General features: G+C 41.8%; 2 protein-coding genes across 3 annotated transcripts; one reads left to right on the top strand and one right to left on the bottom strand.

The window, feature by feature from the left end:
• The first annotated feature begins 25,249 nt into the window (after positions 1-25,249).
• Positions 25,250-50,698, top strand: LOC118847582 (C-X-C chemokine receptor type 2-like). Of its 2 annotated transcripts, XM_036756119.1 has the most exons (5): positions 25,250-25,296; positions 29,702-29,866; positions 30,967-31,077; positions 39,449-39,499; positions 49,127-50,698. In XM_036756119.1, the coding sequence occupies exons 1-5, from the start codon at positions 25,250-25,252 to the stop codon at positions 50,232-50,234; spliced, it is 1,482 nt and encodes a 493-aa protein (XP_036612014.1). In that variant the 3' UTR covers positions 50,235-50,698. The 2 variants fall into 2 exon arrangements, with proteins under 2 accessions (XP_036612014.1, XP_036612015.1); XM_036756120.1 differs by lacking the exons at positions 25,250-25,296; positions 29,702-29,866; positions 30,967-31,077; positions 39,449-39,499 and adding an exon at positions 41,893-41,916.
• A 16,553-nt stretch (positions 50,699-67,251) lies between these two features.
• On the bottom strand, positions 67,252-70,017 carry LOC118848183 (C-X-C chemokine receptor type 1-like). The gene is made up of 2 exons (XM_036756992.1): positions 69,972-70,017; positions 67,252-68,358 (listed from the first exon to the last, which is right to left on the bottom strand). The coding sequence occupies exons 1-2, from the start codon at positions 69,975-69,977 to the stop codon at positions 67,306-67,308; spliced, it is 1,059 nt and encodes a 352-aa protein (XP_036612887.1). The 5' UTR covers positions 69,978-70,017; the 3' UTR covers positions 67,252-67,305.
• Between the last annotated feature and the right edge of the window lie 2,072 nt (positions 70,018-72,089).

Here is a 72,089-nt window from a genome sequence, read left to right as displayed (position 1 = left end):
AGGGCTTTCTTTCTGTTTCTATATCTTTTGCCTTCCTCTTCTATCCTCCTTCCTCTTCCAACCTTCTCTTCTCTAGATATCCCAGCACTCTCTTCTCCACCCTATATCCACACCTCCAACCTCACACCCACCACCACCCTGAGCACACACCACCCACCTAGGGTGGGTGAATAATACAGCACCAAAAGCTTCGGGGCCATGGAGACAGACCAAGAGGTAAGGGGAAGAGGGACAACCTTGCTGATGTATATAACCTCTTACTTCCTGAAAGAGACAAGACCCTAACTCCAAGTCACACAATGGTACAGAGGAGAAACTCAGGCTGGAATCAGAGGGAGATGTCATGCCTGGGGTCTGCTCCACATCAGACTCTACTGGAGTCTTTGTCATCAGAGTCCCTTAAACGACAAATCCTCAATTTGGGAGAATTGCATGTCCCCTTCATCTTCCTCCACATCTCTAGACTGAGAGGGTGGGGCAACCAGGAAAATAAAGCATCAGCTCTCCAAGTCATAAAAGTATGGGATGACAGACTTAGAGCCAGAAGGAGGGTTAGGAAGAAGAGCAAGGAAAGAACGGGGGAATATCAATCAGTCAAGTATTCATCAAGCACCTACTATGTGCTAGGCACTAGAGATACAAAGAGAAAAATGAACCAATCTCTGCCCTCGAGCACCTACTATGTGCTAGGCACTAGAGATACAAAGAGAAAAATGAAACAATCTCTGCCCTCGAGCACCTACTATGTGCTAGGCACTAGAGATACAAAGAGAAAAATGAAACAATCTCTGCCCTCAAGCAGCTTCTGTTCTATCAGGGAACACACGTCTATAAGTAAGAATATGCAAATTATATATAAAATTAATACAAGGTAGTTTGGTGGGGAGGGCTGGGGGAGCAGGAAGAGCTTCAGTAGAAGGGGGGACAGGGGGGCTTGAGCTGAGTCTTGAAGATTCCAAAAGATGAAGAAGAAGCTCATTTCAAAGGTACTGAGACAGGGAGATTGGTAACAGCAAGCAGGAAGCGATTTCATCCAGTAAATGTCTACGAAAATGGGAAAGGGAAGTTGCGATCAAGTTGTGAAAAGCTTTAAATGTCAAATGGGGGGAGGCAATAGGGAGCCACCTTCCCCTTGAATGCACCTCCGCTTTTTCTAACTGGTAAATGCTAAATATCCCCACTGAGTGAGTATTTCTACATAAAGGACAAGGCTGGATCATCTCCGCTCCCTTCCTGATCTACTCCCTCTTCCCATGTCCTCATTTTCCTACACACACTAAACCTGAGAGACAGAACCAGGACTGGAAGGTAGAGGCCTTAATCCTCTGCTGCGGCTACATTTTGTGGTTGTTATTGCTCAGTCATGTCTGACTATGATCCCATTTGGTGTTTTCTTGGCAGAGACAAATCCTATACAAATCAAAGTGTGGTTTGCCATTTCCTCCTCCAGTTCATTTCACAGATGAGGAAACTGAGGCAAATAGGGTTAAGTGATTGGCCCCAGGTCACACAGCTAGTAAGTGTCTGAGGTCACATTTGAACTCAGGTCCTCCTGACTCCAGGCCCAGGGTTCTATCCATTCCTCCACTTAGCTACTGGGTGGCGCTAGTAGAGACCTCCAAATAAACAAACAAAAAATTCCATCACCTGACATGGTACCTGAAATTCTACCATTTCTTTTCATTCCAGAATTAAAATGAAAAATTATTAAAATGAAAATTTTATTAAAATTTTAAAACATTAAAATGAAATTTTTCCTAGGAGACATAACAGGGAAAGCCTTATTAGCTAATACTTTAGAGGCGTAAAGCTGGAAAGGGTAAGCTAATGCCTTTGAAGACCATATGACAGTCTAAAAAGATTTTGTCAGTTGCAGTGGCTGCTGATTGGAATAATATCTCATCACGAGAATAAATGTTGAGCCCTTCACTTAGGTTCAATAAAATAAAATAAAATTCACAACACCAGTCTAAGAGAGAAGAAATTCTGCTTCATCACAGTCCCTGTGGAAACAACTCAGGAGTCTTAGTGGAGAGATCTCAACTTGAGCCAACAGCCCAATGGAGCCACCTCCAAGAAAGCTAATGAGGTAAATGACAAGGTCCTCAAAGGAGCCCAACTCTAAGTCATCAAACAGATGATGAAACATTATCTCCTCTTCTGGACCAAGAAGTAGGGATTCCTAGAGCATAAAACTATATGTTGTCAAATGCAGGAATTGTAATGGGGTGTTTTTGCTTATTTGTTCTTTATTACAAGGGATCAAATGAATAAAAGAGTGAATAAATATCTGAAAAGACTAATTAATTAATTAATTGATGAATAAATGAAGTATGTACTATGTATGGAACACTGTCATAAGCACTGATGATACAAAGAGAAAAAGCAAGACAGTTCCTAGCCTCAAGGAGTTCACACTCTAAATGGAGAAGACAATAAACATAAGGAAAGTTAGCTGTACCATTACTATCTCATTCGGTCCTCACAAACAACCCTGAGAAGTAAGTGCTACTTCCATTACCATTTTACAGGTTAGGAAATTAAGACAAAGTTTAAATGACTTGCCCAGGATCACCTAGTCAGCAAGTATCTGAGGCAAGATTTGAATTCAGGTCTTCCTGACTCCTAGCCAAGACTCTACCCATCATGCCACATATCTGCCTTCTAGTCTGACACCTTAGACTATTCAGCTGTACTCATACCTCTGGAGCACATGACAAAAAGGATGCCTAGGTGTAATATGGATTTGGGGGGTATTTAATTTGTAGAAAAGAAGACTTAGGAATCATGAATGATGCATTCACATATTCAAATGGTGTTCCCATGAAATAAGGATGTATTTTTTAAAAGCATTAACAAAATGTGTTTTTAAAATGCACACAGGCACAAGGTGAGGTCTGCTAAAATAGAAGTAATGGATGTTGGAGGAAGCTGTGGAATGCCAGGCACACTAATACACTGTTGGTGGAACTGGGAATTTCCCAACCCTTTGGAAAGCAATTTGGAATTATGCTAAGGAAGTGATTAAATTGCCTGTGCCCCTTGTCCCAGAGATCCCATTTCAGGCCATATACCCTTAAGGAAGTTAAAGGAAGAAAGAAAGGCCCCATAAAAACATGTTTATAGAAACACAGAAAAATGTTTATGGCATCACTTTTTATAATAGTGAAGTAGAACACAGCAGAAACAAAATAATGCTCTTCAACTGGGGAATGGCTAAACAAATGGTGGTACATGAAGGTAATGGCAATTATTATGCCAAAAGAAACAATGAATTAGAAGAACAAAGAAAAGCATGGGATGATGATATGAACAGATGCAAAGTACAATAAGAAGAACCAGGAAAACAAGATACATAATAACCGCAGCAATGCAAATGGAAGGAACAATGAAAACTCTTTGATTGCCATGCAAATTATGACTCAACTTAGCCCCCCAAAAGAAATGAGAAAATGAACGTCTCATATCTTTGCAGAGCTACTAGTGCAAAATGTTGCATATACTGTTGGATTTGGGTTTGCTGAATTGCTTTTTTTCTGTCTTAATTGTTTTTGCACTCTGGGAATGGCTCTCTGGATAGAGGAGGGGGAGGGGTGTAGTTGGAAGTGAAGTTGATATAAAAGTAAAAGATTTCGAAACACAAGATGCAATCACTTAACTATCCAGGCCAAAGCATAATAGAGTCCAAAGCTGACTCATTTGAGCTTCAGCCCATGGTTAAATCTCCCTCCCCAGGACAGCTGCCTCTGGATGTGTGATTCAGAAAATGACACTCTCCCAGTTCCCCACTCACAGCTCTGCATTCCCTCCAAAAGCTACACGTAAATCATGGTAGGTGGGAATCCCACCAGCTCGCCCAACATGAATCCCACTTATAAATCTAGTGGAGGGAAGCCAAACTGAGAATCCGGAGACCTGGGCCCCCCAGTTCCAGATTTTGTTTATCAGCTACTTTCATGTCATTGGGCAAGTCATTTCCCTAATCTTGGCCTCAGTTTCCTATTCTGTAAAATAAGAGGATTAAACTAGATGATCTCTAAGGTCTCTTCCAGGTCAAAAATGTCACGATTTCCATAATTCTGTATAATCGAGTACAGAACAAAAGAAAATAGTCCCAAAGTTCAGATTTAGGTTATATAATCAAAAGAACTTCCTGACTCTGGGAGGTGAGAGCATAGAGGAGGGGAGGAGAGGAGTGAGGAGATATCCTTAGCTGGGGATCATTCAGAATAATATCCCCTGTTTTAGATAGGAAAAAAAAGCTGCCAAGCCTCAAGTGGGAGAAGGGGGAGGGAAAGAGTAAGGCTGGAAGAGACACAATGACCTTGAGAGTAGGTGTGGAGAAATCTCTGGAACTGCCCCATATCTCCTTGTTCGTCTATACCTTCACCAGTCCTACAAGCGCCTGCTTGTCTCTGAAGGAGGCTAAGAGGGAGAGAGTTGAGGCTGGCACCTGATGATGCCCCGCCTTGGGGCCCTTTGGCATATACCCCTGGAAAAGTTTAGCGGGAATGGTTCTGGGGAGGGCTTGCCAGGCACACTCTGAATGGGGCAGCCCCACCCTCCCTTCACCGCCAGCAAGGCAGGTTGGCACTGCAAGTGGAGTGAGTGAGAATTCACAGAGTGAGAAGGAAGAATTAGCTAAATACAGTAGAGAGCTTCCTATGCCCTCCTAGGAGAGGGGAGGGGGTCAACCTCTATCCACCAGCAGTAACTACGCAGATCCTAACATAAATAAATTTGGGGTAACCAAGACACCTGGCTCTCTTTAAACATCAAAAAACAAAAACAAAAAAAATTTCCAGGAGAGGGCAGTGGAAAGAGAATTGTGATTTGGAGGAGAGAAAAGGAAATACTCCGGCTATTAACAACAATACCAAGTAGAATTTAGGTAACATTTTACGTGTTACAAAGTATTTTGTAATCATTGTCTCAACAGTTTATTGAAACAGCCCTGAGTACAAACGTTTATCTCCATTTCTCAGATGAGAAAATTAAGGTTAAGCCGAAGCCCACATAGTAAGAAAAGAGGACAATGTGGTCTCTCCATAAGAATAGGCAGTATGGGCTAGAGGGGAAAGAGAATTGCGTAGTCTGGGAGAAGGAGGAGAGGGCTTTGTGGTCTGTGGGAAAAGAGAGGGGCTGCCTGGGCAGGAAAGGAGAGGGAGGGTAGTGTGGTCTGAGGGAGGGAAAGGGGTGTCCCTCTCTGGCAGTCAGAGGTGAGAGGGCTGAAGAGTGGAAAGCAGTTAAAATGGAAGAAGTTGGGGGTCTCACTTCCCCTCGACTAGAATCGACAAGAACTGAAGACCCAGACTGTTGTTCTTCTGAATTCTCAAGGCTTTGTCATGATTTAGTCTCTTGAAAATTGGGTTTGAGGGCAGAGAAGTAAATGCAGGCAGGCTTGGGGTGAAGTAAAAAAAAACCTTGGGGCAAGGAAAGCAGCAGCTAGACCAAACTGAAAACAGCCATCCCAGAGGGTAGCAGAGGACATTAGACTGGGGTTTAGTTTAAGCAGATGAAAGCTAGGCATGAGTCATAGGGGAGGGAGCAGGGGTTCTCTCAGGAGACCTTCTCTGTAACTAGCTCATCCTCATGCAGAAGGACTTCATCTCCTCCCCTCCCTCCTCTCCTCTCCCCTCTCTGTCTTCTCTTAGTCCCTTCTCTCCCCTCTCTCCTCACTCTTTCCCCTCTTCCCTCTCCTCTTTCTCTTCTCTTCTCTAGCCTCTCCCCTTTCTCCTCTCTCCCCTGTCTCCTCTCCTCCTACTTTCTTCTTCTTCTTCTTCTTCTTCTTCTTCTTCTTCTTCTTCTTCTTCTTCTTCTTCTTCTTCTTCTTCTTCTTCTCCTCCTCCTCCTCCTCCTCCTTCTTTTTGTCTCTCTCCCTCTCTCTTCTCTTTCCTCTCCTCTCTCCCATCTTTCCCCTTCCCTCCCCTTCTCTCCCCTCTCTCTCTCTACTTCTCTTCTTCTTCTTCTTCTTCTTCTTCTTCTTCTTCTTCTTCTTCTTCTTCTTCTTCTTCCTCTCTCTCTCTCTCTCTCTCTCTCTCTCTCTCTCTCTCTCACTTTCTCTGTCTCTCTGCCTCCCCACCCCCACCCCTCACACCTACACCCATACTCACATCTTCTCCAACATGTCCCTCCCACTTCCTTTACCCCCACTGCTCTCCCCTCTCAATCACCTTTTCTCCAATGATGCTTACCTTCCTGGAAGTAGCTTCTAATTATTCTCAGTGCCCCAATCCCAACTCCTTAGTACTGCTGACCCCTGAGGATAAACAAACTAGTTCCTATGCGTTCTCTGGTGGAAAACAATGTACTGTGATAGAAAGACCACAGGCTCATAGTCAGAGGACCACCTCCGACACTTACTACCTGTGTGACCTTGAGCAAGTGACTTAAGCTCCCTAGCCTTATCTGTAAAATGAAGGGGTTGTCCTGGATGACCTTGAGGTCTTTTTCCGCTCTAAGTCTAGAACCATTGGATCTTCGAAGCTGGCCACATCTCAGGTGCAAAAAGGAGGCAGAATCAGAGCAAAATTGAGTAATAAAGTCTAGGTGGAGAGGGACAGAAACAGAGAAAGAGAAATAGAAAGAAAGATAGAAACACAGATTGAAGCAAGCAGTAATCATAACAACAACAGAGAGGATCCCAAAATGAAGATGGAAGGCAAGAGAGCTTGAGACAGAATCTCTGAAGCACTAGAGACCACAGTAGAAACCAAAGGCCCAGACCTCCTGAGAACTCTGCAGGTAAGGACCAAGGAGTCCCTAAGAACTTGCTGGAAGAGGGAGGGAAAGATCTCTCCCTAGTAACTAGGGCCTGCCTAGTCTGTCTCTACTGGAAATGAAACAAGTAGAAATGGACTTGGAGGACGCTTTGAGCTGGCAGGGGACAGGTCAACCTGGAGGAGGGGGCTATGATACTGGCTTTCCTGGAAATCGTGAAGGAGAGAGCCTACCTACTGGTACAGGCTAGGAGGACGTCCACACTGCATAGAAGCAAAGAAAAGGAGATCAATTTCTGCCAAGGGTGCTGGAAGCTTGATAATTCTACAATTTTTGTCATAAGCCCCTTCTGATCACATCTTCTCCCACTCCTCCCCAGCCCCCCACTACAGCAGGTCAGAGAAAAGATGAATGGACTCCTGAATTCTTCCCATTCTCGCCTCTAGACCCTACACAGGCCATTCAGACCCCTTGCCTGACCCCAGAGCTTCCACCTGAAGCTATCTATTCTGAATCCTGAGTAACCCGTAAATGGACAGTCATCTGACCTCTCCACTTCTCCCACCCAGCCTGGCTTCGGCCACCTCCTGTGGTCACTCCCTAAGTAAGGAGCTAGGAATCTGGGGTCTCTGATAGATCATGACAGGTCTGGAGAACACATGATTTCCTTGGGGGATGAAGACTACAGTTGCAAAAAATAGTGCAAAGCAGATGGTTTCTGATTAGTAGTAAGGGATTGTCTTGCTTCCTCCCAACAGTCTCTGGGACCTTTTCCTCTACAACCCAGGTAGGCTGCTTTTTCTGAACCCCAGAGTACCCCAGCCTTAAGTGCCAACAATCCAAGCTCCAACACCGCAACTACATGGTTCAATGTTCCAGTCTTTCCTCCAAAGATGCGGGTTTGGAAAGGGTAGGTGGCCAAGACCAGAAGTATCCAAGCCCCTGACTCACATACCATGCCCTCTCCTGAAAATGCTGAAGAGGGGGCACTGGACACTCAAGGTGATGCCAAACTTAAGGCATTGCCCTTAGATAAATCTGATTCCAGCCACCCAGCCCAAGTGTAGTCAGGACATAAATACTGCTCCTCATTGCTCCTCCAACTTCCTTCCTTGTCCCCAAATCCCTGAGAAATACAGTTTGTCCAGGCTCAGGCCTCTAACATCCACCTTACCTCAACAAGGACCCCAAGACTCACCTCCACTGGTAATGAAAGAAGAGATGAGAATCCAGCTTACTAACATCTCATTCCCTTCCTTCTCATCTGCCTGCCCTTCTGGTTCAGTTCCCCCCAACCCAATTCTACCAGCCAGAGTCTGGTCACTGTCCACAGCTCCCCCACACAGGACACTGAATCTGGGTACTCAGGGCCTGGGACAGGCTCCTGGAAAAAGTAGCTACAAAAGTTTAACCCTTTCCTCATCCAACTTCATCACAGTTCTGCTCCCTCTTGTTACATACACACACACACACACACACACACACACACACACACACACTCCACTTCACCTTTTAAATTGTTAGTCCCGGCCCCAGGCTCCCTCCCCTGGCCCAAGTGAGACTTGACCCCCCCCCTCCCCCCCCCCCCCCCCCCCCCCCCCCCCCCCCCCCCCCCCCCCCCCCCCCCGCTTTACTCCACCTCCCACTGGCTTAGCCCCATGCCCCTCCCCAGAGCAATCATAAAAGCATTTTGAGTGAAAGGAAACTTAGAGATCATCTACTCTAACTCTCTAATTTTACAGATAAGGAAACCGAAGTCCCCCAAAGCCAAGTGGCTGTCCTGTGCTCGCACAGGTAGTCCTCCCTTATCCCCAACACGAGCTCATTTGCCTGCCCTAGAGCTCCTGTCCCAAGGCTGCCACAAGTATGTACTGCACTCCCTCCCTTCCACAAACACAAATTTTCAGCTCCTCCCCATTGGCATCTGCCCTATCTCCCTTCCACTGCACCTTAGCTTACCCCCAGCAGTCGCTTCTTTCTCCGAGGGCTCACTGAGCCACAGGGGGCTGGGCGCTTGCAGTGCCCTGGATCTGGAGGACACCTAGGGAGCTGGGGGACCCCCGGGGGTCCAGGATCCAGTTCCTCGCAGCAGACCAAGCTCACCGTGCAGCCCATCAGTCCGAGAGCCTCAGCGAAGGGGGCGGAACAGGGAGAGGCAGCCAGGGGACGCAGACCTCCCCGCCCTAGACCGGTCGGCAGATCACCACGTGCCCCCACCCCCCACGGGATACAGTGGGCTGGGGGTGGGTCCGATCCTAGGCGCACTGCCGGGACGGCAGGCTGGCTGCAGGTCCGACCTTCCTCCGCTCCTCCTTGTCCAAGGACAGCCAGGAAGTGTAGAGTGTGCCGTGGGGACAAGAATGGGCAGCAGCATATGGATGGGGAGACAAACCTAGCTAAACCCCGCGATCTAAGGGGGCAGGCACAGGCGGGGACTGAACCTGGAGAAGCCGAATAGCTCTGACCCCACTCTGTGTGACCTTGAGCAAGTCACAACCCCCAGGAGCCTTACACTGCAAATGTGAGGTGGCTGGACTAGATGTACTTTGAGATCTCTTGCAGCCCTTTTTCTATACTATGACCTTATGAGAATGACCCACTGAGCTAGGGGCAAGAGGCATAGAAGACACCCAGCAAGACAGAGACACTGGGAGAAGAAGCAGAAAGAGGACATTCTCGAGAGGGAGTGGACAAACCAGGCTTATAGAAGGACCACTGAGTTATCATCTATAAAATCTCAGAAATCAGCTAATCCATTGAAGTGCTTGCTCGAATTACTCAGCTAGTGACACAATGGTTAGAGCTGGGCCTGGAGGTGTGAAGACTCATCTTCCTGAGTTCAAATGTGACCTCAGACAATTACCAGCTCTGTGACCTTGGGCAAGTCACTTAACCCTGTTTGCCTCAGTTTCCTCGTCTTTTAAAAAAAAGAGCTGTAGGAGGAAATGGAAAATGGCAAATGGGGTCACAGTCAAATTCAATGCTGTTCGCCTCAGTTTCTTTATCTGTAAAATAAGCTGGAGAAGGAAATGGCAAACCATTCTAGTATCTTTGCCAAGAGAACCTCAAAATGAGGGCAGAAAGAGTCTGACACACTGAAACAAACAAAAAAAAAAAGTAGCAAGAAGATGCCCTAACTCAGAATGCCTTTACTCCCCTGTCTGATACATAGAGAGTATCTTGTGTTCCTCCTCTGTTTATGCATTTTTCCTGTTGTCTTATTATAATGTTTCAAAAGCCCCACCAGTGCCTTGTCCTTTTCTCCTAGTATGCACAGTCCCAGCGCGAGCTTACAAAACCCGGGTAGAACTTTGGGCAGCCCCTCCTATCAGGAAGCTGAGTCTGATTTTGGGGTGGGAACCAGAAAACAAGTGATCCTCCCTGAGCACCTTTCCCAGAGCTCATCATTGGAGTTCCTGGACTTCATTCCCTAATCAGAAGAAAGGGGAAGGAGAAATGAGCTTCAGAAGGCGCAACTAAGAAGCAGCACACCTCGGCTCCCTCCAAGTGGCCATATTTCTGTAAGGGAGGGTCCCATCTCTCTGTCCACAAAACCACTGTATTGGTCCTCCTATTTCACACACCTGGAGGAAAAGACGGAAGGTGAAGGTACTGGTGGCAGCATCCCAAGCTCTTATCGCCACCTGGTGGTGATAGTGAATATGAGCAAAAACGAGAAGTGATGAGAATTTAAGTAAGTTTTCATTGATATTTCTGTTTCTTACATCACAATAGTTTCCCCAAGTATTCCTCCTCCTCTCCTTCCCAAAGAGCCATCCTACAGGACAAATAGTATTTTTTTTAGAGAGGAATAAAAAATTCAGCCCAACTAATCAATATATTGAAAAGGTCTGAAAACATGTACAATGTGTAACCCCCGTGGACCTCTCACTTCTGTCAAGGAGTAGGTGGGGAAGTGTTTTATCTAATCTCACTCAAGAACTGCTTGATCTTTTTCAATTTTGCTTCATTTACTTTTGACTTTTTAATTTCTTATATTTGTTCTCTTACATTGTTGTAGTTATTGTGAATATTTTCTTCTTAGCTCTGCTTCCTTCATTCTGCACCAGTTCATATAGATCTTTCCATGCTTCTTTGTATTCATCACATACATTTCTTATAGCATAGTAGTATTCAAATACATTCGTGCACCACAATTTGTACAGTAATTCCCCAAACAATGGGCATCTACTTTGTTTCTAGTTCTTTACTATCACAAAAAAAGATGCTGCTACAAATATTTTGGAGTTATATGGCGACTTTCTTATCAGTTAGCTTCCTTGAATTATAAACCCAGTATGGCATCTCTTATTCAAAAAGTACGAAAATTTTAAAACTTTATTTGCATAATTCCAAATTGCGTTCCAAAATGGTCGTGCCATTTCACAACTCCATCAACAATGTATAAGTGTATCCATCCTTCCACAAAACCTCTAACATCGTTGCCATATTTGTCATTTTGTACAGTGTGAGATGAAACCTCAGGATTGTTTTGATTTGTATCTCTCTTATTATTAGTGATTTGGAGCATTCTTCCATGTGGTTGCAAATATTTTGCAGTTCTTCTTTTGAGAATTGTTTGTCTATATCCTCTGATCATTTATCTATTCAGGAAATAGCAAATACGTTGTTGTGGTTGTTTGTGGTTGTTGTTCAGTAATTTCAGTCATATCCAGTTCTTTGTAACCTCATTTCGGATTTTCTTGGCAAAGATACTGGAGTGGTTTGCCATTTCCTTCTCCAGCTCATCTTACAGATGAAGAAACTGAGGCAAACAGGGTCACACTGCTAGTAAGTGTCTGAGGCCAGATTTGAACTCACAGGTGCCCTATCCCCTGGGCCACCCAGCTGCCAAACTATACTTTTTTTAAGTAAACGAATGGACAGCAGAGAGAGAGAGAGAGAGAGAGAGAGAGAGAGAGAGAGAGAGAGAGAGAGAGTAGGTCATTACTACTCCCTTGGCTTCATAGGATTTACATTTATTAATTTGTGTATTATAAATATAAAATCCTCTGTTTGCCTTTTAAATCCCTTTATAATCTAGCCCCTTCCTACCGTTCCAATCTTCTTACACCTTACTCCTCCCCTCATACTCTACAACACAGTGATGCTAGCCTCCTTTCTGTCCGCATGACAATCCATCTCTCAGTTCTATGTTCTTATACTGGCTTCCTCTCATGCCCAAAATGCTCTCCCTCCCCCATCTCCACCTCCAGATTCCCTGGCTTTCCCCGGCTTCCTTTAAGTCTCAGCTAAGATCCTACTTTCTACAAGAAGTTTTTCTTGATCCCCCTTAATGCTAGTGCTTTCCTTCTGTTGGCATCCTCCAGTTTCTCCCATCTGTATCTTGTTTTTATATAGTTGTTTGCATGTAGTCTCCCCTGTTAGATTAGGAGCTCCTTGGGGGCAGGAACTGTCTTTTGCCTTTCTTTGAATCCCTAGTGCTTACCACAGTGCCTGACACATTTGTTGTTGCTTGTGTTCAGTTACTTCAGTCGTGTCTGACTCTTTGTGGCCCCGTCTGGGGTTTTCTTGGAAAAGATAGTAGAGTGGCTTGCCATTTCCTTCTCCAGATCATTTTAAAGATGAGGAAACTGAGGCAAATAGAGTTAAGCAATTTGTCCAGGGTCACAATCTATTAAGTATCTGAGGTCAGTCTTGAACCGAGGAAAAGGAGTCTTTCTGATTCCAGGCCTAGCACTCCATCCACTGTAACACCTAGCGGCCCTGTCTGACACATAGTGGGTACTTAATGACTTGATTTGACTTACATAGAAGGGTCGTCAGTTATTTAATTCAGTGCCCCCATTTTACAGATGAGAATACTGAGGCAGAGAGAAATAACAGACCCAAGATCACACTGGTCCATGAGTAGCAGACCCAGTTTCATAACCGGATCCTTTGATTGAATGTTCTCTCCACTATACCACACTGGCTAGTTCTACCTTCCATCATCATTCTACTCTCCTAAACCCAGAAACCCAACTTCCCCCTGAAGCTATTTCTGCCATCACTATGATTCAGCATCCCTCTGCTTCTTCTCACCCTGGTACCCTACTGCTTCCTTCACAGGGCTCTGGAGTTCCCCGTACACACACACACACACACACACACACACACCCGGTGGTGGTGTGTATGAGTCACTGTCCAGACAGCAGGATTCAGAGAAGGTTTCAAGGACTAGGCAGATACACAAAGGCATTCCAGTTCTGATGCCACACACTGACCGCTCCAGTCCTTCCTGGGTGAGTAGCCAAGGACCACTCTTTGGGGAGGAACACAAGGGGGGGAGGAGTTAATGGCTGAACTGAGAATCTGAGACATTTCCCATGATTTGCAGGATCTGACAGTTTCTTTTTCCCATTCCAATTACCTACAGGGTCTCCTCTCCCATTTGTGCCTTGGTTTCCCCGGGATACTTCCTGCTACCCTATAAATACCCCTACTAACCTCACCAATTTGTTTGGGACCTCAGAAGTTATTAAATCCAATTAGTACCTGAATTGATCCATCAGCAAGCACTTACTCAATGCCTGCTATACACCAGCATTGTGAGATGAGGAAACAAAGACAAAAATGAAGCTGTCCCTGACCTCAGGGAGCTTCCCTTCTATCAAGAAAAATCATGTGTAACTGAACAGGACTCCCCTCTGCAAGGTCCCTGCAGGTGATCCATTCAGCTCTTTCTCAAAGACCTCCAGTGAAAGAAACCTACTACCTCCTGAGGATGCCCACACTACTTTGGGGCATCGCTATTGGTTAGTGAATTTTCTTACCCTGATTCCAGGTCAGCTTTTCTGCAACTTCAGTCTATCCTTATTAGTTTTACCTTCCAAGGCCCTGAAAAATAAGCTTAATCTCTCCTATGTGACAGTTTTTCTAACACTTGAAGACAATTTTCATGTCCCCACCTAAGTCTTGTATCTCTAGCCTAAATATCTCTATTTCCTTCAACCAATCCTCTTCTGACACCGTCTAGAGTCCCCTGTTGCCTTCTTCTAGGCACTTGCTATCCTTCCTAATATGTCTTCCCATGATTAAAAATGAGGCTACCTACATTGTCCTCTTCATATCTGTTCATGACTCCCGGTGTGTGTACCAAGTTCTTTGGCCCTCCAATGCCATCCCTAGATCCAAAGGAGTCATAGGGTCTTACAGAAATTAAGGAAGGGAACAAGCATTTATATAGTGCCTACTATGTGCTGGGCACTGTGCTAAGTGCTTTTTAAAACTATTCTCACTTGGTCCTTAAAACAACCCTGCAAGATAGGTACTATTACTATCTCTATTTTACAGATGAGAGAAATTGAGGCTTAGGAGTAGACGAGTTACACTTCAACCTCTGGCAGAATGGATGAAGGAAGCCAGGAGTCCTGGCTCCAATCTAGTCTTTTTCCTATTTCTCAATTTCCCAGTGTCTCTCTCCTTTTGCTTCTTTCTCCTTTTTCTTGAAATAAACCAGACTTTCCACTCAGCTAGGGATCAGGAAGGAATGAGTGTATGTCTTGAAGATGACTGTTCCTAGGAGGCTGACTTCCTCAGGGGGAAGGGAACACCTCATGGGGGAGGATGGGATCCCACAGCCCAAATCTCAACTTAGACACTGAACCTAAGGGCTGAACCCTGGAGGGGCCTGGGGAGAAGTAGGCACGTAGCAACAGAAGTGCAAGATCCAGAAGGAAGACCTGGGAAGGAGCTTCAAAGTCTTCTTTGCTGTATCATCATCCACATCTCACCCTCCAAAGATTAATGTCCCTGCCAAGGCTCTACTCTGGGCACTCTTCCTTTCTCTCTCTACACCTCTCTCTTGGTGATCTCATTTGCCATAAATACCATTGTCATCTTTCTGTGGATAACTCCCAGATCTATATAGTCATAGAGAGCCCTCATCTGGCTCCTGGGCCCCAACAATCTACTAAACATCTCCAACTCAAAATGTCCAAATGGAACTCTATCTTCTCCCCTAAACTTACTCCTCTTCCAGACTTCCCTGTATCTCTCCGAGGCACAACCATCCCTCTGGTCAGAGGTTCTCAATCTCAGAGTCATCCTGGATTTTGTGCTTCTCTCTAACCTTACCCCATAGCCAATCAGTTGATAATTTTGTCAATTCTATTTCTATAACATCTGTCCCATTTATCCCCTTTTCACACTTTGCAGTCACGACCCCAGTTTGGGCCCTCATCCCCTCTTACCTTTTAATTGGTCTCCTGCTTCTAGTTTCTCATCCCTCCCCATTATTGCTAAAATAATCATCCTAAAACAGTTCTGATTAAGTCATTCAAAAATTTTCCATAGTTCTCTACTGCCTCTGGGACAAAAACAGACTTATTGGATTGTCACTCTTTGTGACAAATATTACGAAGGAAAGAGAAAAGAAGTTTAGCAAAAACCAATGTATGAACCAACATAACACATGCAGTACTCAATATTCATAGTCTCTTTCCACCATGAAGAGAGGAATGTGTTTTATCAAATGAGATCTTTGTTCAGTGCTGAACACAGTGCCAGGTACACAGTAGATGCTTAATAAGTGTTTGCTCCCTTCCCTTCCAGGGTTCTCAAGGCCCAGGCCTGGTCATTATGATTATGCAGCATTCTGTTACATATTGCTGTTGATATTGTTCTTTTCATTTTCATTGTCATGATCATACATAGTTTTCCATCTATTTCCTGCTGCAGAAGTTCACATATATCTTCTCGTGCTCCCTTGAATCCTTAACATTAGTCATTTCTTACTGCCAAGTAATATTCCATTACATTCATTTGCATAGTTTACTTAGATATTCCCTACTTCATTTGCACATACCTTCTTTCCAGCTCTTTTCTACCACAAAAAAAAAAGAATATTTTTGTGTATATCATCCCATTCTTCCTGTCTCAAACTCTTTAGGGCAAATGCCTAACCCTGGAATCTTTAGATCAAAGGGTAGAGACATTTTAGTCATTTTCTAAGTTTAATTTTAAATTGCTTTTCGGAATGGTTGGATCAATTCACAGCTCCACTCCCTGTGTGTACACATGCCTGTCTTCCCATAGCTTTTCCAACACTAACTTACTCTTCTGCCAATTTGCCAGATATGAAGTGAAATCTTCAAGTTGTTTTTAGTTGCATATCTCTTTTTACCAGTGATTAGGAGTCATTTTCACATGAGTGTTGTTATTTTGTAATTCTTCTTTGGATAACTATTGGTTCCTAACCCTTGTCTATTTACCCGTCGAAGAATGGTTCCTAGTTACATTTTTGTTTTAACTTATTAATTATTAATTAATATTAATCAATTATTTAATATCTTGGACAGTAGATTCTTATAAGAAATGTTTGACAAAAAGTTGTGTGTCCCATACCCTCCCCCACCATTAAGTCCCTTTTCTTATCTTTGCCACATTGATTTTGTTGATGCAAAAGCTTTTGAATTTCATGTCACTAAAATTATCTTTTTTATCTTTTGTGTTCTCTTCTCTCTCTTGTTTGGTTAACTATTCTCTCCCTGTCTATAGCTGTGAGAGGCATCCGATTTTGCCCTCTTCTCATTTTTCTAATGATGTGATCTTTTATGCTCAAGTCATATATTCATTTGAGTTTATTGTTCTATTGGTTAAGATGTTGCCCTAAACATTGTTTTTTCTTCTGCCAATCTGCTTTCCAGTTTTCTCTATGCTTAAGGTCAGTTTAATTGTCCAATTTAATTTATGCTCCTAGGTTTATTGTACACTGGCTTATTGTTTCTGATTCTTACTTAATCTATTTCATTGGTCTACTTTTCTACTTTAAAACCAGTACTAAATGGTATAATAACGGATAATTACTGCTTTATAATATAATTTGAGGTCTGGAAATGTTAGTCTCCTTTCATTACTACTTTTTTTTCTTTATGTTCCACGAGTCTAGACCTCTTGCTCCTCCAAGGGAATTTTATAATTATCATATTTAGCTTTTGTAAAGCACCCCTTTAGTAGTTTGACTGTTGTAGCATTAGCTCTGTAAAAATTGGTCTTCCCTGACATTTATAAAATTCTGAAGTGTATATTATTAAATTGGTAGTTTATGCATTTTGTAGTCATTCTGTAAGGGGTTTCCCTATAATTTCCCTCTGAGTTTTGTTATTTATATATAGGAACATTGGTCATTTTACTTTATTGAATTAATAATAGCTTATTCTCTGGGTTTTTCTAAGCAAATCATGTTGTCTACAAATAGGGATAACGTTGGCTCCTCTTTGCCAAAATTTCTGCTTTAATTTATTTCTTCTCTCATTGTTATTGCTAGCATTTCTAGACCTATGTCAGGTAAAGGTAAATAGAAGGAAATTCTCTTTAAAATAGTTTTTGAATAAACTTAATGGCAATCCCAACCAAAAAGTCAAACAAATACACAAAGTAAGAAATAAAATCATTCATAAACCATGAACTCCAAATAATGCATAGTTTGCCAAAAGGAAATTTACACTTTACACATAGTACTTGATATGTGTTCTCATCCATGTAAGGAATTCCTGATAAGGAAATTCCTTCTACTAATGCATATTGGTCCCTACCCTTTGTGTGTATGTATATGTATGAATGTGTATTTATATATATATATATATATATGTATATATATACATATATATACAAATATATACACGCATATGCATGTATATATAATATACACATACGTATTATATGTGTGTTGTATGATTTTATATTGTATAAATTTGCATTTATATGTAATTATGCATTGATACATATAAATTTTAACCAGACAATAATAATATTCATATATCTACTTCCTATCTAACTTCTTTATATGGCCTTATTGGGATAAACTTTTAAGAAGGTTAGAGTCAGAGGGGGGGAAGATTGGGAAGAGCCTGGGGAACATCACATACTACAAAACAAACAGCTGGAATCAGGAAGAATCATTCCATTTCAGAGTCACTATGGAAGGAGATAGAACCATCCTGAGAGTTATCCAGGACCTCAAAAGTAAGTAAGGCCTCTAAGGTTTTGTAATGGTGAAAAGTGAAGGTAGGTCTAGTGCACTTTTGGCCCTGCTGCCCCAATGTTCATTTTTCTCTCTGTAGAAGTCACTTCTGCTATCCTTTGGGGATACGGGGCACAAGAACAACCAGTAACAGATGCCAGTGCTGAACTGCACGGACTCTGTGGCTACCTGGAGTTCTTGCTACAGGTAGGTTGTGGGGCAAGGAAAGGTCATTGAAGTCATTGCCCTGCCCCCTAAATAATGGCCCCTCTCCAGCCTAGAGAGTCGGCAGGGGGTGGGGTGTTCCCCAAGTGCTGGAGGAGAATCTGTAGACTCCCTCAGTCACTTGTTTTACTGTCTTACACCCCGTATTATTAGAACCGAGAGTAAACTTTACCAGTTTGTTTTTCTTGCTTTTTCCGTAGTTGGGCTGGAGAATAAATGGCCACCTGCTTCTATGTAATAAGCCTTAAGAAGCTTGGGTTCAAATGTCCCCTCTGATACTTATTTGAGCAAATCTTCACTTGCCGAGGCTTCAATCTCCTCATTTGTAAAATGAGGGAGTTGGACTTCCTCTGAAGTCCCTTCCGGGTCTATACCTATGATCCCTGCCTTCAAGGTCCTCAATGTCCAGGGAATAGTTGTCGTTGCTTTCCAATTTTCAATTCAACATTCATTTTCTTACATGAAAGACACTGTCCTACGTGCTAGAGGATACAAAACTTATGGTATCATAAACCTAGAGCCATCTCAGAGGCCATTGGGTCCAACTCCTCATTTTATAGATGAGGAAAGGGGTCCAGGTCACACAGGCAGCAAACATCAGAGGTGGAATTTGAATCTGGGTCCTCTTATTCCAGAGCCAGAGTTCTTTCCACCGTACCATGATGCCTACCTCCATCAATCCCTTGGTGAATTAATGATTCATCAGTGTGGGTCATCGTTTACTAGTGTAGATTGAAATACATCTACAATCTCACCTTATATGAATCTTATCCCTGTCTGCCCCCAAATCCTCCAAAAAGGACGGCTCATCTTTCTGAGTTCAAATCTGGTCTCAGACACTTACTAGCTGTGTGACCCTGGGCAAGTCACTGCACCCTGTTTGCCTCAGTTTCCTCATCTGTAAAATGATCTGGAGAAGGAACTGGCAAATCACTCCAGTATCTTTGCCAAGAAAACCTCACAAAGGGTCACAAAGGGTTGGAGATGACTAAAAAAACAACTGAACAACAAGAAGGATAAAAAGGTGAAAAACAAAAATAAGCGATATGGTAATAAATAAGCCCTAGGGGTACAAATAAAAAACAACACAGTTCCTGTCCTCAAGGGGTATATAGTCTATAAAAGAAGACAGGGGAGGGAAAATCTGATAGGCGTAGAATGTGACCATGGCAAGGGAACAAAATGTTTAATATACTCTAAAGAAAGGTGCAGACGAAAGGCTCCAAGTCAGAATGCCTGACTTTGGGTCCTACTAGATCATCCACAACTTCCCTAGCTGCCAGGTAGCCAGAATCCTGCATAAGATTCTAGAAGTTGGCACAGGAGAGGTGCTAAAAATAAAATATAATGAAATAAAAAGCTAATTGGGGAGGGAGGGGAATGAATGAATGAGTTTATAAGCATGGATGAGCTAAGAAAAAAAAATGTGGTCTGATGGTGGGTTTAGAGGAGAAAACTTCTTCATGCCTTGCTCCCACCCCCTATACTGTCCCAGTTTGATCAGAAAGATCGGAGGAGATTCCTGGGACCCCGGAAAGATTACTGGGACTTCCTTTTGGTGGCCTTGCGGAGGAATGGTGGAGACATGGAAGCCATTCGATTTGTCTACGCCCTGGACAAGGTAGCATCAGTAACAGGCAGAGAAGGAGAGACAGCGACACTAACTCTACCCACCATGACCTCCTCCTTTGCAGATAGCTTGGCTTTCGTGTGTCCCTTCAATACACCTTCACCCTCCCATTCACATCGTGCCCCACCCCCATGATTCTGAAGTATTCCCTCCCTCCCTCCCCCCCCCCTCTCACACACACACACACACACACACTCTCTCTCTCTCTCTCTCTCTCTCTCTCTCTCTCTCTCTCACTCTCACTCACTCTCTCTCTATCTCCATCTCTCTCTGTGTCTCTCACTGTCTCTCTCTCTCTGTCTCTGTCTCTCTGTCTCTCTGTGTGTCTCTGTCTCTCTGTGTCTCTCTGTCTCTCTCTCTGTGTCTCTCTGTCTCTCTCTCTGTCTCTCTCTCTCTCCCTATCTTTCTGTCTCTAACTCTCTCTTTCTCTGTTTCTCTGTCTCTCTGTCTGTCTCTGTCTCTGTCTCTCTCTCTCTCTCTCTCTCTCTCTCTCTCTCTCTCTCTCTCTCTCTCTCTCTCCCTCTCCCTGTCTCTCTCCCTCTATACTCAGCTCCTGAGCTGTTAGCTTTGATTTTCTCAGCACACAATCATATACTGTCTTTTTAATATTGAAATTCAGCATTACCCTCTCATATCTTCAGTTTCCTCATTTGTAAAATGAGAAAATTATACAAGATGGTCTCTGAGGTCCCCTCCAACTCTCCTCCTGTGATCCTATTAACTTCCAACGCTGCAGCCCCTGCCCTTATCTCTCAATGTTCTGCCGGCCTATAGCCCCTTTCCTCCAGGCTTCCTCCAGCCCCTCCCCGTCTCTGCTCATGCCCCCCTTACCCTTTGCCTCCAGTAGCCACCCAACCTCTTCCCTTCTACCCCCGTACTCCCTTAGTCCCTCCTTTTCCTTCCCCCACAAGTTTCCTCTCCCTGCCCCAGTTCTTCTCCTTTATACCCTAGTGTCCTACATAACCTTTAAAGAACTCACCAGCCACTCAGGATCCTTCTCACCTCTTCCTTCTACTCCCCTAGGCTCCTCTCACCTCACCTACTCCCGTATTATTTTTCAGCTGAAGACCACTGTGGGGAGAGGTCGAGCATTTATCCGTTTCTGTCTGGCTCATAGACGGTTGGCTGACACTCTGCAGCTCTGCCTCCTGGACCCTGAACTCATCAGGTCAATAATAACCACTTCGGCCCCTGTACATTTCATTACTTTATTGGATATGTGTGTGTATATGTATATATGCACACACATATATATACACATATATATGTCCAATGAGTGTGCATATATAATATAGATATATATCTAATGCATACATATATCTAATTATATATAGATGATGAGTATAAATCTAATGTATATATACAATGTGTATATACATGTGCATATAGATAGATATAATGGGTGTACATATGTATATCCAATGTGTGCATATCTATATATCTTCTATATCTAATATCTAATTGAATATGTGAGTATATACGCATATACATGTGTATGTATATATATATATATATATATATATATTGGTTTGTCCAATTCAGAAGGAGAGTAGGGAAGGGGGATGTTTCATATAATACAGCATCAAAAACTAAAAGGACCAATTGTCAGGGGGATGGATGGGGATGTGGAGGCAGGCGTGGGAGAAGGGGAATATGCCGAAGGTTGAACCAGTAATGGCATACTGTGGGAAACTATCTTTCTCCTGGGTTCGCTGTCTCGTATCCCACACCAGGGATTTTCATATGCTCGTTGCTGGGAAGGTCTTTCTGATCTCTAACTTCAGCCTCTCCTGCTGTGCTTTCATCCATAGCTGGCCACCAAGGAGGGGGAAACTGAGATGGGGGAGGGGGACGAGGGAGAGGAGGGAAAGAATAAGAAGAAAGTGTCTAGTAAGAAATAGAACACCTGGATGACCTGCTTCTGAGGCCCCTCCTTCTACAGACCTACGAACTTTGGAGGGAGAGGAATTCCTCTTGAGAAATTAGATAAGAAATTCAGTTCTTAAAATTGGGGGAGGCGGGACAGCGATACAGGAATAAGAATTTTGGGGCTGGAAGTCAGTGCCTGAACTGATGTGATTGCCTTAGGGAGTGGTATGGAAACCAAAGCCCCTTCCTGTGCCCAGAGCTCAGCACGGACATCCTAGAAGCACTCTATATTCTGAATGGAGTGGCTTTTGATCTTGAGTTGCAGCGGTGTGATCTCGATGGGGGCTGGCCCATGTTCTCAGAGTAAGTGACCTTCAAATAGAGAAGGAAGACCCCACTGAAGGGAATGGACACCCTCACTTACTAGTCCCCTTGGCCCTGTTTCCCTCCCCAACCCCTACACACACACACACAGCACTTATCTCTTTTTTCCCTGTTCCCCTAAGATCCCATCATCTCTTCATTGATCCACCCCCAATGATGACCAGAAGAGGGGGTAGATGTTACAGATGTGGGCCAAATGCAAAGCTAGAGGGAAAGACAAGATGTTCCTCTGCCTCAATCCTTTCAGGTCACGATGCCAGGATTTCAGCATAACCCAGGAAAAGTTAAGGACAAAACAGCCTCAAGAGGAGGAGGTACTGGCCCTTGTTCCTACATTAGTGTGTTCCTTGCTCTTTTCTGTTGTGTCCAGTAGATGGAGCAGTAAGTTAGCTGGAATTTCCAGGAGAAAAGACATGGTAGTACAGAGAGGCATATTGGTGAACACTGGAAGCAAGGGATCAGAATGAGTAAGAGAAGGGAAGGTTCACCCAGGAATGTTGGAGATATTAGGAGACAGAGAAGAAAGCAAATCCTGAGGTCCTGCAAAATCACTTGAGGGTGACTGAAGTCTTTCTGGGAAGAGAGAACATAGGGTCATAGTCAGTTAATAAGCATTTATTGAGTCCCTACTATGTGTCAGGCACTGTACTAAGCACCATAAATACAAATAAAAGCAAAAGGTAGGGTCTGCTCTCAAGAAGCTCACAGTCTACTGTGGGGAGACAGCATGCAAACAGCTGTGTACAAACAAGCTATATAGACATGAGAAATTGGAAAAAATCAACAGAGAGAACTCAACTCAAATTAAGGAGAGGAAATACTTCCTGTGGAAGGTAGGATTTTAGCTGGGAGTTGAAGGAAGCCAGGGAAGTCCGAAAGTAGAGAAATGAAGCAGGGGAGTATTCTAATGCCCAGAAGTGGGAAATGGATTATTTTATCCAAGAGATAGCAAGAAAGCCAATGTCACTGGATTAAAGAGTACTGAGGTGGTGGGAAAGGTTGGAAGGTGCAAGAAGATTGGAAAAGTGGAAGAAGCCAGGTTATAAAGAGCTTTGAAAGCCAGAAAAGCTTATATTTGATCCTGGAGGTGATAGGGAGCCAATGGAATTGATTGAGTAGGGGGTGACATGGTCAGACCTGTGCTTTGGGAAGATCACTTGGACAGTTGAGTGGAGGGTGGACTGGGGTAGGGAGATATCTGAAGCGGGGAAACCAACCAGCAGGCAATGGTAATAGTCCAGAAGTCAGACCTGCTTCAGGCAGCATCGAAGGGGAAAGCAGGAAGTATGCAAAGGATATCACAAAAGTAAAATCAAAAGACCTTGGCAACAGATTGGATATGGGGGGTGGGAAAGGGTGAAAAGTTGAGACTGATACCTAGTTTGGGAGGCTGGGTGCCTGGGAGGAAGTTGGTACCCTCAACAGTAATAGGGAATTTAGGAAGATGGGGGTGTGGGAGATGGGGTGGAAACAGTGAGTTCTGGCATAGGGTCTTAGAGCTGAAAGGGATATAATCGAACTCCCTCAGTTCACAGAAGAGTAAACTGAAGCTGAGGGAGCTCAGAGACTTGCTCAGGGTCATGCAGGTAATAAGAGGTAAAGATGGGGTTCAGACCACGGTTCTCTGACTCCAAATCCAGAGTGCTTTCCACTAGACCAAACCTTCATTGAAGAGGTAGCTGAAGGAATGGAGGGGGAGTCAAGCACAAGGCATTCAAGAGGAGATTAAAGAAGGAAAAAGATGGCAGAGGCAGAGAAGTAGGGAAGAGAAGTCCTGGGAAAATGGAGTAATCTGAATGTTCAGATCCACCAGAGCCGACCAAAGGGGTTGGTCTAGAAAGAGAATCACTTATTTGAGGGCTTCCTCCTAGATCCAAGTCACACATCTGACAAGCAAAGGAGTTCAGTCCAAGAAGCCATCAACCCTCTTTGCTGGCTCTGACCTCCAACCCCAAGGAGATAACCCCAAGGGGGTCTGCCTGGTGAGACCTAATAGTGCTGGGATACAAGAACCCCTTACAGAAGAGAAGATAGAAGATTCTGAGAGCATCATAAGTCAAAGGTCACTTGAGGGTTCCAAAGGACAGGAAGTACTCCCACATCTAAGCTCCCAGCTTGGGGAAACTAGGAAGATGCCCCAGGAACAGAACCCTAGCCTTCATAAAAAGCAACAAGGAAGTCTCCAAGGAACCAGGATACCTGGGTCCACTCAGGTTAGGCAAGAGCCAGATCAAGAAAAGATGCATCAGAGAAAGGAAGAAAAAGTAGGGTTTCTAGGAGGAGGGCTGACTGAGCCAATGGGTACATCTCCAGAGAATCAAGCACAGGTAGATCTCAGTCTTATGGAACAGGAAGAGGGGGGAAAGGTGTCCCCAAATGCAGGGCAGTTTAAGAAGGAACTATCCTTCAGGGCTGAGGACAGAGGTGACCAGATGAGACTAGGGGGACAGAAAGTGCCAAAAGATCCCCAAAGAGGAAGGAGAGGTCAGAGATCTGCTCCAAAGCACATGCCAAATACCTTGGGGGAGAGGCTTGAGGAAGAAGAGTCAGGAGCCAGAAGGGAGCATGAGATCTGTGGAGTCCCAGGGGAGTCAGAGATCCTTCAAAGCCTGGGAACAGGGAAGAGGGGCAAAGATAATCAGGCTCAAAGACAGACACCTAATGAAGCAGAAGAGCAGGAGAAAGAGCACCCGAGGGATACTGAAGGTGTAATCCAGGTAAGAATTACTTGGCATGGCTAAAAAGGTCGTTTTCTCTAAACGTTTGCCTCTCACCCAAACCAATGGGACTTTTCTCAATGCTCCCTGCTTTCACCATTCTCTTTCTCTTCTTTTGTCTCCATGTCTCTATCTCTATTTTTCTGTGTCTCTATCTCTGTATCTCTCTTTGTCTCTGTATTTGTGTCTCATTCTTCCTGATTTCTAAGTCTCTGAAATTCCTGCTCTTTGCTTCATTCCATCCTGTTAGATGTGAAAATAGACAACCTTTTGTGGTTTCAAGACTGTATTAAACCCCTATTCAGTCTTTTCTTCTCTAGACTAGATCAACTTACTGCCTTGATCTTAATAATTTCTCTTCCCCCAATTCAGAAAGTTTCCACTCTAGGTTCACAGAGTATATCTAGGGCAGAACCAAAGATAAAACTCAGGTAGTTTGTGCCCAAGCCCTGTCCCTAGACATGATGTCTGCCACAGTGATGACCCAGCAGCCAGAGATAACTAAATATCCAGCTGATGACAATCACCTGGGACATCTCAGCCAACAGCAGCCCCCAGCAGGTGGTGTCTTTTTCCAATTTACTAGTTCCTCCATGCTTGGCCTTCCCCTCCCTTCTCTCTCACTTTTCCCCCAAGCTATCCTTGGGTGTATGGGTATTTGGTGTCCTTTTCCCACAGAACCTCAAAGAATGTCTGCAGAAGGCTGAGGAACAGTCCCAGAAGAAGGAGAAACTAATAATGACCCTGGAGGAGAAATTGAGAGAGCTGGAAGAGAAGTTGTTCAGGTAACTTAAAAGAGTAGCTAAGGTGAAGGAGGTGAAGTCCATCTCCAGTGGATTAGCTTCCCAAGAACATATTCATAAAACCAGCACCATTCTCTTCTCGTCTCTATATCTCCTCCCTTTCCACATACTCTGGGACATCTCTCTGTCTCTCTTTCTGTCTCTTTCTGTCCCAGTCTCTCTGTATGTCTCTCTCTGTTTGTCTCTCCCTCCCTCCCTCTCTCTGTCTGTCTCTCTTTCTGTCTGTGTATGTCTCTCTCTGTCTCTTTGTATCTTCCTCTTTCTGTCTCTCTCCGTCTCTCTCTTCCTCTCTCCCTTTTCTCTCCTCTCTTTCCTCTCTCTCTTCTCTCCTCTTCTCCTTTTTCTTCTTCTCTCTCTCCACTCTTTCCTTTTCTCTCTCTCTCTCTCTCTCTCTCTCTCTCTCTCTCTCTCTCTCTCTCTCTCTCTCTCTCCTTTTCCCTCTCTCTATTTCTTTCACTCCTTTCCCTTCCTCTGGCTCTGGCTCCCTGCCTGTGTTTCTCTCAATCCTCTGCCTCCCCCTCCACCTCTGTCTCACTGTCTGACTCTCTCTCCCTCCTTTTATCTCCAGACACCATCAGCCTTGCCTCACCCCATGCCTGAAGGGTTCTAGTGGAAGTCTGACAGCCAGCAAAACTCGGCCAGCTGTGATTTAGGTTGAGTCAATGTGTCAGTCAGTCAACATACTTCTATTGACTGTCTACTTAAAAGTGGTGAGAAATCTCAATGAGTCTAACACATCACACTTTTGTTTGGTTTGTTTTTTTTTTTTTAATTTTTAAGTATCATCAGCTAGACATCCAGCTGACCCCTGCCACTGGGTCAGCAGTGGAAAAGAGTGATGATGATTCATGCTGGGGAGGAGAGCACTTCACCTGTTCATAGAATCACACAATGTCAGAGCTGAAAAAGACTTTAGAGATTTTTTAATCCTACTGCCACCTCCCCATTTTACGGGCAAGGAAACAGACCTGAGGGAGGAAGGGTGTTGCCCAAAGTTACACAGAAGGTAACTAGGAGATCTGGGACTCAAACTCATCCTTTCTAATGCCAAGTTTTTGAAATGGCTTTTAAACAATATTGATCCATTCAGAAAATTCTCCATGGCTGAAAATGGTCTGACAGCCATAATGAAAGATTCCTTTTGCTAGGGACTGGTGCCAAAAGGATTACTCTACTCTAAGAGTAACCATAGTATTGTTGGAAAAGTCCTGGACCTAGAGCTAGGAGAGTCCCGGGTTGTAATCTTGCTTGAAAAACTTGCTAGCTACACGACTATGAACAAGTCATTTAATTTCTCTGTGCCCCAGTCTCCTCATCTGTAAAATGGGGATGATGAGGATTATAACAACAACATCCATAATACCTACCTCAGAGGATTGTCATGAGCATCAGAGGAGGTAAAGTATGAAATGTGCCTTGTAAACTTTGAAGTACCATACAACTCTCAGCTACTATTTATAAAAATGATGGGTACCAACTAAGTACATTGAGTATAAAGATAATTTACATAAGAAGCAAACTCTCCAAAAGCAAATTCTTCCTGTTAAAACATTAAGAAAATTTTTGATAATGACATCACCAAAAGCACATACACTGTCATCAATTTGAAACATTTTATAATTTTTGTCTTATTATTCCTGGCTACATGAGCACCTTGAGATTTGTAGACTTTTCTTGGAGTGTTCATGCTCTGGCTACAGAAAGCTGTCTCTCAATGGTGTTCCACATATCACAAATGACCCTTACACTGGTAAATAGTCATTTTCTGTCTTTTATGATATGATCAGTTTCACTTTTTGCAGTATTATTCGATGCCTGCTATTTCTAGTATCTTTCAAATCTCTTCTTGAAGAAAGTATTAATGACACACAGGCGAGAGGCTTCTAAGCAGTCTACAAACTTCCGGACTCTTTAATTTCTTAATTCCAAACACATTTCCTAACATACTTTTCATCATCGTCCCCTGTGTCTATCTTCACAATGATATCACTAAGTCTCATAGCACATAATGTTTTGTTTTTTGGAGAAAGTTGTCAAGCTCTTCATAGAATTTCTCTTCCTCGTCCTCTGCAGCAGAAGTTGGCACATATCTTCACAATGATCTTTTACTTTTGCTCTTCATAAGCAATACAAGATGAGATGGCCAAATGTCCTGTAAAGTTATGTTTCTTGTTGCTCTAGGGCACATGATGAAACCAACTCTGAACTCTTTCATTTGTATCTCCAAGGAGAACCAATGATGCATCCTTCCACTTAGCCACAATTTCCTTGTGTCTTTTAGTTCCATTTATATCAAGAATGCCAATACTGATATGATTCAGTTCCTCTAGGAAAATCTCACATTCGGAATGTCAGTAGTTAAGGTAATATCTATAAAGAGCCTAGAATCTGTAATTCCTAGTACCCTCTGACCCCTGCAGAAGGGAAAAGGGGGAGGGGAGGGTAAGGTCACACAGGATATCTTGTATTTTTCTTTACTCCGTGGGTTACCATAGCCAAATAATTCATCATCTAGTGGCCAGCCTACAGGTGAAGAATGCAATTAGACCATCTACTAGCTAGAATAAAGGTCAAGATTAATCATAGATTGGAATAGAGGATAAAGGTAAGAAGGTATGTATCCAAATGTAACCCTTTCAGCCTGACCTATTCAAAAGAGGTATTGACCCTGAAATACAAAATGGTTATTAAAAAAGACATTAACTCTGACTATCCAGAAGTTTAATTGGGAAAAGGCAATTGCCTGAACACAGAGGCTAAAAGAAACTCAGCCAACAAATACTTGATCTTCTAATACAGTAAAGAGATATGGAAGTTTAGAACAATACCGATATGGCATTTAAGCTTCTTTGCAAAATGTTACAGGAAAGATGATAAAAGACTACACACAAAAAATAAAGGTTGGTAGAAGTGAAGACCAGTCTGCAGAAAACTTGGTGCAAAACCCAAACAATAGAGATCATCCCAAGAGCTGAAATTTTGAAAGCATTGAGAAACCAATTTTTAAGTTATCTGAAAGGTAGCAGGGGAGAAGGAGTGGATACCATCATGGGGGGGAGAGGAGAAATGGACAGGCTTATTGGCCAATGCCTAATTTCTTGTCCCTATAAAATCTTTATGAAAATAATCTATACATGTATTGAGGTTAGTCAATAAAAATATGAAGAGAGAATAGAGAGGCTTTCTCAAATGATTTTCTATGCCAGATCACATCTTCACAGTAGCACAAATGGCTGCACAGTAATAGCATAGGAATATAAGATCACACTGTGTTTATTGATTGTTGGGTTTTTTAAATCCTTAATTAATATAAAATATGACCTAAAAATTAACATCTTTTAAACATAGAGTCTCTTGTGGACACATTGAGATCATAAAAGATTCCTTGATATCCAAAACCATAGAAATAACTTGTTACACAATCTTCTAATTACCAACATTAGTGGAGGAATAAAACAAGGAGGCAAAGGCTTGCCACAGTTGTTTGCTACAGTAACAGAAGATGCTTTGAAAAAGTCCAAATGGAAGAGAGATTCCCAATATAAGGGGAGGGCTTCCAAATGGAGATTTACAAATGACATTATACTGATTGCCTCAAGTTCTAGAATGCTACAAGGCCGCCTCATAGAGAATCACAATGATTAAATTTATCAGCCCAAATATTCACACAGGAAAAACCATATGGACAAAGAATGTCTATAGGTCAGACTATGACATGCAATTGGATGGCTAGCCCACTGAGAGAGTCCAACCAACTAATCTAAAAGCATTAATTAGGTACCTTCTATTTGCTAGGCACTATGCTAAGTACTGGGCATAAAAAGACAAGAATGAAACTTCTCTCAGTCCAAATGGAGGTCCCTGCCAAGAAGGAAGTAACATTCTATTGGGAGAAACAGAATATATATAAATAAAATAGATATAAATTCAAGATACATATTTTATGTGGAAATACACTAGTAGTAGTTGGCAGAGAGGGGAGAAGCAGAGAGCAGGAAAGCCTTCATATGGAAGGTGATTTGCAGCATTATGAAGGAAAAAAGAGATTTAAAACAGAAGAGGTAAGAATAGAGTATATTCCAGGTACAGAGGAAAGCTGGTGCAAAGGTGCATAGATGGAACTGGAATGAATGAGGAAAGAAAGTTTAGAAGAGAGAGAGGTTTGAAGGGAAAGAAAATGAGTTTTCAGGTATGCTGAGTTTAAGATTTGAAATATCCAAAGATCCCTGAACTGAAGATCTGTATTCAAATCATGGCTCTGACACATACTAGCAGGTGACCTTGGGAAAATCACTTCACTTCCCTAGGTCTTGATTTCTTCATCTATGTTATCTTGGCATGATTTTCATATACCAAGAAACAATTCTATCCCTGCCTCAAACTCCAGATGTCTCTCCCTATCCAGATGCCAAGAGCAGCAGGGTCGACTGAAGGTAGAACTGAAGCAAAGACAACAGGAGACTGAGAAGAGAGAAGACCAATACCAACAGGAGCTCCATGAGCAGCATGAGCTGGTCCGAGCCATGAAGAGACGTATGGTAGAGCTGATTCAGTAAGGGATAGGAGACATCCCATCAGTAAGGGGATAGAGTAGGAGGTTGGGTATGGAAGGAAAAGGCCTAGGGCTTGGGGCATGAGAGGGCAAGGTAACCCATGGCCATGAGAAGGAATGTGGAAGGGATGAAAAGAGACATAAATGGTAGGAAGACTCAATCTGTTAATCACCGGTAGTGCTCCCCTCTTCCCAATCACCACAACTTCTGTGTAGGTATCAGTGGAAGGTCGGGATTCTGGGGTATTTGCTCACCACCCTCAATCAACATCTATTTTTGGATATGTTCTGCCTAGTACCACTATGACTATGCAGTACTAGGCACAATGTAAAAAATAAAATAAAAGACTTTGTCCCTGTCCTCAAAAAGCTTACAATATAGTTGGGATGAGAAAAAAGACACTGACACATAAACAGTATCACTAGTGATACAGTGTTATGTTTAGGTGATAAGGATAGGGACTGAACTTGTGATTTCATTGGCTATAAGAAACTCCCAGATAAGGAAACTCCCTCTACCAATGCAGGTTGTCACTTTCCCTGTAGCTTATAGTTTTAGAGTTTCCTAGCACACTGAAAGGTACCCAAGATCATAGAGCCAGTGTGGGTCTGAGACAATACTTGAAACCCAGGACTTTCTAGTTCTGTGACCAGCCTTCTGTCCACTACAGTATGGTGCTAAATGATGCAAGTTAGCTTTGAATGTTGGATGAGTTCAGAAAAGGAAAATCATTATGAGTTAGAATGGTTGGGGGGAAAAAAGGCCTTGTAGAGGAGACCGGACTTAAGTCTTCAGCTTTGGAAGACATTAATAATTTCAAAAAGTAGTCCCTGTCTTCAAAGACAGGCACTAAGTAGCCCAGAATTTAAGAAGAAGAAGATGCCTCCTTTGGCTTCAGTCATCAGGGAAGGCTTCCCAGAAGAAGTGGAATTTGAGCTGGACCTTGAGAGATGTGCATATTTAAATAGCTCAAATAGAGATCTGTTTCCGCACCTGTTCTTTACCATCCCTGATTCACTGACAGACCTCAGCCCCCAACTCCCCTGTGTTTTTCTGTCCTTCCTTCCTCAATGTAATTCTCTCTGTCCCTTCCTTCTAGGGAGAAGGACAGCCTATGGCAGAAGACAGAGCATCTCTCTTCCCTGGCCCCTGGGCTCTGTGTAGTCTGCAGCAAGGTTTTTGGTCGCCTGTCTAGGAGATATAAATGCAGGTAAGGACAAGAGGAGTGTCCTTTTTCTAAGACCTCTGTATTTGCTCCCAGCCTCCTTCCCTTTCCCACTTCAAGGCAGTGGGAAATGCAAGAAGAGAAAGTATATACAAGCAGCATTGTGAGATTATTCTTTTATTACACTCATACTTGATCACACCCTGATCACACCCAGAACTAGTTCTGGGCTTCATAGGAGGACAGGACAACCATCCCTGGAAAGGATTAATCTGGTAGATGTAGGTGAGAGGCTAAAAATGAAAGGAACCAGGAAGGAGATGGGATTATGGAACCTAGCAATTAGTTGACTGATTCATGGTTTATAAAGGGATTTCTTGACAGAAAGTATTCGACCTCCATTGAGAATATACTAAGAGGAAATTAAGAGAGAAGGAATTGAGGTAGGAAGAGAATTTGTCATTTAGAGAATAGAAAACATTAGAAAAAGAGGGAATACGGGCATCTGGAAATCTTGAGAAGGAAAAGTAAGGCCCAATGCTCAAATGAACAAGGGCCAGGGCTGTTCTGGTGAAGCAAAGTAGACAGAATGATCTAGGATTCTAGTATATATGGTTTATACACACTATCCTCTTTGGCAACAGTTTCACAGCCCAGATCAGGCCCATAGTAACAGAAATCGCTGCTCTCCTTTTTCCTCCTGATTTCACTGACTTCTACTTACCTAGAGGGTTCTGGATCTCCACAGACTCTGCGGAGGCCTCGTCTGCCATGCCTGTTCTGTGAATTACGAGAAGAAAGAACGATGCTGTCGATCTTGCCAACAGAAGAGAGAAAGCTAGGTCAACTAAGTCAAGATCCCTTACTTCAGGATTAGTCTCCTCCCTATTTTATGATCCTTGGACCATATGCCCCAATCCTTTCTTTGATGATCTTCTTGTGCCCTTACTAGCTCTAGGGTTGAGGAGAAAGGCAGAAAGAGAAAAGAAAGAAGGAAGGAAGGAAGGAAGGAAGGAAGGAAGGAAGGAAGGAAGGAAGGAAGGAAGGAAGGAAGGAAGGAAGGAAGGAAGGAAGGAAGGAAGGAAGAGCTCTACCAAAAAACCAGAGCGATCTAATTTTAACCAATTTTTTAGCAGCTATTATACATAGCTGCTAAAGCTATAAGCCCTGGGGTGATCAAGTCAAGGGCATTACTCATTTTGTGGATCAAGGAAGCCTGTGTTAATTCTGACTCTGCCTGAGTCTTTCCCCAATTTAATGCCCACACAGCCCCTTAATTTTTTGGATACCCAGAGTCTTCAGTCTTAACCATCCTAACCCAGGACCTTGACCATGTCTGATTTGAATTCGAGGGTACTCGAGGTTCTCGCCATGTTCGATCTGATCCTGTATAGGTCAGGTCCCGCCTATGCTCATTCATAAAACCACAGAGACTTACTTAGCTTCCATGGTCCAGAGAACCTTCAAGTTTAACTTGGGTTGACCACCCAAGAGAATCTACCACTGCCACCATGATAATTAGTCATGAGAATAAACATCAATTATCTGAAATATTTTTAGAAAGAAATTTATTAGGTCATTTGATCAAGGAGGAAAGCCAGAAGACTCCTTCCATCAGTCTTTGTGAGGTTACATTATAAAGAGTTCAGACAAAGGCTTAAGGACATTTGTCTGATTGGCTTCACATAGGCACTGAGTAGTCTCCAATAAAAGACCAGTTTGAGATGTATATCGGCAGATTAGTCAGTCTAATTTGGGGAACCCAAAATGAAAGTTTTGAGTAGACCCAAAACAAGTCCTGGGTAGGATCTGAGCATTCCTTACAAGCATTCAGCTTCCCTGTCTCTGAGGTCATCCTGACCTCTACAATAAACATTTTGGGTTAGATCATTTTTAGCTACATAAAACTAGGTTCAACAATATTAATAAAAGATAAATAATATTTTCTCCACACATAGTATGTTTTCAATCATGAGCTTCCAGAAGACAGGCATGATAGCTATGCTTTAATGAATACAGGAGGCACTTAATAAAGGTAGTTTTATGAAGACTGTAGGAGTACAACCATTATACTCACATTGACATGAGAAGTACCAACAGTCAATTTCTCTGACTATGTAAGCATATGCAAATTATATGTAGAGACACCCTAGCAACCAGCAAAACCCAACATAGCTTTTGGCACAACTGTCTTGAAAACCCTGTTTTAGATGATCTGTGTCTTTCCTTGAGGCCTGCTTTATATAGTGGCTAGGGCTCTGGACTTGGTATTCAGTTCAGCCTCAGAATCTTGCAAGCTGTGTGGCCCTAGGTAACTCACTTAAGGTCTTTCTGCCTCAGTTTTCTCATAAAATAAGGGGATTGAATTTGATGACATCTAAGATGTCTTCCAGCTCTGAATCTATGTCTTTCCTATACATGTCCAAAGGTCAGAAATTCCCCATTCTGGGACCTTCTGAGCCTGGAATAGGATCTCATGCTATTCTATGAACCCCCTAGCCCTCAACTTCCTCCCTCCTCCATTTTGGCCCAGCTCTTCCATTCATGTTGGCTAAGTCTTGTAGCTGTGACACACCTCCCGAATAGCCATCGTCCAGGCCAGGGCCTCTCAAGTCCTGGTTTCTCAGTGTTGCATCTCATCTACAACCTATGGGGCAAGAATTTCTCAACAACCTTCCTGTAGCATGAAAATCAGCAGGACTTTTGGTCTCTAGATGCCACAAGACTGATCTAGCTTCCTCATCAAGCTGAACAGGAAGATGTACAAGCACCAAGCCCAATAGCCTCAAGGCCAGGTACTCATTTCATTATAATAGACTAATCTATTGGAAGACTGTGGATACTGAGTCAGCTGCTGACAGCCAGGGCATGTTGGGTGGGAAAAAAAAATCAGAACAAGTCAGTGGAAGCCTGTCATCTCCCACAAAGGACCACAATCAACAAGAATGCTTGGGGCCACACCCAGCAGAGTCTTCCACATCATTCACAAGAACAAATACTGGAAAGATCTCCACCTAGCTGCCCTTTGATGGTTCAGTACCATCTTTTGGACCCAGAAGTCAGTTTTGGCAAAGAAATAAACCCATCCTCCCCCCAAAAATAACACCTAAATGTGGCTCCACATTCCACAGTCCTAGTTTTGATCAATAAAATAATCTTCCTGGAAAAAGAAAAAGAAAGTCAGTAAGGACTTCTTCTTGTCCTTCTGTTGAAGATGGTCTGGGAATAAGGTGGGTCAATTAAGAGGAGCTTTCCCCTACTTACTTGTATTTTTTGCATTCCCCATGTGTCCCTGGAACAAGTCTTGGGCATCAGGTTCTGCCGCAAGCCCCTAAGGCCTTTGGCAAAAGAAGCACATGAGGATTTAGGCAATGCTATCTGTGTCACAAGGTCACTGGCAGCCAAGACCTTGTCAGCACCAAAACTTTGTTCTTACAGGTTGACAGATGCCATCCTGAGAGGTCATGGAAGTTAAAGGCATGTACATCAATATCACTTGAGACCATCAGTAGGGAAACCAATGAGCAGGGAGAAAAGGGAGGTGGGTGGATATGGACTTCTTTTCCTTTTTTTACTTTCTCCCTGCCTTCTCTCTCTCTCTCTCTCTCTCTCTCTCTCTCTCTCTCTCTCTCTCTCTCTCTCTCTTTCTGTCTCTCTGTCTCTCTCTCCCCTCCCTCCCTCCCTCCTTCTTTCTCTGTCTTCTGACACATGAGAAACAAGTGTTATGGTAATGAAGAGTTCCAGACGGGGAATCAGGAGACCGGAATTCTAGTCACTTCACCTGTCTGTGACTCAGTTTCCTCATCTGTAAAATGAAGTGGTTGAGTTAGATATATAAGGTACCTTCTACTACTAATATTCTATAATTCAGTACATCCCCACTAGCACTTAGCCCAGTGACTAGCACATAGTAGGAGCTTAATAAATGCTAGTTGACTGACTGACCACTGAGTATCACAACTTTAATGAAGGTAAAACTATGAGAGAAAACCCCCAGCAGGAAAAGGGTAATTACTACTTTCTAGGGCTCTTCCCTTCTGAGAGTTCTATCTGTTCCAACCCAACTTTTCTCCAGAGTGATTCTATTAGCTCTCTTGGGTTCAGTTATCATTACTATGGAGATGGCTCAGATCTACATATATTCCCACAACCTCTCTCCTGAATGTCACTCTTCACTGCTAACTGCCAAAAAGACATTTCCAACTGGATACCCCACAGACAGCTCAGTTTTAACACATTTAACACATTTGTCTCTGTGCCTCCCAGCCCATCCCACCCCCTCTCACCTCTTGCATTCTAACTTCCTCATTTCTGTCAAGGGTATCATCATCCTTCCGGTCACCCAGGCTCTCAATCTCAGAGCCATTCCTAATTCTTCGCTTTCCTTCATCACCACCCCTTGTATTCAATCAGTTGCCAAGATTTGTAGATTCTACCTCCATAACAGCTCTCCCATCTACCTCCTCTCTCCCCTTGCACAGCTACCACCTTATCTCAGGCTTCCATCACCTCTTACCTCAACTATAACCTCCCAACTGGCCATCTTGCCTTCTCTTTCTTGTTTGACCATGTCACACACCTTGGTTGGCCAGCATCCCTTCCTCTACCTGTGCTCTCTTTTTTAAAAAATAATAATTTTATTGATATTTTCTGCTTCTTACATCTCCATAGCATCCCATGTATCCCTACTCCTACCCCTCTCAGAGAGCCATGCCATATGGCAAATAGTGTGTGTAGTGGGGGGGGGGTGTTAGAGAGAACAAAAAAAGGTCAGCACAACTGATTGATACATTTCCAAAGTCCAGAACTGTGCAGAAAAAAGAATGTTACAATTGTTTTTACATGTAATTGGGGGGGGGATATTAAATACAAAAACATGTGCAATGTGTAACACCTAGGGACTTCCCATCTCCACCAAGAAATTGTTTTGGAGTGTCTTCTCACGTTTCTTTATTCAAGTCTCACTGATCTTTATAATTTTGTTTCATTTACTTTTGACTTTTTGGTATGTCACTGTTCTTTCCATTTACATTGTTGTAGTTACTGTGTATATTTTTTTGGCTCTGTTTACTTCGCTCTGCATCAGTTCGTATACATCTTTCCATGCTTCTTTGTATTCATCACACACATCATTTCTTACAGCACCATAATATTCCATTATGTTCACGTACCACAATTTGTTTAGCCATTCCCCAATCAATGGGCATCTACTTTCTTTACCATTTTTAACTATCAAGAAAAGTGCTGCTGTAAATATTTTGGAGTGTATAGGAACTTTCTTCTTATCATTGGCTTGGAGTATAAGTGCAGTAATAGAATCTCTGGGTCAAGGGCATCGATATTTTAATAACTTTATTTGTGTAATTATAAATTGCTTTCCAAAATGGTTGTATCATTTAGCATTCCATTAATAATGTATTAGTGTATCTATTCTTCCAAAACTCCTCCAACATTGACTGTTGCCATTTTTTTGGTCTTTTTTTTTTTGCCAATTTGCAGGGTACAAGGCGAAACCTCAGGGTTGTCTTGATTTGCATTTCTCTTACTAGAAATTTAGAGCATTTTATCATGTAGTTGTGAAGAGATTGCAGTTCCTCTTTTAAGAACTATTTGTTCATATATTTTGACCATTATTTATTGGGGAATTACTATAAGTCTTATAGTTATTTATTGTTTATATGTCTTGGATACCAAATCCTTATTAGAGAAATTTGATACAAATATTTTTCCCATTTGACCACTTCCCTAGATGCATTAATGTTGACTGTGCAGAATCTTTTCAGTTTCAAGTCATCAAAGTCATCTGTTTTAATCTTTTTTAATTGCCTCTATCTCTCATTTGGTTAAGAATACTTCTCTTCCCCATAGCTGTGAGAGATATGTGATCTGTTTCTCTTTGAATTTTTTTAATAGCATGATATTTCATATTAAGGTCATATATCTATTTAGAATATATTGTAAAGTTGGTGTAAGGTGTACCTATTTAGGATGTATTGTAAAGTGTGGTGTGTGATGATGGTCTAAGCTTAATTTCTACCAGACCACTTTGAAGTCTTCCCAGCAGTTTTTTATAAAACAGGGAGTTTTCCCCTAGGTAACTTGTTTTTTCCACTTAATCAAATACTGGTTTATTGAGTCTATTTTTTTCTCAAACTCCTTTGTCTAATCTGTTCCATTGATCTATCTCTCTATTTTTTAGTTAATACCAGATGGTTTATAATATAGTTTGAGGTCCAGAAGTATGAATCCCCCTTTGTCCATTCTTCTTTTCATCATTTTCTTTAATAGTCTAAATCTAATGTTTTTCCAAAGGCATTTTGTTATTATTTTATCAAGCTCTAAAAAGTATCTTCTTGGTAGTTTGGTTGGTATAACATTACAAGTATAAATTAATCTCGGTAATATTGTCATGAGTACTTAATATTCTTCCAGTTTATTTAAGTTGTTCTTTAATTCTTTAAGGGGTCTTTTGTAATTGAATCTATTCAAGTCTTTTGCATGCTTTGGGAGGTGGATCTCTGGATATGTTATGCATTTGGGAAGTAGAACTTCCCTTTCAATCATTGTTTCTTGTGTTTTATTATTTTATAGAAATGCTGCTAATTTGTAAAGATTTATTTTGTAACCTGCAACTTTGCTGAAGTCATCAATTGTCTCAATTAGTATCTTTGCTGGTTGTCTGGGGTTTTTCAAGTACACCATCATATCAGCAGTAAACAAGGATAGTTTTAGCTCCTTTCTACCCATCTTTATTCCTTTCATTCCTTTCTCTTTTCTTATTGCTATTACTATCATTTCAAGAACTATATCAAAAATAGTGGGGAGAGTGGGCATCCTTACTTCACTCTTGTATTTACTGAAAAAGGTTCTACTCTATCCCCATTACATAAAATGCTTGTTATTGGTTTTAGAGTGATGCTTTTTTTGAAACTAAAAAAAGGTCCCTCTATACCTATATTTTGTAGGGTTTTTAGCATAAAAGAGCGTTGTATTTTGTCAAGGGCTTTTTCTACATCTATCAAGATGATCACATGGTTTTGGATGTTTTGGTTTTTAATATGATAAATTATGTTGATTTTTTTAATGTTAAACCATCTTTGCACCTGTGGTATAAATCCCCCATGATCAGAATGATTTCTTGGATAAATCACTGCAATATGTTTGGCTTGGGGGGGGGATTTTTTTTTAAATTTTAGGGTTGAGGAACTAAGAAAAATAGGTAGTTTATCATTTCAAACTGTGGGTTGGGTTGAGAGAGGTATTAAAAACCAACTAGGTCTAGACAGTAGTCAAGTGGAAACTGGTCCAAATCTGGGAATCACACCTTAGAAGGAACATTGACAAATTAGGGCATGCCCAAGGATGATCTGGTTGATGAGGAGGGCTTGTAGCCATATCTTGGTGGACCCCGTTCCACCTGGGCTCTTGCCTCAGGGCTTCAGTATAGTAACATAGATCAGATAGGGACCTCTGATTTGTTATAATAATAGTAGGTTATTTATGATCATCATAATAATGGTCATCATTTATGTAGATCTTTAAAGCTTGCAGAGCCCTTTATATATTTCATTTGGTCCTCACAACCAACACTGCAGGCAGGGGTATGATGGTAAATGTTTAACAACCAGATCTTCGAAATGGCACAGCATACTTTTAAATTTAATCTTCATTGTTAACATTTTCTTAATTGCTTTCTTAAGTCTAGACAATCAACAAAATAGTCAATCAGGTTCCATTTTGCAATATTTGCCCATTTCTGAGGCATAAATGACCACACTGAACATTTAACACTTGGCTCCACTGGTTTTGGCACAACCCTCTGAAGTAAGTGCTAATATTATTCCCATTTTCCAGATGAGGAAACAGAAACTGATGGAGCTAAAGTGACTTGCCCAGAGTCACAAAGCTAGACAAATGCCTGAAGCAGGATCCTGAACCAACTCTTTATCCACTGCTCCATTCAAAAGCTAGCTATCATTTACAAGAAATCAGACAGGAGCCTCTGTCTGTTCTACACTACTAAACGGAAGCCATGAGGGAAGAGTCCAGGTGGAACGGAATTCACTGCAATATAATTTCAAGCTCCCTCATCAGCCAGGTCACCCATGGACACGACCTTTGTTAAGTGCATGCTGTGTGACAAATACTGTGCTAGGCACTGGAGGTACAAAAATACAAGTAAAAACCCCATGCATTCAAGGAGCTTAACTTCTTTTGGTGGGTCACACAGCTAGTAAGTGTCCAAGGTAGGATTTGGACTCAAGTCTCCTTGACTCCAGGTCTGGGTCTCTCCACAAACTAATAGTTTCTCTGTCCCCCTGGTTTATTGACTTAAGGCCTCCCACATTTCCCCTCCTTGGCCCAATTTCGTAAGTTTCTCCCTAACAGCCACTTCACATTTCTTCCTGTCTAACAGCACATTCAGCTTTTGGATCTTGACTCACTTCAGAGGTGGCAGCAGCAACAGGTAAGCAGGGGCTTGTACTAGGGTCTGATGGGAACTGAGAAGAGAAGGTCTCCCCCACACAGAGAGATTCTTTCAGATGGAAGACCTTGAGAGGTCAGTGTCATCCCTCTGTCTTTGGAAAGACCCTTTCTTCAGCTCTCAGCTAAGCTTAGAATTCAAACAAGAAGTAGATCTCTTCTGAAAGGTTACCAGAGATTAAGACTGCAATGCTACCCCCACCCTGACCCAGTTCCTTCAGAAAGTGCTAGCTGGCACTTGTCCTAAATTCTCTCTCTGTTAGCCTCTCTCTTCTTGCTTTATCTTCAGATTAGTAAGAAGATGCCCACTCCTATACACCAGGTATAATGAAAAGTGGACTGGATTTCAAGTCAGAAGACCTGTGTTTGAATCCCACCCCTGACACTTAGCATGTGGCTTTGAGACACTCCCTGAACCTTACTTTGCTCATCTCTAAAATGTGAGGTTTGAATCAGATAGACTCTAAGGTCCTTTCCAGCTTTACCTCTACAATCTATTTCTCCTAAACATTACTAATTTATGGAAGAAATCAGAGAGGGTCTGTTGCTGCTTAGACAGTGAGATCAAGGGAAATCCTATAGTAACCCCAAGGGAAAGCAGAAAGTGGAACCACTGAGAAAGTTAATGTCCTCTGGCTCTGTGCTATAACTCCTTAAAATGTGGGCAAAGTCATCCCTTGTAGTTTCAGGGACTTTAGGAAGGAGTGCTACTCCCTTCTCACCTCTGCCAAACTTTTTTAAACAGGTGAAATTAGGTTAAAATGAACACCAAAGGCAGTCTTGAAAGAGAAAAGAAGTCTGTGTGGAGATGGGAAGGGTTAGTCTTACTGTGTTTTATCCCTGTGATGGTGGAGGCATGGAAGGTCAGCATAGTTATAGGCTGATTAGAGATAAAAAGCCTCAGCTTTTTAAAAATATCAGCTGACTTGAATCCACTTCTTTCACTCCTGGTGAGATAAGTATAGAGGTGGAAAGGCAAAGCTGAAGGTTTAGCATATCATAATATAGCAGTTCATATCTCAAAGTGTGGTAGAGGGCCCCTGAGGGTCCTTGAAACCCTTTCTAGGAGTCCCTGAGTTCAAATATATTTTCATAACAATATTAAGATGTTTTAATTCCTTACATGGTAAATAGCAATAGATATAACCCACATAAACAAAAGTTCTTTGGGGTCTTCAATTTTTAAGAGCATAAAGGTTTGAGGAACCCTGCCCTAATCACAGTATGTGCTCCTGGGCTCTGATTTTGGAGGAGAATTCTCAGTGTTTTTATTTCAAACAGGCGCTGAGTTTCTCTGAGACTAGAAATGTAGAAAGTTAAAGGAAAGGATAAAAATTTTATAAGGGTAACATATATGGCTAAGCTTTAGTTATCCTTTCTGCTGTGATGGTATTTTAACAAAATAGAAAGCATTGCAAATAACATTTGACAGAGTGTCCAAAATGTTATGTTCATAACTTGGTGGACTTATAATTTTCACTTCTTTTATTAAAGACTGTTTACTACTGGAATTAGAAGACTTTGCAACAGGGGCTGGTAGATAGCTGTGGTATTGCATTTTTCAGACCCAATCCTGGTGCAATTCGAAAGATGTGACCAGGTACAAGGTCAGAGCACATAGTTGGTGAATGAGGTGCCTCATGAAGCAGGAAGAAGTATAGGTGAGACCACCAATAACTCCAGAGTGAGCCATTTAAAAGTGCTGTAAGATGGAATTGGAACATGGATCTCAGAGCTCCCATGGAGCACAGGTTGAGACTAAGAATGATGTATTTAGAAAGGCCAACACGAAGACTTACCAGATAACCCAGTCTCACCTTGGCTACCTTTATGAAATATTGGCTCCCCAAAACATTAAAAACAGAAACAAAACAAGAGAATTGTAGCTAGCTGGGCTGAGGGAGACAAGCAGCAGATGAAGCTGTTCATCCCCAGACTGGGGGGATAGGGTATCTAATGGGGTGCAGGAGAGAGGGTAAGTGGAGAAATTTTAAGAAAGAGAAACCTAAAGCTTCTGGGCAAACTACACCGGCAATTCAAATAAGCTATTTTAAAATATCCATATAATTCTTCCTTACAACTTGATTATTGGGAAAATAAGTTTAATGTGAAGGTATATGTATAATCTAATCAGATTACTTGCCGTCTTGGTGGGGAGAGGTGGGATGAGAGAGAGGGGGAGAAAATTTGGAACTCAAAAACTTGCGGAACTGAATGTTGTATACTAAAAAAAAATAATTAATAAAAAAGTATAGCCAGCCCACTCTGGGAAATCCACTTCTGGTTCAACAACTTCATTTGCCAGGCACCTCCTCCTTATGATTTTATAATACCTCCACCCTTTTATTGGTCATACCTACCTTTCAGAAGCTGACACCAAAGTGAAAAACCAGCTAGCGGGTAAGCCTTGGGATTTTCTTTTCCTTGGTTTCTGTGCTCTTTGCCCCTATTCCCCAAAGGCCTAGAGACCTTGTTTTCCTCTATATTAGTCCTCTGAACCCTGGGTGGATAGAAAGAAGAATAGACAGATAGATTGATAGATAGACAAACACAAAAATGAACAGATAGATAGATAGATGGATGGAGATAGATAGACAAAAGGAGATAGATAATAGATAAAAGGAGATAGACAGATAAAAGATAGGAGATAGATGATAGAGAAATAGACAGATGGACAGATAGATACAGATAGAGCATTTATTAAGCATGGATGTGTCAGGCACTTTTCTAAGGGCTGGAGATCCAATTACAAGCAAATAAGTCAGTCTATATCCTCAAGAAGCTTATATTGTGCACCAGCCTTCACCCTCACCCCAATGGGGGAAAACAACAAAGGGAAGCTGGGAGAAGGAGGTTGGGTAGAGACAATAGCAGATATGGGGGGTGGGGGAGAGGAAGTTAAGAGCATGGCTGGGATCCCCCATGAAACAGAGGTCTGAGCTAGAGAATCACCAGTAAGGAAATGAAGATATAGGGCAGAAGTATCTCCAGAGAGAAAAGGCTGCAGAGAACAGGAGTCTAATCAGGAGAATACAGATCTAAATCACAAACCCAATAGGGCTCACTCAGGTCCTTGGTTCTGAATCTGCCTAGGATCCACCCACACTGCTACCTCTCTTCCTGCTGCTCTTTTTCGAAGCAGAATCAGGGTGGAGGGAGGCAAGTGTAGGTGGAGAAGAGGGAAGAGAAACAGGAGGGGAACTTGGAAAATTAATTCTGCATTCTGTTCATTCTGATCAATGGTACAAGCCTTTAAATGCTTCCTGGCCCTCTCATCATTATTCCATAATAATGGTATTGCTACAAAAAAAAGGCATTAGGACTAAACCTGCTTGCCACATGCAGCTCCTCTTGGCTAAGGGTTCAGTGCACCAGCCTCCACACTCCCTCTAACACTCCTTCTCCTATTGGATCCTTGAGGGCCTGCTGGGCCTACCTATCTCAGCCTCCACACACAATTATTCTCCTAACCCACTCTGCTTCTCCCCACTTTCTGAGTCATCCACACAAACACTAAGGCTCCAAGCACTCAGGAACGCCCTCACTCCTATAGATAGATTCACTCCTCACAATGCCAGCCCTCATTCCGTATTCCTTCCCCCTCTCTTTCCCTCCCCTCAACTAGTTTCTGCCAAGATACTTCATGAACAATGCAAGCAGGATTATATCCCACAGCATTTTAAATACGATTGGAACATGAGTGGTAGCTGTCAATAGTCACATCCCTGCATTCCCTCACATCTACATCTGTTTGCCTTTTGTTGCAATTTTCTCACTCTAGCACACATATATACATACATACATATTTATGTGAGCAGTGGTGGGCTCCTCCTAGCCCAAAGTCTTCAAACAAAATCTTGATGCCACAAATTCCTAGACTAGGGATTCTTAACTTGGGGTCCATGAACTTTTAATATATTATATATATTTTGATGATTATATTCAAACATAATTGGTTTCCTTTATAATTCTATGTATTTTGTTTTATGTATTTAAATATATTATTCCGAAAAGGAGACCATTGGCTTCACCAAACACTGTCAAAGAGGGTTATGGCCCCAAAAAGGTTAAGCACCCTTATCCTAGAATGTAAGCTTCTTCAGCCAATAATTGCTTCATTTTTTTTCTTTATATCCCTAGCAATTAGTATGGTGCCTGGCACATAGTAATTGGTTAATAGATGCTCATTGATTGGTTAACTGGATGACGTAGAAGAGATTTCTGTCCAGATCTGGATTGGACTGGATAACCTTGGGGATCCTCTGCCAGCCTAAAATTCTTCTACATATGCATACACATGAATTTTCCCTTAATATCCTACTCCAATGCCTCATCATGATATGAAAGTGATCTTGAGTTCTTGAAGGCCATGCCAGTTGAGTACAAACTCTCACACTCTTGCTCTGAGGCAGAAAGATCCAAGTTCAAATTCAGCTTTGGATACTTACTAGCTGTGTGACCTTGGACAAGCCATTTAACCTCTGTCTGTCTCAGTTTCCTCAACTGTAAAATGAACATAATAATACCTCACAGGGCTGTTGTGATTATCAAATGAGATAATATATATAAAATGCTTAGCACACTTGCCTGGCACATAATAGGCGTTCAGTAAATACTTGTTCCTTTCCCTGCCCCTTTCAACTTTATCAAGCTGGAAGAGCTTTGAATACAGACCTGGGTGATGGACTATGGATCATCCAAAGACCAGCCTACCTAAACTTGGAGAGGCTCGTCTCCAGAAGGTTGGCCACAGGGCAATTAATTTTTCAAATGTGGCAACTGATAAATTGTGGAGGAGCTGCAATCTGTGATGGTACAAGGAGTACCCACACTGAGAAAGTTATAAATCTTGACATCTCTAGCTAGATAAATACAGTGTTAATTATCCAACCTAAATGATATTATTGAAGGAGTGCTGGATGGAAGATTAGGAGGCCCTGCCACAGAGTTGTGGGACCTTAGACAAATCCCTTTGTGCTTCTGGACTGTTTCTCTATTAAAATGAGAGAGTTTGACTAGAATCTGGAAGTGCCTCTCAGCTGTAAATCCTCTGGGTCTCATCTTTTTTTTGCAACTGAGAAATTGAGGTTTATTTGACTTGTATGAGGTCTCGAAGGAGAAGAAGATGGGGTTCCAACCCAGGTCTTCTGATTCTCAGATCTGTTCCTTTCTCTACTATACCACGATGCCTCTGGGTATGGGAATTGCCCTATGGGTTATATTTGAATGAAGGTCACAGTAAGTGGTAGACAGAGTTGGAACACTTTGGAGGTCAGGGAAGTCTTCACTGGGGAGGTGTGGGTAAGTATGAGCTAGGCCTTGAAGTCTAGGTAGAATTTAGTCAGAAAGGACCTGAGAACCATCTAGACCACCTGTCATCTTACAGATGAGAAAACTGAGTTCTGGAGATGTTAAGCAAATTGCCTAAAGTCACAGTTGGTTAATTGCAGAACGGTGCTCAGAACTCAAGATTCCTGGCTGTCCATCCACTGCTATTTCCATACTAGATTTTGAAAAAGATTTCAGGGAGAAAAGAGAACATAAACTAGTCCTTAAATTGTAGTTAGGCTATACATACATACATATACATATGTGTGTATGTGTGTGTATATATGCACATGTATGTGTTAGTATATATGTATGTGTATATATGTGTGTACAAATGTATTTTAGGTTTTCTTGATGGGGGTTGTTTTTGTTTTTAAACATCACAGAGCTTTTACATATTACTCCCAGTTCATGAGAGGACTCTTGAAACAAATAATACAGCAACCTCATCTGAAAATACATGCAATATATCACATCTTTAACACCCCATCCTCACTATTTTTAAAAATTATCAGAAATCTATTTTCTCTCCCTTCTACCCTTACCCCATTTTAAAAAAAGGAAAACAAATTTCTTGTGACAAATATTCATGTCAAGCAAAACGTATTTTCTCAAAATATAAAAAAATACAAAATGCAAAAAGCAAATGTGTGTATATGTATGTAATTAGGGTGTCATTCTACATTCTAATTCCATCACCGCTCTGTAATGAATACCATGTTTCATCATTGATCTTCTGGAATCATGAACGGTCATTGTATTGACCGTAGTTCTTACAATTTTAAAGGTTGTTTTTACAATGTTATTGTCATTTATATAAATTGTTCTCCAGGGTCTGCTCATTTCTTTCTTCATAAGTTTATCAAAGTCCTCACAACCGTTCCTTTTTGGAATATTACTTGTAACAGTGTGAGTAGTTTTTCTGAACTGATAGAAGGTATGGCAGTTTAGGCAGGGGTTGGAGAAACACTATAAGTAAAAAGTAGGAATCAGAAGTCATATTCAGGTGATAGTGAGCAGAGCAATCTGGTTGGACTAGAAGATTCTAGAAGAAGAATCATGGGTGGGCATTCCCTTTGGTTCTGATTTTTCATTACAACCTGACTAATGTGGAAATATGTTTAATAAGATTGTACATGTATAGCCTATATCAGATTGCATGCCATCTTGGGGAGAGGGAGGGGAGGGGAGGGGACTCAAAATCTTATAAAAGTGAATGATGAAAACTAAAATTAATTAATTTTTTTAAAAAAGAAGACAAAGAATATCAGAGCAAAGATGTAAGATGAGTCCAGACTGTGTAGGGAGGGCCTTGAATGCCAGCAATACACAGTCTGGATTTTATCCCAAAAGCAATAGGGGAAACCTACTCAATGCTAAGGCTCCCAAATTCCATTTAGTGATTTGGGTCCCTTTTCTCCTTGATTGCTCCTTATTCCCAAAGGTACAAAGCTGAGGGCCGGAGGAGCCCCAGATGGGGACCAAGAAGATAGGATAATCTCATCTATCAGCAGAGATTTGGGTTCAGAGCCCACCTCCAACCCTTACTGGCTTTTACCATGGATGGAGTACTAACTTGACCTTGCTGATTCTCAATTTCCTCATACAAAAATGTAAGAAAAATACCCATAGGATATACTTCATCAGTCAATAAGGCGATAAATATTTATTAAGATCTTACTATGTCAAGCACAATGCTAAGCACTGAAGATACAAAGAAGGGAAAAACATAGCGCCTGCTCTCAAGGAGCACTTTGTCTGAAGAGGAGACAACATCTTAGCAACTATGTACATACAAGATACAGGGTAAAATGGAAAAGGGGAAGGGCCGAGGGAGGGGGTTGCTGTGGAGAGCAGACCCGGAAAGTTGGGATTTGAGCTGTAACTGGATCATGAGGAATGTGTGGAGGTTCCCAGCTCCTCATCCCTAGTCCTTTCCTTCTTCAGTTTACCTTGTATACATGTACCTGTTTGCCAATAGTAGTGAATTCTAGCTTCCACCTACCTTGTTGATATTTTTAAATATTGATCCTCTCCCATGTTCTCCATTCCAATCAAACTTGCCTTCCAGCTATTCCCTATTCATGATATTTAAACTCCTACCTCTTTATCTTTCCAGGAGTCATTCCCTATATCTGGAATGAATTGCTTTTTCACCTCTACTGGGTAAATTTTCTGTCTTCCTTCAAACCACAATTCAGACACCACCTCCTACAGGAGGTCCCAAACACTTACTAGCTTTGTAACCTTGGACAATTCACTTAAACCTGTTTGACTCTGTTTCCTCATCTGTAAAATGGGGATGATAATAGCACCCACCTCCTTGTTGTGAGACGACTCAAATGAGATAACTCTAAGGTGCTTATCACAGTGCCTGGCATGGAGTAGGTGCTTTATAAATGCTAGCTATTATTATTGTTAACTTCTTGAATTATTTATAAGAACTATCTCCCTCTTGAAATTACTTTGTATTTTGTACTTGTATACCTGTTATATCTTGCAATATAGTGTAAGTTTCCCAAAGACGGAGAGTGTTTCTTTTTGTCTTTGAATCCCTGGAGCCTAGCTCAGTGCCTTGTGTATGGTAGGTACATAACAAATGTTTGGGGGGGGTTAATTTATTGTTTATTTATTTATAACATTCTTTTTTAAAAAATTTTTGAGTTCGAAGTACTCTCCCTCCTTCCAGCCCCTCCCCAGCCCAACAATACGATATCAATTATCCATGTGAAATGCAAAACAGATTTCTATATTAGCCATGTTGCAAAAAAATAATTAAAGCAAGAAAAATTAAGAAAGTTAAAAAAGTTATACTTCATTTTGCACTCAGACTGTTCTTGGAATTCTCTGTCTGAAAGTAGATAACATTTTTCATCATGAGTCCTTTGGAATTATCTTTGGTCATTGTGCCAATCAGAGTAGCCAAGTCTTTCACAGTTCATTATCACATAACAAATGTTTATTGAATTTAACAGGTGTAGAGGGAGAGGGAAGACATTCTAGCATAGGGACAGTAAGTAAAAAGATAGAGATGGGATTTAAAAAGCCATGCTTGGGGGACAGTGAACAATTCAGGTTAGCTGGACCATAGGTGCTTCACACCAAATAGTGTAAAATGAGGCTGAAATGGTAGTGTAAGATCAGATTGTGGTAGGCTTTGAATGCCAGGTAATTATTCCCATCACAAGTGAACTTCTTAGGAAGCCTTATCACAGTCCAATGATTCTGCCATTGTTTGGTTAGATTTTCTCTTGGAAGTAGGCTTAATTTTACAGCCACACCAAAAAAAAAAAAGTTTCATTGCTTTAAGCAACAGTAAATCAGTCAATAAGCATCTATTAAATGCCTCCTACATGCCAGGCACCATGTTAAATGGGGGAAATCATATCTTTAGTTTTGTTGTTGTTGTTGTTGTCTTTATTCCTTCCTCCTCTCCCATTTCCCCCCCACCAAAAAAAAGAATGTGCTGTAAGCTCTAAGTATCATTCCCAAGCCATTCCCTGGTGTTTGAGCAAAAGCAGCCTCCTGGGAATAAGTGAATAGCCTTCCAAGGGGACCACCTTGAAAGGAACAACACTCATTCAGATGAGCAAGTTGTTTATTATCTCAGAGCTGAGCTTCTTCCCCCTTTTTTATAACATGGACCCCCTTTGGCAGTCTGGTGAAGCCTATGGACTCCTCAGAACAATATTCTTTAATTATATTTAAGAACACAGAAAGAACACACAAGATTACAAAAGAAACCAATTATATTGAAATACAATTATTGAAATACTGTTTTCAAAACATCAGGTTAAGGACCTCTGACTTAGAGCCTCACCTCATCTCGCATATTTGAAGTTAGGTGTTTTTGCATACAATTTCACATAGTGATCCCCATCACAGTTTCAACATATGGAAGATTAGCGTAAGAAATTAAATGGGAATTTTGGAGGAGTTTTGTGGAAGCCACAGACAATACATGAAGGACAGTAAGCAACACAGAAAAAGTTTAGAAACTCAGAAATGCATAAAATATATGCATAGCATGGTATAATATTAACATTTTTTATCTTTTAATACCATAATAATTCAGACTTCTTCTCTGGGGCAAAGGGAGAACAAAAAAGTTTTTCGTAGATTTTTGAGATCACAGGGGCACTACACCCATAATCTCCACAATGTGGAAGGAATAAATTTATACCATCATTTGGATTCCCTGTGGGGTTCCCTTATGAGTGGAAAGAAGAGAGGGAAGGAATTAGATGACTATATTATGAAATTACTCTCCTTTCTTTTGCAGGCAGAGACCTAACCGGGTGTCTAGAATGACAGGCGTGATCCATATAAGCTCAGAGGAGCTATCTGACTGGGCTGATGATAATTACAGTTTTTCTGGATACAGTACAGACCTGCCATCTTTGTCTGGGGATGCAGCCCCCTGCCGCCTAGAGAACTCAGGCCTCAACAGATATTTTGTCATTGTAATATACATCCTCGTGTTCTTGCTGAGTTTGCTGGGAAATTCACTGGTGATGCTGGTCGTCCTCTACAACCGGCTCAGCCGTTCAGTCACAGATATCTACCTGCTCAACCTGGCCATAGCCGACCTGCTCTTTGCCCTTTCACTACCTCTTTGGGCTGCCTCCAAGGTGAAAGGCTGGATCTATGGCACATCTCTTTGCAAGTTTGTCTCTCTTCTCAAGGAGGTCAACTTCTACAGTGGCATACTGCTGCTGGCCTGCATCAGCGTAGACCGCTACCTAGCCATTGTCCATGCCACTCGTGCTTTGACTCAAAAGCGCCACTGGGTAAAGTTCGTCTGCATGGGCATCTGGGGCCTGTCTTTGCTCCTGTCCATGCCCATTATTTTCTCCCGTGAGGCAATCAAGACAGAGTATTATGGCTTTGTCTGTTATGAGAACTTTGGCAACAGTACTGAAAAAGGGCGGCTGATACTGAGGATCCTGACCCAGTTCTTTGGCTTTGTCTTGCCCCTACTGGTCATGCTCTTCTGCTATGGCTTCACCCTGCGCACCCTCTTTGAGGCGCACATGGGGCAGAAACATCGGGCGATGCGGGTCATCTTTGCTGTAGTCCTTGTCTTCTTACTCTGCTGGCTGCCTTACAATCTGGTCCTGATCACTGATACCCTCCTGAGGACCGGGTTAATTGAGGACAATTGTCCACGAAGGCATGTGATTGAAAATGCCATAAATACCACTGAGGTACTGGGCTTCCTCCATAGCTGCCTCAACCCCATTATCTACGCCTTCATTGGACATAAATTTCGGTACAGCTTTCTCAAAATCCTGGCCGCCCATGGTATGGTCAGCAAAGAGTTCTTAGCCCAGCACAGCAAGCCCTCAGTCCATGGTTCCTCTTCTGGAAATACCTCTACCACCCTTTGAAGATCCCTCTGGTCCAGCTCTTCTGGGTCTCTCCCTGCCCTTTGCCTCTCCTATCTCCAAAATTTCACTCTTGGATGAGTTAGCTTCTCCTTTTTCACGGATGCCTCCACCATGTGGTATGGGGGGAACATGAGAGTCCTATTAAGGGATACCACCCCAAGTGGATGATATAGGAATTATATATCTACCCCTATAATTACCTTGAACTCTTGGGTTACAGTCACCATATCAACAGGACAGCTGGTATTATTCAACCCCGTCAGCCCACAGCATGATTTCCCGAGACTTTAAAACCTAGATCCTATTTAGGGTAACTCTTAGGGGATTCCACAGCAGAGAAGGGCAATGGGCAGATTTCATATAAATGGTCTGTTTTCACGTAATCTCCTTGTCTATCATTGGAGGAAACTAGATGGCTCAGTGGATAGAGCACTGGGCCTGGAGTCAAGAAGACCTTAGTTTAAATCCAGCCTCAGATACACACCAGCTGTGTGACCCTGGACTTAACTTCTTAATGCACTGGAGAAGGAAATGGCAAACCACTACAGTATCTTTGCCAAGAAAACCCCACACGGGGTCACAAAAAGTCGGACATGACTGAAAGACTGAACGACAACCTTGTCTATTGGGGAACTGGGACTGGGAGAGAGAAATTAGACGTGAAGATGGACTTCTGGTCAGTCACCTGCAAAGATAGGCTTGATCCCTGTCCTCACTCTTGGACTTGTTCTGCTGAAAATAAATCTTAACAGGAAATGTGTCCTTTACTTGTCCATCACCTCTTTTGTCTTGAACTCATATGATCTTTGGTGAAATTATAGTCAGAGACATAGACTGAGGTTTAGGCACTGTGGAAGGCTAAAACAGGTAACAGCTAAGATCAATTAGATGGGTGGGTGGTAAGTTCTATGCTCTCTTAGGTTAGGCCAACAGTTCCTTCCTATTCCTGCTGGTGTGAAACTCAATCTTCCCTACAAACGCAAGCACACAAACATTGTTAAAGGAGTTGGAGGAAAAGATCTAGTGTGTGAAAAATACCAAAAAAGAATTTTTTTTTAAAAGCATGGGGAGACTTAAATGCAGGGATGCAAAATGAGTTAGCATAACCAAGGGAACATACACAGTGACTACAACAATGTAAACTGAAAGAACCACAACAAAAAAATGGAAATTATATGAAATTTTAATGACCAAATTTGGGTCCAAAGGAGGTACAGGAGAATAAACCTTCCTTCCTTCTTTGAAGAGGTACGGAATCATAGGTGTGAAACACAATATCAAGTATCAGACTTGTTTGGTGGGTTTATTAGTTTTGTTGAATTCATTTTTTTCTCCTTTTTATTCTTTGCTATAAGAAATGGCTCTAGGAAAGGCCACAGAGGCAAGATATATTAATAAATGAAGATAATATTAAAGTATGTATGTACATATAGATATATAAAATTTTTAAAAAGCAAGATCTAGTGAAAAAAAACAGGGGGAAAAAGTATGAAAATTCATTCAAGAGAAATGTCCTGAATGATGATTGGATTCAAGTCTCTAAAGGGTCATTGTCAAGGAGAGCAGAACCAGCTGCTGGACATCTCCATTTTGGAAAGAATTAGAAAGAATGGGCAGTACAGTGGAACAGGGTTAGATTTTAAGGAAGCAAGTCTTGGGAGCAAGGCAATAAGAAGAATTTGATGTTTTATTCCCCAAGTGAGACTTATCAAATGTCTGGTCATATAATCCTCATCCTCCCTTTTTAATGAATTTTTATACAGGTATGTTCTCCCCAGCTGCTTTGAGAGACTGAAGAAACATCAGGCAGGTGTATAATTTTAGCGGGGAGATGGTTCTGAAGGCTTGATCAGAGCAAATAACCATTCTTCCCATCTTTTTAAACATTCATAAAGGGTACGATGGTTGTCAAATTTTAGAGCCTTAAGGGAACTCAAAAATCATTTAGTCTCCTCATTTTTTATAATTGTACTTTATTTTGACCTTCATTTAAAAAAAATTTGAATTCCAAATTCTCTCCCTTCCTCAAGCCACTCCCCCACCCATTGAGAAGGCAAGTAATGTGATAACAATGACGTATGTGAAGTCGTGCATATTAGCCACGCATATTAACCATTCCATATTAGCCATGTTGTACACTCAAGAAAAAAAAAGAAAAAGAAAGTGAGTGAAAAAAGTATATTTCAATGTGTATTCAGAGTTCATCAGTTCTCTCACTGGAGGTGTATTGATAGCATTTTTCATGGTGAATCCTTTGGAAATGTCTTAGATCATTGTACTGATTAGAGTAGCTAAGTCTTTCACGTTTGATCATCATGACAATATTGTTGTGACTATGTAAAATGTTGTCCTAGTTTTGCTCACTTCACTTTGTGTCAGTTTTTCTGAAGTCCATCTGCTCATCATTTCTTATAGAACAATAGAATTCCATCACAACTATATGCCACAATTTGTTCAGCCATTCTTCAATCGATGAGTATCACCTCAATTTCCAATTCTCTGCCACCTCGAAAAGAGCCACTATAATTTTTGTACATATAGGTCCTTTCCCTTTTCTTTGATCTATTCAGGATACAGACCTAGTAGTGGTATTGCTGGGTCAAAAGGTATGCAAAGTTTTATTGCTTCTTGGTCATAACTCCAAATTGCTGTCCAGAAGGGTTGGTCAATCCACTAATTTGAAGGCAAATTGTAAAGAAAAAATTCATGCCCTTCTTTCTTCAAAATGGAAAGAGTGGGCTGGGAAGAAATGGCCGTAAAAAGAGTAATTTTCAATCACTAATAAAACCAGAGATGAAATGGATTGAGCATAGGTTTGATTAAGGAGAAGATGAATTGGGATGATATGAGTATAGTTAAAGCATTCTTTTAGATTCCATTCAGATCTTGAGACAATTTCCCTTCCCCTTTAACAAACTATGGAAGCAGTCTCTCTAACCATAACAGGGAGATAAGAAAGTCTTGTCAGTACAGAATATGGAAGATGGACTAAGTTTGGCCTTGATGTGGACTAAATCAGTATCTGTCTGACTACTCCTCTCTTCATCTTTCTTTTTCTCTCATCATATCCTTCTCCTCAATAAGATTCTCCCCCATGATCCTCCAGGAGATTTGGGGTTGATGGAATTACTATAATAATTCTTTTTTTGGGAGGGGAGAAGGATAAGCAATTAGGATAGTAATTCTTAAAAGTCCCTATTAAGCTCTTATCTGAAAATGGCCTTATGCTGGTGCTATACCTGCGGAATCAGTGATACACAACTCTGTTCCTCCAGAGTAATCGGATCTCAAATAAACATGACCAATGCCCCACACATAGAAGGCCATGTCTCGCAGTGGAAAGAATCTTGAATTTATAGTCATATAATCATTGATCCAAATTCAAATCCAGGCTCTACCACTTACTGTGTGATTTTGGAAAAGTCACTTAATGTCTCTGCTCCTCAGTTTTCTTATCTATAAAATGGCAGTGTATTAGTACCCATACGGCCTAAATCACAAGAGTGCTGTGAGAAAAATTTTATAAGCCTTCAAGTGCTCAATAAAAAATAAGTCATATTCTTTTGAATACCCTAGATTCCCAGTGTATTAACTTCTTAAATTCACTAACTAGGGTGGTCACACTTTAGATCTTACCATCACCTCTATTTCTGAATTCAGAAATTCCTCCCTCACATCACTCTCAAGACCATCTTTTTTGTTGTTTCTTAAATCTGTTCTTCACTCTTACTAGGATCTCTAGTCCTTTTGTCCTTCTCCACCTTCCTAGTCCTTCATTCCTGCTTTTGAGCCTTACTTTCTTCCCTTGACCATACTGACCTCATGGTCAACCACTTCAATAAAGGACTGTCCTCTACTCTGGAATCCCTTATCCCCTGGTCTTTTTCTAACCTTAAATCTGGAGCAATTTCCTTAGCAATCTCCATTTTCCACTCAAGACACTGCTAAAGGAAGCCGTATAATCGTGCCTACTAGATCACTTAAAAATTCATGCTATTTAGTCTCCGCTGGGTCTCACTAGCGCAATCCTTTTACTCATTGCTGACTGAACTTCCACAGTGGCTACTCCAAAGCTTCTTTCAATCTCCTCATGTGACATGCATATGCCCCAATTTGACTCTCTCAGTAAATGACCTCAAGTGAGGTCACTGGAATGAGAAAACTAAAGCCACCTACACCTCAAAACCTCTCTGCAACTTCCGCCATCCTATCTTCTTGTTCTACATCTTCAGAGAGTAAGGTGACAGTTCTTGACATAGTTAATCTGAGGTGGTGCAGTGGATGGAGTACTGGGCCTGGAGGCAAGAAGACCTGGGTTCAAATACCAGCCTCAAACACTTACTAGCTGTGTGACCCTAGGCAAGTCACTTAATCCTCTTTGCCTCAGTTTCCTCATCTGTAAAAATAAGCTGGAGAAGGAAGTAGTAAACCACTCCAGTATCTTTGCCAAGAAGAACTCAAAAGGCTCATGAAGATTTTGACATATCTGAACAACACCTGTGTCCATGACCTCCTCACTTCCTGCCTTCTTTAGGAGCTTGCCCCAGCAAAAAAAAAAAATCCTCTTGTCTCTCTCATTTATTTATCCACTAGCTTCTTACCTATGGCCTAGAAACATATTTAAGTCTCCTCTATCCTTAAAAAAAATCCATTTGAAGGAAAATTATAAATGTTGGAGAAGATGTGGGGAAATTGTAACACTAATGCAGTGTTCGTGGAGTTGTTAACTGATCCAACCCTTCTGGAGAGCAGTTTGGAACTATGTTTGAAATCAGGAAGGCTCATCTTCATGAGTTCAAATCCAGCCTAAGACACTTACTAACTGAATGACCCTATGCAAGACACTTAACCCCTTTGCCTCAGTTCCTCATCCATAAAATGAGCTGGAAAAGGGAATGGCAAACCACTCCAGTATCTTTGCTAAGAAAACCCCAAACGGGGTCATAAACAGTCAGACAGGACTGAAAAAAAGACTGAACAGCAACACAGAGAATAGATATAAAGGTCATGATTTCATACTCAGTCTAATTCTTTACCAGATCCTTAAGGGATGATTTTGCCTAGCTCCCTGAAAAGTCTAGAGTCTCTTCAGACTGCAGGAAAAGTCTGTCTTTAAACAAGTTTTAACATTATTTTTTCTCCTCAACTAAAATTCTTCATTCCTGCCCTATAATTGTCGCCTTCCTCTTCCTCCTTTTCCTATTCTCCAAGGTACCTACTCCTTATCTCTGAACCCCCAAACTCCCTCCTCAACCTCCAAGAACATCTTTCCCTTTGTTCTGAGGGATATAAAAAGGCATGTGCAGGTTATCCCAAGTCACATCCAGACAAGTCTCATTTCAGACAAAAAGCTGTTAAAGTGCTCATTTATATACTGTGAAACAAAGCTCAGCATGTTCTGTAGAACCTTACATTTGCTAAATATCAATCATGTATCATGTGCTCTCCTAAACCTTAGATTGGAATACGAGCCCCGCCAGGCTTCCCAAACAACGACAAAACCTACATGGGAAACACAGTCAGGAAAGGGAGATACTGGATAAGTTTTCCCCAATTAATGTATACAGCCTTCAGAGTCAGGGACTATGTGTTACAGTTCTTCAGGATACCTGGTAGCACCAAGCACAAGCAGGGTATACTGCAGATGCTCAGTAAAGAATTGACTAATAAATCTCTCTCTGAGGTTTTGTGATTATGAGTGATGAAAGCTGAGTCCCCACAGTATACTGGTCTTAGGAAGAAGAGGATAGAGGACTAAGAAGGAATTTGCCAACAGGTCGTCTCAGGAGGTCACATAACTTGTTTCTCTTCCTCTTCTTCTACATTTGTCCTCATTTCTGTTCCTCATGAGGCCAGTTTCAGATGCCTCCTGTCTCCTAAATAGCCCCCAACTGAAGTCCTAAAGCAGATGAGTAATGCTTTCAGATCTCTTCCATAACGTTCCATCAACATAAATAGAACAGAATTCAAAGTCAATGGGCTCACATCCAGGAGGATTAGAGAGGCAACAGAAAACTGAGGCACGCTAAGAATCTTTAGGCTCTGCCCTCCCAGACCTAGATAGCCAAAATGGAGAAAGGCCATAAGGGTCTTTGAAGAAGTCCATCATTTACCAGGAAAAGTGTGGGGTTGCCCAACAGTGACTTGTACAGAAATAACGTGTGTCAACTTCCTTCAGCTGTAAACAACTAAGTTTGGCTTCTTATCAGTGGACCCAGCTCTGCCCTGGGAAGCACTCAGCATATGAGAAGATCTATGTTGCTATTTCCCAAATAAGAATAATAAAAAGTCTCATAATGTTTTTCCTTCTCTTGATAGGCGCTGGCCCTAAACATTATCCACATAAAAGCTAAACGACAAAAGCTGGGTATATGTTTAATTTTAATAAGATGACTTAAAAATTTTATCTGGGGACTAAAAGAAGTTTTAGCTACTGAAACTATGAAAATAATTTGAATTATAGTAATGGGAGCTGGAAACATCAGAGAAAGTGGAGAATAAGGGACCCTCAGAGCTATTGTAATTGCCTATAGAGTCGGGGATGACTCAGAGGAAAAAAAGATTTAGTGGTCATAGTAGTGTACTTCAAGGTGAAAATAGGATAGAAATGCAGGAATGAAATTCCAAATGGACTTAGTTACTTATGACCTAAGTATAGTTGGAAATTGATGTTATGTTCCAGGTTTTCAGGAACATTTTACATTAAGAAAACCCTAGCTATGAAAATCCATAGCACAAGAGGTAAATTATAAGGTGATTAGTCATGCAACAAATGGTTCCTCCATTTACAAAATAATTCATGCTTCCCTAAAGCATTCAATTGCTTTATAAATGATTAATTATTTGACAGAGGTTGAAAGCCAAAGAAACTTTAAGTGTTAGGAGCTGCTGCCAATTAAAGGTCAAATAGAAACCAAGAAAAAATGCCAAGATATTATCCAATTTCTAAAAAAATATGTAAATCTTTTTTCAGGAGTGCATCAATCATGTAAAGTAAAATATACCTGTATTCAATGAGCCCAGGTCAGACCTTGGCTATACTCCCACATCCAATTCTGTGACACAAAGCTGAGAGATATATGGTTGTAAGGATGGGGTCAAACTAGCCCCAAATTTGACAATGATACCAAATACAGGTGACTGGAGAGAGAGATTGGGATAAATCACCTACAGACAAAGAAATTCCAATTTTCAGACTAGTAACAATGGCAGTCTGTGGGATCCTCTGATCTGCTGGACTGGAGCACCTCTTATGCAAATGGCCATGAGATCTAGTCCCATTCTATGTGACAAGCTTATCAACCTCTTGCTAGACTTGTTTATACCGATTCCCTACTGTGTCAAGCAGAGTTAAACACTGTATGTCTTGGAACATGGGCTCTTGTGGAGAAACCTCCTCCCCAGCAAATTATAAGAGGCATTGAAAGACTCTTCTCCCTCTCTCTTGAGCATACCACTTTGGGACTCTGGCAGCTCTCCATTGGGTTTCCAATAAAGAACAAAGGGAATTTCTCTCCTCTCCCTCCACCAGCAGCAATAGAAGTTATAAATACACCACAACAAGAGCTTGTGCTTGCCTAGGTAAGCCTGAGACTGACCTCAAGTCCCTGGCTGCTTCTACTTTGTATTTCTCCCCTGAACACAGGACATGGAACATCAATTCTGAGGAATAACTGGGTGTTTCCAACCCCAGGTTGTGAGTTCCCAGGTACCCAAGTCAGTGCCAGCTGTCCAATAAAAAGAACTTTCTTCTACTACAAGCTTCTTAGGGAAGAAGATGATGTTTGACAGACTAACCCTAAACCCAGAAGGGACTAAAGATTAGTTACTAGTTGGCCAAAAGATCTGTACCTTTCTAAGAAAATGACCATAAAATATCTATTCCACTGTCCCACATGTATCCTAGGATAATACAAGGTATCCCAAAAGTCTTTAGCCATTAAAGCTTAAAAGTTTGGGACACCCTAATATAATAGGTATGTTGGATTGCTGTTTTATGTTTCAGATCTTTGTTAATATGCAACATTTAAAAGGCATTCTTTTTGATTTAGAAACTGAGTCACAGGAGAGCCATACTTCAGCTACTGTCTTTATTACCTAAACAAAATAATTACCTCTTCGACCTAACTGACCAGTAGTCAACTAGCCTTTACTTGGAGATTTCCATTGAAGAGAGAGTGACCGTTTCCCAATATGACCAACTCCACTTTTGTGCATTTCTAATTGTGAAGAAGCCTTTCCTTTCATTACATCAGTTATTTGTCTTTCAGCAGCTTTTACTCACACTGGCCCTAGTCCTCCCCACAGGGCTGGGGCCTCGAGGCCACATGTGGCCTTCTAGGTCCTTGGGTGTGGCCTTTTGACTGAGTCCAAATTTTACAGAACAAATTCCTTTATTAAGGGGATTTGTTCTGGGAAGTTTGGATTCAGTCAGAGGGCCACAGGTAGCCTCGAGGCCACAGATTCCCCATGCCTAAAGCTTCTCTTCTTCAGGCTAAACACTCTCAATTTCTTCAAATGATCTTCTTATGATCTCAAGGGGAGATAAAGAGTGGGATGGGAAGGGAACAATACTCAGGTATCTACTAGGCACCAGGCACTAGACTAAGTGCTTTCCAAATATCATCTCATTTGAGCCTCACAGCAACCCTGGGACACGGGTGCTACCTCCATTTAATAGTTGAGGAAAATGAGACAGAGATTAAGTGACTTACTCAGGGACATATAGCTAGTAAGGGTCTCAGACCAGATTCCCTGACTCTGGGGCATCTAGGTAGCACAGTGGATAAAGCGCCAGGCCTGGAATCAGGAAGACTCATCTTCCTGAGTTCAAATCTGACCTCAGAAACTTACCAGCTGTGTGACCCTAGGCAAGTCACTTAACTCTGTTTGCCTCAGTTTCCTCATCTGTAAAATGAGCTGGAGAAGGAAATAGCAAACCGCTCCAGCATCTGTGCCAAGAAAACCCCAAATGGGGCCACAAAGAGTCAGATGTAACTGAAAAATGACTCCAGGCCCAGTGTTCTAACCACTGCACCACCTATCTTGGAACTCCAATGCAATAGAGCATGGCCAGGGTAAGACGACTGGAAGGGCAAGAAGCAGCCAGGTTGCGAAGGACCAAAAGGTCCAGTTGTCTTACACTTTTCTTGTACTCTCTCTCATCCAGCAATACCATTCTTTCCTGGCTTTCTCATTGTTTCTAACATACCACACTCCCCCATGCCTTCTCACTAGATGACGCAGTGTCCGGGATGGTCTCCCTCCTCACCTCAGCTTCCTAATTTCTCTGGCTTCCTTCAAAACCCAGGTTAAAGCCCATCTTCTGCAAGAAGATTTCCTCCTGAAAATGATAAATGTTGGAGAAGAAAAAGATAAATGTTGGAAAGCTGGAACACTAATGCATTGTTGATAGAGCTGTGAGCTGATCCAACCCTTCTGGGGAATGATTTAGAACTATGCCCAAAGGGCTATAAAAATGTGTAATACCACTTCTAGGGCTGTATCCCAAAGAAATCATAAAAATGGGGAAAGGACTCACATGTACAAAAATATTTATAGCAGCTCTTTTTGTGGTGCCCAAAAACTGGAAATTGAAGGGAGGCCCATCAATTGGGGAACGGCTGAACAAGTTGTGGTATATGAATGTAATAGAATATTACTGTGCTATAAGAAATGATGAGCAGATGGCCTTCAGAAAAACCTGGGAAGACTTGTATGAACTGATGTTAACTGAAATGAGCAGAACCAGGAGAACTTTGTACGTAGTAACAGCCACAGTATGCAATGACTGATTTTGCTAGACTTAGCCCTTCTCAGCAGTACAAGGACCTAAAACAATTCCAAAGGACTCATGATGAAAAATGCCATCCACATCCAGAGAAAGAACTATGGAGTCTGAATGCAGAGCGAAGCAGACTATTTTCTTTCTTTTTTTTTTTCTTCTCTTTCTCACAGTTTCTCCCATTCGTTATAATTCTTCTATACAACACGACTAATGTGAAAATATGTTTAATAGGAATGTATTGGTAGAGCCTATATGAGGTTGCAGGCCATCTTGGGGAAGAAGGGGGGAAGGAGGGGGAGAAAATTTAAAATTTATGGAAGTGAATGTTGAAAACTAAAAATAAATAAGCTAATAAAAAAAATTTTCTGCTCCAACACCACCCACCCACCACATCTCCCCTTCATATCCCTTAACTAGTGATACCTTTCTTCTGAAATTACTTCATAGTTGCACTGTTTAATCTTATATAGTCATTTGCATATTGTCACCCCCTTTAAAATGTAAATTCTTTGAGGGCAAGGATTGTTTTTACCTTCTTTTGTATTCCCAAGGCATAGTGCCTGGCACATAGTAAGTATAAATGTTTTTCAACTGATTAATTAGTTGGTTGGTAAATAAGGAGCACTCTTAGCACAGGGAATGCGTTTCTGGGGCCCTCCGCCCCTGTTAACCTGCTCTTCCTCGCAATCTTTTTTCTACAAGTTGAAGGGAAGCCTTCCTTTTGAGGAAGGCATCCCTGGTTGTTTACAGTAATGGCCACCACAGAGGTAAGGATGTGGCTTCCGAAATCTTCATTAGGCAACAGGAAAGGCATCATATTTCATGGGAAGTGACTGGATTTCTTCAAAAGTTCCTTTGCTCTTCCGGCTCCACCCTCATACCTCCTCCTCTTGGTACCCCCACCTTCTATCTTTGATACTGGCTGGGATACAAGGTCAGTCAGCCACCAAAGCACACAAATACACGCAATTTCTGGCTGAAGCCAGGCCTTTATTTTTAAATCCAAAGAAGTTGTTGAATTGGTTCAACTAAGATGAACAAAAGAGCAATGACACTCCAAACCCCTCTATTTGTACGTGGCTATCTTATGTACAAATGGTAGCCCTCTGTGGAATTAGAATTAGGGTTAGTGAGAGCCCGTTTTTATCCACGGTAGCTCCAGAATCTTAGTTATAAGACCATAGATTTAAAGCTGGAATAGATCTCAGAAGCCACTGTTTCATTTTATAGATGAGTAAACTGAGGCACAGAGAAATTTATTGACTTGCCTATAGTCACATAGTCAGTATGACTCTGAACACGGGGCTAGAATGGAATAGTATTAACTTTTTCTGTGTGTCATGGACACAAAAAGTCAAAAATAAAGAGATGGGAGAAGGGGATAACTATGGAGTGAAATTCATTACTGTCACTTATATTCCCATTCAGGTGGCTTACAGAGGGGGATATCTAGGGAAGGGAAAGAGTGGTTATTAGTTGCTGGTCAATAGTTCTCATAAGATTGGCCTAGTGGTCTTGAGACCATAATAACAAGTTTCCCTTTAAGGGGGGCTGTAGCTTATACAATCTTATGCATGGAAATGATTGCTATAAGATTAGGCCTGATGGTCTTAAGGTGGTCTTGAGGTTGTCATGATGGTATCCCCTTAAGGAAGGCTGTAAACTTATAGAACATGCTCACAGAAAAATACTGACAATGTTTTTTAAAGTTAGTGCAGCTGTGTCTCCCAAATAATATCTTGTCTACCACCGGCTTGTTCTTCTCTCTGATAACAAACTTCAAAAATTACATTTTACCCTGACCCCTGATACGCGAATTGGCCAGCTTCAGGGGGGGCAGACAAAATCAGATATAAGAACCACAGTCTCAGAAGGGCACCTTGGAGCAGCCCCTTCATGCTGGATGGACTCCCACATTTCGGTGCTCCCCAATGTAGCACCACCCTTATGTGAGTTATACTCAGTGTTAATGTATATGTTTAGCTCCCTTTTTCTCCCTCCACTTTCCCCTCCTCCTTATTCCTTGCAATAAAACTTTGCATTGAACTGATCCCCATTGTTGTACATATTATTCTCAGCATGCAAGCTCATAAAGGGGTTCTTTCTCTCCCCACCCTCACATCTCTGGCTGGCCCACGGGCCTTCCTTTAGACATAAACTGGGTCCCCAGACAAGGACTAAACCATTGACGGCTGCACTTTCACTGGGAGAATATGGCACTATGATCCCAGTCATAGAAAGCAAGAATCAATAGGAGAACCCTACATCCTCCCAGGAGGGACTCCCTTGTGCCAGAAGACAGCCACAAAGCAATAGTTAAGGTAGAAACCCACCCCCGGTTATGCTTCAAATCTCCCCTTTGCCTGCAGCTAGCTTTCTTCTGGTTTCAACATCCCTAGTTGCAACAGCTTCGCTGACTGTCACTATTAAACCCCTCCTTCTTAAATGGCACTATTCAAGATTCTAATTTGGACCATTTCTAATTATCTCTAATAATTCAGAAGCTGAAATTTAGAATTAAGTTATTACTGAGTTGGGGTTGTAGGCTCGATGCCTTCATCATCAAAACCCCTGGATGCTCTCTGAGAAAGGAGTTGCTCACTACCGGTGAGAGGCTGGTTGGAAAATTCACTGTCTGCCCTTCTTTCTTATCCCAAGGACTGGAGGCAGGAAGAACAGGGACTTCAGAGGCAAAATAAGGCACATATACTAAAGGCAATGGATAAATACCAGTAGAGTGGTCTCACTGACAGCCAGTGATGCTATCAAACAAATCCAAACCCCTAAGAATTCATCCCATGGAGAGAGTCATTTAATGCCATTTTTATTTTTTTCTTGAGCATTCTCATGTTTATTGGAAAGAAAGCAAAGGTAAATATTAAACAGAGCACTGGCCCTGGAGTTTAGAGAATGTGAGTTCAAATCCAGCCTCAGACACTTGACACTTACTAGCTGTGTGACCCTAGGCAAGTCACTTAACCCAGTTGCCTCTCCAAAAAAAAAATTAAAAGATAACGCCATTTTTATTAGACTATCACCCTCTAAATCAGGAGTAGGAAGCCCTTCCAAAGGGGCATGGGAAGATGCTCTTTCTTGGGGGAGTCTCTGGGTGAAAGGAATCTGCCAACTTTATTCATTTGACTTTCCTATTAAAATGTAAATACCTCTGAAAAAATCTAACCTTTAGCCTTTTCCAGCTCACTGCCATCTTGATTACCAACTGACCTCTTAGCAAGGAGTTATGGGCCTGATAGAGGTCAGGTGCAGCGCCTGACCTGCACCTGCAACTGTAACAAAGTTCTTCTTTGTTACAAAGGAGTGTTTATTAGATAAGAAGGATATCTTGAAATAACTGGGGAAATAAAAATTTAAGTTATCAATAAAACTTACTTTAAAACAAAGAAAGAAAGAAATGAAGATCAAAAAAAGGAGGAGAAGGGTGGGTACCAAGAGGTACCTACATCAAGATTTTGCTAAGTATTGAGCCAACCTGGCAGCCTCTCTAGGGCTACCAAAAGTCACCACAGGTGTATATGTGTGACAAATTGTTTACCTCCATTTTAAAGCAAACCTCCTTACCTTCAATATATGAGGGAATTGGAGGAAAAAAATGACATCCAATCTACTTTGCAACTTTTTCCAAGAACCCAGGCGAGTCTCTCATTGCCATAGCAATGGTTACTGATCCATTGCATGAATATTTGTCAGCCTTGCTCCATGTTTTAAGCAATCAATCAATAAACATTTATTAAATGCTTACTATGTGTCAGACACTGTGCTAAGGGCTGAGGATACAAAAAGAAGTGAAAGATAGTCCTTACCCACAAGGAGCTTACAATTTAGTAGGGGAGACAATACACCAATATGTACAATCTCATTTGGAGAGGGAAGGCACCCAAATTACGAGGGGTTGGCATTCTGTAGAGTAATTTGGAACTATAAAAACGTGCATACCCTTTGACCTAGCAATACCACTACTAGGTGTATATCCCAAAAGCAATTAAAAAACAAAAAGGAAAAGGACCTATATGTACAAAAATATTTATAGCAGCTCTTTTCTGGGGGCAAAGAATTAGGAATTGAGGTGATTCCCATCAATTGGGGAACAACTGAACAAATAGTGGTATGTGATTGTGATGGAATGCTATTGCACTTTAAGAAATGATGAGCAGGATGCTCTCAGAAAAACCTGCAAAGACTTACATGAACTGATGCAAAGTGAAACGTATGGTGTACAAAGTAACAGCAATATTGTAAGACGATCAGCTGTGAATGACTTCGCCATTCTCAGCAATACAATGATCCAAGACAACTCTGAAGGACTTATGATAAAAAATGCTACATCCCCGAGAAAGAGCTGATGGTGTCTGAATACAGATTGAAACATATTTTTTTAACTTTGTGTTTCTTAATTTTCTTTTTTTGTCTGTTTTATTTCACATGACTATTATGGAAATGTTTTTTAGAAAATTAAGAGGGGTTGGGAAAGGCTTCCTGTAGAAGATGGAATTTTAGTTGGGACTTGAAGGAATTCAGGGAAGCCAGGAGGCAGATATGAGTAAGTAGAACATTTCAGGCATGGAGGACAGGCAGAGAAAGTGCCTCAGAGCCAAGAGATGAAGTATCTTTCAAAAAGGCTAGTGTCACTGGATAGAATGCTTTGCAGAGAGTAAGGTATAAAAAGCCTAGAAAGATAGGAATAGGGGTAGTTTATGAAAGACTTTGAATGTCAAACAGAGAATTCTGTATTTGATCAGAGAAGCAATATTTAGTTTATTAGAAGGGAGGTGACATGGAACATTTTACATACAGAAAACACGAGAAGCTAAATATAAAATATATTGTTGTTGTTCAGTCATTTCAGCTGTGTCTGATTCTTCATGACCCCATCTGGGGCTTTCTTGGTAAAGCTACTGAATTGGTTTGCCATTTCCTCCTCCAGCTCATTTTACAGATGAGGAAACTGAGGCAAAGAGGGTGAGTGATTTGTCCAGGGTCACATACCTAGTAAGTGTCTGAACTTTGAACTCAGGTCTTTCCGACTCCAGGCCCAGTGTTCCGTCTCTGCCTTTGATGCTAACTTCCTAAGATATTCATTTAGGCTGGGAAGTATAGGATATTTCTAATTACAAGGTTATAATTGTCCCAAGAAGTCTCTAGTGAGTTTCTTTATCAGTGGCAAAGGGAAGCCCCGACCTTGACCTCTCCAAGACTTTGACCATGATGTGGTTAATTCTTTCTAGGATCCACATAGGCAAAAGGGAATCTCCCCCTCCCTTTATAACTCGCTTTGCTTTGGAGTCTTTTGGTATTCAAACAACTGAAATGAGCTATGAGGCACATACAGCTCCTGTCTTTGGGTGCTGTAACTGTGGGTAAATTGTGAGATGGAATAGTGCCTACTGAAAGTGAAAACTCCCCACCTTCCCTAGCTCAGGTCCTCCAATGGGCCACAGGCCAGGACTTTCCACTTTCTTGTCACACTGAAACCACTTGCATTCGTACAAACATGGATCTTTATTTCTTTTTTCAATGGAAATGAACACTGCCTCTGCTACATCTCTGGGTTGGATGGGTTTGTTCATGGATTCTGTACTTAGATGGGAGGCATCGAGGAGACAGGGACCAGAGTTATTTATCTTGTTCCATTCAATGTCCAGAACTAGGGCACTTTGTCAACAGTTTTGTCCCATGATGTTGACAGCCAGGGTGATAGCAGCAACCATGAGCATGATAAGACCAAGAAACTGACTCATTCTTATCTAATGGACAATCTTCCAAAGGAAATCCTTCAACAAATCTAGCTCCTTGGTCATGCATGACTTCCAAAGAAAAACGTTTCTCCAAGTAACATCCTTAGACCACCTTGAATTTAGACATTAGAGTAAGCCCTAACCTCAGTATCCCTGATAGCCACTACAGAAGAACCAAAGTAAGCAAAGACCCTTGAGGACAAGGCCAAAGAGTTCAGCTTAGGGTCATAGACTTAGAAGGGACCTTAGAGGCCATCATATTCTACTCCCTTATTTTACAGATGAGGAAACTGAGGCCCAGAGAAGTCAGTGACCAGTCCTGAATCACAGAGCTAGTAAATGTCTGAGGCTGAATTTGAATGGAGGTTTTCTTGATTCCAAGTCCGGCATTTCATACACTTCATCATGCTGCCTTTCAGATCTGGTATGGCTGGATCGTGACATGCCTTTTATACCAATTTCCTGAGATATTCATCTGGGGAAGTTAGATTACAGGCCTCATAAGCAGAATAACCACCCAGGACAGGGTTGTTGATACCAGTCAGTCAATTAGTTAACATTTATTAAGTGCCTACTATGTGCCAGGCACTATACTAAGCACAGGGAATACAAATAAAGACAAAAAAATTCCTGCTATCAAAGAATTCACAGTCTATTAGGGGAAACCACATGTTAACAACTATGTACAAATCTGATATATACTGTATAAATTGGGAGCAATCTCAAAGGGAAGGCAGGAGTTAGGAGTTAAGGAGGACAGAGAATGGCTCCTTGCAGAATGTGGGATTTTAGCTAGGACTTGGCAGAAGCCAGAGAAGCCACTAGACTAAGATGAGGAAAGAGAGCATTCTAGACATAGGAGTCAGCCAGTGGAAGCGCCCAGAGTCAGGAGATGGATTGTCATGTTCTAGGCATAGCAAGGTCTTTGAAAACCAGTCAGAGAATCTTTACAAACAGAAGCTCATTCCGGATCAGGGATGTGGAGATACTACTTAGAGGGAAAACGAGGCAAAAACTGTAGGTAGTATGTTGAGATATTATTGTCTTCTTCTCAATGTCCCAGGACCCCATCCTCAGGGTCTCTCAATGCTTTCTCAGGCTTCAGTTCCTACCTCTTATTCACTCGTTCAACAAACATTTATTAAGCCTTTACTACGTTCAGAGAACTATGCTATATTCTGAATATACATACGAAGATCAAACCAAAATTCTTGCACTCAGGAAGCTTACATTCTATTGAGGGGATACAACATATACAAAGAGAAATATAAAACAAAGGTAATTTGGGGAGGGAGAGGCTGATGAAACCTGGGGGCATTGGGAAGAGCTTCACAAAGAAAGTGGCACCTGAGCTTAGCCTTAAAGGAAGACAAGAATACTGAGAAGCAGAGATAAAAAAAAGGAGTATATTCCAAGGATGGGAAAAACACTCAATAAGCTTTCATCCCCATATTCTAAGTCTCATTTTCCAATCCCGGTCAATGCAATGACTTCTTATTGAAGCTGCTGAGAAATTCTGAACTGATGATACTCAGACAGCAGTAGAAACAGAAGAAGAGGCAAAGGAGGAGAATGAAATATGGTGGCGTGCCAAGTAATCCTTACTGATCACACCATGGTCAGCCAGGATTTTAAGGAAGCTGTGGCGAAACTTCTGTCCAATGAAGACATAGATAATGGGGTTGAGGCAGCTATGGAGGAAGCCCAGCCCTTCAGTGACATCCATGGCTTGTTCAATCGCTTCCCTTCGTGGACAACTATCCTGAATTATCTGGGTCCTCAGGAGGGTGTCAGTGATCAGAACCAGATTGTAAGGCAGCCAGCAGAGTAAGAAGACAAGGACTACAGCAAAGATGACCCGCATCGCCCGATGTTTCTGCCCCATGTGCGCCTCAAAGAGGGTGCGCAGAGTGAAGCCATAGCAGAAGAGCATGACCAGTAGGGGCAGGACAAAGCCAAAGGACTGGGGAAGGATTCTCAGTATCAGCCGCCATGTTTCAGTACTGTTGCCAAAGTTCTCATAACAGACAAAGCCATAATACTCTGACTTGATTGCCTCACGGGAGGAAATAATGGGCATGGACAGGAGCAAAGACAGGCCCCAGATGCCCATGCAGACGAACTTTACCCAGTGGCGCTTTTGAGTCAAAGCACGAGTGGCATGGACAATGGCTAGGTAGCGGTCTACGCTGATGCAGGCCAGCAGCAGAATGCCACTGTAGAAGTTGACCTCCTTGAGAAGAGAGACAAACTTGCAAAGAGATGTGCCATAGATCCAGCCTTTCACCTTGGAGGCACCCCAAAGAGGTAGTGAAAGGGCAAAGAGCAGGTCGGCTATGGCCAGGTTGAGCAGGTAGATATCTGTGACTGAACGGCGGAGCCGGTTGTAGAGGATGACCAGCATCACCAGTGAATTTCCCAGCAAACTCAGAAAAAACACAAGATTGTAAATAACCATTACAAAATACTTGTCCAGTCTCCAGTATTTGCAAGGAACAGCATCTGTTGATACGACATCAGTATAATTGTCAAATTCAGAACCCCAATAGTCATCACTTGCAGTGAATCTTGTAGCCATGTCCTGCTGAAAACATCAGAAAGATAATATAATCAAATTCCTTGAGTTCAATGAATTCCTATTACTAATGGTTGTGAGTACATTGTAAAGAACAAGCAATTTGAAAAGCCTTAGGAACTCTGATTAATACAATGACCAACTGTGCCTGTAGAGGACCAATGATGAAGAACATGACCCATCTTCTCACAGAGAGGTGATGGATTTAATATGTGACACACATATTTGGACATAGCCAACATAAGAATTTATTTTGTTTGACTATAAATATTTGCTACAAGAGTTTTGTTTTTACTCTTTTTAGTAGTAGAAAGAAAATAAACACTGATTTCAATTTTTAACTTAATTTTAAAAATAATGGGTGTGTACAAGTATGTGTGTGTTGCTCTTTTTTTGGACTGGCATCAGAGAGGCTGATGAGAGGCTTCCTACAAAGAACTGGTGCATCTTGTGGTCAGCATCTTTTATACTTTATTAACTGAGTGCCTCATCTTCAGAATGGGGTAGAACTGAATGCAAGAAGAAAGCCTTAATCCAACAGAGCTCTTCAAACCACAGCTCTTGAATTACACTGCCCCCCCCAACCCATTTCAGCCCTGCTTTTAGCCCCTCTCTCACCTGCACTTCTATTCCCAAAAAAAATGAATGGAATTAGGAAGTTAAGAAATGTCCGAAGAGACCAGAACAAAACCAGCCCTAGAAAAAATTGTTCAGTGGCCAAAGGTGACCCTGGTCTCCTTCCCTTTCCTATATTCTTTTGTCCTCTGTGATTTCTGCCCCCTTCAGTTGCCAGGAGATCACCACTATCTCTTATCTCTATCAAGTCTTATTGTCATGGAAGAAACTACTATTCATCATTTATACTTCAATGCGGGGGTGCCTTTTAAACTTTTTCCCTGTTTGAGAAATGATAAGCTATTATCTATTAACGGAAATGTGTGCATTTAGGGGGATAGGACACTGCTTCTGACCTGCCCCTCGAAATCGAGTTTTGTCAAAAAGTAGCCATGTAGGGAGGTAGAATGTTAGAACTAGATTTAAAAGACAGTTTCTGTTCTTGGCTTTGACACTGACCAGCTTCTATAACTTTAATTTTCTAAGTGATCTTTAACATTCTGTGAATCTATGATAAATTTATTTCAACCAGTTGCAAATTACATAAGGATTTCATTCATTCATTTATTTACATAATCATAATAAGTAAATCTTATTAATACTATATTCCAAGGATTACAAAACACTTTTCCTCACAATCCTGAAAGGTAGAAAGAGCAACAATCATTATCTCCATTTTACAGATGAAAAAACTGAGGCTTAGAGAGCCTCAACAGACACTTCCTGGATCCAGTAGAAAATTTTCTTTTGGGTAGAAGACAGACTCCTAAGACAAAGCAGAAAGTGTCTAATTGTGGCATTTGGGGCATCCGTCCAAAAAAGGAGAAATAATTTTTTTGATATGACCTTCTCAGTGCCACCAATTCAACCTTTACATGAAGCCAACTCTAATCTCTGGTCCACATACCGGGAAACGATTCAGTAGAAAGCAAGAGGTAAAAACGAGATCCCCGGGGAAATTGACTAAAGCCCAGAGAAAGCCCCCAAAACCATAACTGACTTCTTACCTGCATCACCTATACAGCTTCTCCTCCTCCGTTCCTCCCAGGCTAGACTCACAGTAGAGCTCTGAAAAAAAAAAAAAGTAGTGATTTAGACATTTGGGCGGAACATGATGACTATAAAGGAAAACCACAAGCTCAACCAGCCTTCCTTCTCCTCCCCATCCCTCCCTTCTGGGCTTTGCCCCACCTCTGGAGAAGAAAAAGAGGACCTAGACAGGCTTCTCCACTGAAAAGCGTATCACTTCTCTCTTCAAAGAAAATGCAGCACATGAAGAGGGCTTGATGCTGGAGAGAGAACTACGATGGGACCAAGCACATGTTTGGCCGTGACCCATGCCTTGGTCAGTAGGAGTCAGCACCAATGCAGTAGAAAGGAAAAAACTAGATCTGTAGTCTGAGGACCTAGGATAGAATCCCAGCTCCACCATTTAATAATTGTGTGGCCTTGGGGAAGTCATTTCCCCTAGTCTTTCTCATCTGTAAAATGAAGACACCTGGAAGGTACCCTCCAGTTCCAGATCTATGACCCTATAATCCAGTGCTTGCCCCTGGGTGAAGACTGTCTTGATTTGGGGCCACAGCTGCAATTTGCCAATGCCTGTCTCCTTGCGCCATTCTGTCTCTTGAACTCATACCTGGAGTCCGTCTAAGGTCTTCCTTTATACTCTGTTACAGAAATTTCCACACTCACCACCACCACCTTCTGATGGCTACACAGACCAATCTGACTGACCCTGCTATTTCCTGGCCTGACTCAGGTAGAATATTAAAAACAAACATATCTATAATTCCTTTAAGATCTATATAGCATTTTCCCCACTACCTCAACATTCCTGTGAGCTCAGCAGTACAAATATCATTAGCCCATTTTACAGAATGGCTTGAAACTGAAGCTTGGAAGAGGAGAGGGACCATTCAACCCACATGTCCAGAGTCCAAGTCCAGAACCCTATTTTTTCTTGTTATCTGAAAGCTGGAGTTACACCAGAACAGTAGGGTTCCCTTATGGTTCCCAAAAGCCTCTGTTCCCTGTACCAACCTCAAAGATAGTTCTCCCACTGACCCCAAAAATTCTTCCGGTAAGTAGCTATTCATTTTTTGAGATAAAACATTGCCCACTCCTAGGGCCCTCTTAAAATCAAACCTCTCTGGTGAGTAACATTCATGCCTTAACAGCTTGAAGCCCTGGAAACCATTTAGAGAAGAATAGAGGGAGAAAGAGCGTAGCAAAAAAATGGACTTGCTTAGAAAACAAACTGCCTGATTCTCGGTTTGGCAGAGTCTTTACTATGATTTACTACTATTAGGCTTGACCAGATGGACAAAGTTTAAGTTTCGATACTGTGTGTCCCTAAATCAGGAGTTCTTCACCTTTTCTGTATCATGGGCCTCTTCGTCCGTCTGGTGAAGCCTAGGGACCCTTTGTCCTAATAATAATAATGAAGGTTAAAGGCTCTGCCAAACCTAGAGTGAACCTCATGAAAATCCTAGGAATCTGCTAGCCTGAGCAATGTCCAGTGGCCTAGTCCTTCCCCTATACCATTTAATCTTGTCCCTCTTTTTTATTTTCTTACATATTTCTATTTTAGGAGACAAGAGAGATCATTTTTCTGCCTATTATTTCATTGCTCTGATTTGTGACCTGCCACAAGGCATACCTTTCTACCTTCTTTAAAGAAATAATCAGAATCCAAGGGGTGGCCTGTATAGACAAGATTAATGATGACAGGTACTCTTCTCAGTTCTTATCTCTACTTCTCCAATTCTCCCACAGTTTCGTGGCTCTAGTGGTGCCTCAGCTTCCTTTATCTCTAGCCTTGAGGGATATGTTTGCTCATAATTATAGCTAAACCAACCAAATATTCACAACCATCGACAAGCCACTGATGGTTGTTCAAGAGTTCAGTCCTAGTTAGGTCAAGGGTTGTAGTTGCAAGACAATTCCAGCAGGGGGAAGCATTAACCGTAAATTCAAAAGAGGATTATCAACTTCTGGGGTTAGACCCATACCCATTCCTCCAGGACAGAATTTTCCTCTAAAGCACCTCTAATGCCTGGGAAAGCCCTATGGACATATGACATAGATCACAGATACAGAAAACCTTTGAGTCTTCCTATATA

This window comes from Trichosurus vulpecula, chromosome 4, assembly GCF_011100635.1.
Source record: "Trichosurus vulpecula isolate mTriVul1 chromosome 4, mTriVul1.pri, whole genome shotgun sequence".
NCBI lineage: Eukaryota > Metazoa > Chordata > Mammalia > Diprotodontia > Phalangeridae > Trichosurus > Trichosurus vulpecula.
This window is presented reverse-complemented; position numbering and strand designations above follow the sequence as displayed.

Excerpts from the sequence above, each read along its gene's own strand:
- LOC118847582 (XM_036756119.1), top strand. The coding sequence starts at position 25,250 with ATGACCCTGGAGGAGAAATTGAGAGAGCTGGAAGAGAAGTTGTTCAG. Across the intron at positions 25,297-29,701 it reads CTGGAAGAGAAGTTGTTCAG|ATGTCTCTCCCTATCCAGAT; the intron begins GTAACTTAAAAG and ends CTCAAACTCCAG. Across the intron at positions 39,500-49,126 it reads AGAGGTGGCAGCAGCAACAG|GCAGAGACCTAACCGGGTGT; the intron begins GTAAGCAGGGGC and ends TTTCTTTTGCAG.